Source organism: Miscanthus floridulus, chromosome 7, assembly GCF_019320115.1.
Source record: "Miscanthus floridulus cultivar M001 chromosome 7, ASM1932011v1, whole genome shotgun sequence".
NCBI lineage: Eukaryota > Viridiplantae > Streptophyta > Magnoliopsida > Poales > Poaceae > Miscanthus > Miscanthus floridulus.
The window spans coordinates 79400101-79471197 of NC_089586.1; the positions used below are offsets into that span (position 1 = coordinate 79400101).

Here is a 71097-nt window from a genome sequence, read left to right on the forward strand (position 1 = left end):
CCCCTTAATAGTATGGCCAAAGGAAAAGCAAAGTCCTAAACTACTCTAAGTGTCTCTCTAACTCCAATCGACACTTAGAACTAGTCCATCCTTAACCTTATCGTCCATCCTTTGAAAACCAAAACGATTTCCATCGCTGGGGCATGACAACCTTGATTGCCCATTCGATCTCCATTACTGTGACCTAACTTAATTGTTTCTGTAAAACATATGTTAGTCACAGTAATCATGTATTGTCATTAATCACCGAAACTCAACGGGGGGCCTAGATGCTTTCAATCTCCCCCTTTTTGGTGATTGATGACAATACTACCTCGAGTATATGAAAGAGATGAGGTTTTTAACATGCTTGGTTCATATAAGTTTTTGGCAATAAGAACAAAAGTGTTAGACAAGCTTATATGACCCAAGCCAACATGATATACTCAAAAGATATGAAATAAGTATGAGTACAAGTAATGAAGCTCATTTGCATCGGAGTAAAACGTGGAAGCAAAGGCAAATGAGCATAGCACAAGTGATATGACATATAAATAATTCAAAGTAGAGAGCACACATGTCATATACCACGATCACGTAGATATCACTATCACATAAATATAGTAGTAAACATGAATGCATAATGTATCACACACATTAAAAACTCCAAATGTAATATATAAGCTAATAAAAGATAGACTCCCCCTAAGTAGTCGCTCCCCCTAAGACTATCATACTCGAACCCTCTCCCTCTTTAGCGTTAAACACCAAAACATAAGGGTCGGTCGGTGGGGCTGCAGCGGACGAGCCAGGCGCTGAGGTACGAGGAGCAAGGTGAAACTGGGTGCCATCATCATCTTATCCTAAGCTCTGAGCTGTTTGACCCTCTGTAGCTAGAAGTGAGGCTAAAGCAGTCTGGGTCGGATCAAAAACTGAAGCTGCTGTAGGCTGTGCTGGTATAACTGAAGCAGTCGGCTCTGATGATGCCACTGAGAAGGGGAGCGTCTCTGTAGTCGCTGTGATAGGTGCAGCTATAGAAGGACCTAAAATATGCAGGTAAGGTGGAGTAGGCTGCCCTATCAACTCGCTGAAGGTCACTCCAAGACTCCTAGAGACTAAAGTGTCTGACACTAGCAGCGACGATGTCTGTGTCGGTGTGAAACCCGTCTGAAGAGGTGTGAACTGCGGGGCTACACCTACTCTGTAGGTGAAGCATACTGTGCTGGTGGCTGTCCCTGACTCTGAAGCCCACTAGGCTGTAACACTAGAGTCATCGAAGTGGTGGCAGGCTGACCAAGCTAGGGCGAAGCCTGTGGCGGTGGGGCCCCAATCGCTGTCACTACATGCTGCATGAATCCGAGAAGCTGCTGCTGCATGAGGATCTGTTGCTGATGCATGGCTTGCTGCTGCTACTGTAGAGCATGTGTCTGCTGCTGAATAGCTAGCTGCTGTCGCTGGAACTCATCCTACCGAGTCTAGAACTGAGCAAATGTAGCAGTTGTCTCCTGAGCCTGTCGCACCTGGTCCTGCCTCATCCGCTCAAGTATAGCAAGAAGAGCGGGGTCTGTCTGCAGGGCAGGTGGCGCTGAACTAGAGCTGTCGGCCTCAACATCATGTCATCGTGGAGGCATCTGAGAAATGGGCTAGTAGTCATCATTAGAACTATCACTGGGCTCGCTCATGACCATCCCCTTCTACTGAGCAAGCTGCTCCTCCTCTATAATTGCAATACCCCTGATAATATCATCCTGCTAGGCTGTAGTCTCTGGCACCTCTGGGCGACGACACGGCTGGCTAGGTGCCTATGGTGTAGTGTGGTGGATCATCTGAGTCAGGTTATAAGCAAGAAACTCTATAGTGGCACCACTATACTCAGCTAGCATATTAGGCATCCTCACTGTAACTGCCTTGTGAATAAGGAATGTGATCCAGTGAGCATAGGGTAGCTACCTATGACCTCTGAAGCCCTCAGCTATAGTGTCCTCCATCTCTGACAGAAGAAGATCCCAAATATCAAAAACTGTCTGCTGCATCAGAGAGTTGAGAAGCCATAGCTGTATACGAGTCAATCCCTCTCTATATCCCATCCTCGGAAGTAATGTCCTCCTCATGCGAGCAGTGGGAGTGAGGTGACTAGGGTTCCTCCATGACCCCTCGCCAAAGGGCTCTATGAAACAGTGATGAACCAAGTCCGTAGGAGGCACCATACCACCATGAGGGCGTCTAGGGGGTGCAGTCTGTCCATAGCAAACCTCATGTAACCTGACAGGCTGCTCCTGAAGCCTGAGTATCTCCCTGACCCTCATGCTTGTCAGCTGGTAGTCTCTGCCTCTGAATGCAAAGTGTATAAACCTATACTACGGGTCAATCCAGAGAGTAACATAGAACCGTCGAACCCAAGATGGAACATACAGCCCTATCTGTCCAATAAGATCTATCAGCCCTAGTAAATAGGATAGATACGGGCGAATGTGCTCTCCAGCTGCTGCTACTATAGACTCTATGTTGCACACCCTCTGTGATCTAAATACTACTCCACTGTTAAGATAGGCATTATAGAAATCCTCCTGCAAGGATGTATAGAATTCCTCTGATGCTCTCTCATCCCTCCTGGGTGGAAACCACACCTCAAAGTCCACGAACCTCAACTGATGTACCTGCTTGGCCATGGCAGCCCTCGTGTCAAGATGGGTCACTAGGGATGGACCCTGTGGTCTAGGCAGTGGACGAGAACCCCTCCGCTGAGTATCTGCCCTAGGCGTAACTAGAGCACGGGTACGACCAGAGCAACATAATTGTGGCTATGGTGTCGGCTCTATCTCCTTAGCCTGCTCACCCACCTAAGTCTACCGTGCTGGCTGTGGCTCCTGAGTCTGCTGTGCTGGCTGTGGCTCCTGAGTCTGCTCTACTGCCTGTGACTGCTGTTGTGGCTCCCCCTAAGGCTGAACCTCATTAATGGCAACACGCTGTCCTCCAATCATGAGAGTTCCAGCTGGACCACCATGAAGGCACTCAACTCGCTCAAGTGTAGCCCTCGCTTCTGGTGAAAACTGATTAGCAATCCGGACTCTACTACGAGCACCTCCTCTCTCGGCACGCTTTGTGGCCTCTGCAACTACGGCGGCTCTCACTGTCTCTGCTTCTAGATACTTGCGCTTCCTTACTGCCAACTTCTTTGCCACCTTGCCTTTTGGTTCTACAGGCTGGCGAGGCGGGAGCCTCGGATCCTCATCACCGGGACCACCTCCGACATTCTTCGTACGAGCCATCTGATGAATCTGAGAAGAATCAACTATCGCTGACAAAGATCAACTGTCACTTTCGAGGCTTGGCCTCGTTCTGTACTCACAAGCTTGGCCCCGAGTTAACTGACAACTGCCACTAACACCTCAATGGAACCGACTCGCTGCATGATGGAATAGATAGGACATACAAATAATTTTAATTATGCATCTAGAGATATGAAACCCTAATAGAGCAAGCAATTAGGTATGAAATCGAAACGTGGGCTTGCTACCTGATGAACCGATGAAACGGCGAGAAGAGGTACGAACGGGGAACCACTGGATCAGCGAGGCTAGGGTTCGCTGGTCGGCGGGATGCGAAAGTCGAGCGATGCAATGAGGGCCCTGGTGCTTTGTTATGGTAAAGGTGGTGCTAGGGCGGCACAACACGGCGGCACTAGGGCGGCACAGCACGGTGGCATAGGGGCGGCACAACATGGCGGCGCTAGGGTAGCACAGCACTGCGGCGCAGGGGCAGCATAGCACGGCGGCGTAGGGGTGGCACAGCATGGCGGCGTAGGGGTGGCACAACACGGCGGTGCAGGGGCTAGAGCTGTGGGCGGCGTGCGACAGGGCGTACGGCGGTGCACAGAGCGGCTCTAGGGGTGGCGCTACGGTGGTGTGCAGGAACGACGCGGGACGTGCGGTGGCATGGGAAGGCGCTGTGGCGGGACAAGGGCGCGGAGAGGCGCTACGGCGGCGTGGGCTTAGCGTGCGGTGGCATAGGGAGGCGCTGCGGCGGTGGTGGTCGCGTGGGAGGCAGCTAGGGCATGACTCAGTGGCTCTAAGTGGGTGCGGTGAAGTCAACGTGGGGACGGGTTAGGTCAGGAGACGCGCAGAGGAATTAGATTATATGGTGGCCCCCAACGTGTTAGAATAGGAAACAGGAAAAGAGACCTAAAACCGCACGATTCCTATTGACCGGATGCTCCGGTGGCAGCGACCGGATGCTGCCACCCAGCGTCCGGTCGATTCCAGAGAGGTCTAATTCCTCTGGAATCGCGACCGGACGCGTCCGGTGAACACCGACTAGACATAGCCAGAGTCCGGTCAATACAATCTTCGTCTTCTCCACATGACCGGACGCTGAAATCCTTCTGACCGGACGCTGAAAGCCTGAGTCCGGTCACTCCTTCGCAGCAAGTTCACCTCCTGTGAACTGACCGAACGCTGGACTCCAGAGTCCGATGCAGCGTCCGGTCACTCTTTCTTCAGCAAATCTTCAAAGTCCTTCGTGCTGCCTATTCCCAATCAAGTCCCAACTTGAATAAGATCCAAATAAACACCGATTGGGACTGATATGAGTGACCTCTCTCGAACCCTCAAGTTTTTCAAAATATTTGGCCTTAGGCTATAATTCTTTTTAAGAAAATAGGCAATAAGAGGGCAATTTGAAGACAAACGACAAAACAACATTCATGCATATGCAATGCAATACTTGTAAGTAAATCTAGTTGCTTGTCAAGTTTGATCCAAGGTTAAGCTTCTTTACATGCTTTTTGGCGGTTATCTTAACCATGTTAGACAAGCCCTATATGCATTACAAAACATTAAACATGTTGTATATTACAATGCAATGCAAGGGACAACACAGACTCATTTTTTAGTGAAGTTACAAAAATCAAGCACATTGAGCTCATTCCGTAATCTACAAAATATTGCCTCATCTAGTGGTTTAGTGCAGATATCTGCCAATTGATCCTCGGTCCTTACACCTTCTAGTGATATATCATTTTTAGCAACATGATCTCTAAGAAAGTGATGGCGGATATCTATGTGCTTGGTGCGAGAGTGTTGAACCGGATTATTTCAAGTTTTACCGCACTTTCATTGTCGTACAAAAGAGGTACCTTTTCTAGAACTACTCCATAGTCTAGCAAAGTTTGTTTCATGTAAAATATTTGTGCACAACAAGCACCCGCGGCAATATATTCCGCTTCGGCGGTGGACAAAGCCACACTATTTTGTTTCTTGGAGGACCAAGACATAAGTGATCTACCAAGCAAATGGCACCCTCCGGATGTGCTCTTTCTATCAACTTTGCAACCGGCATAATCCAAATCGGAATAGCCAACTAATTCAAATATAGCTCCTTTGGGATATCAAAGGCCAATGCTTGGTGTGTGCTTAAGATACCTAAGGATTCTTTTTACTGCAATTAAATGAGTTTTCTTAGGATTAGCTTGAAATCTAGCACACATACACACACTAAACATGATGTCAGGCCTAGATGTGGTCAAATATAACAAGCTACCAATCATAGAGCGGTAGAGAGTTTAATCAACCGGGTTACCTCCCTCATCTAGGTCGAGATGTCCATTAGTTGGCATTGGTGTCTTGATTGGCTTACATTCATCCATCTTGAATCTCTTGAGAAGATCATTAGTATATTTCTCTTGAGAGATGAAAATTCCTTCTCTCATTTGCTTGACTTGAAAACTAAGAAAGAATATAAGCTCTCCAATCATTGACATCTCGAACTCCTTCGACATCAATTCACCAAACTCTTTGCAAGAATCTTCATTTGATGATCCAAAGATGATATCATCAACATACACTTGACAAATGAAGATATTCCCACCAAGCTTCTTGGTGAATAGTGTGGTGTCGACCTTCCCAATGGTGAAGCCCTTCTCAATGAGGAAGTCCCAAAAGCGCTCATACCAAGCTCTTGGGGCTTGCTTAAGCCCATATAATGCCTTGGACAACCTATAAAAATGATTAGGATATCTAGGGTCTTTAAACCCAGGAGGTTGATCAACATAGACTAGTTCATTAATAAAACCATTTAAAAATGCACTTTTCACATCCATTTGATAAAGTTTCATTTCATAATGTGATGCATATGTAAGGAGGACATGGATGGCTTCTAATCTTGCAACTGGTGCAAAGGTCTCTCCAAAATCCAAGCCTTCAACTTGAGAGAACCCCTTTGCATCTAGTCTTGTCTTGTTCCTCACAACAACGCCTTGATCATCTTGCTTGTTTTAGAACACCCACTTTATTCCAATGACTCTTGCACCTTTTGGCCACTCTTCAAGAGTCCAAACTTCATTGTGGGTGAAGTTATTCAACTCTCCATGCATTACATTTATCCAATCCAGATGTTGAAGAGCTTCTTCTACCTTAGTAGGCTCAAAGCAAGAGACAAAAGAGTAATGAGCAATAAATGAAACAAGTTTTTATGATCGAGTCACTACACCCTTTGATGGACTCCCTATAATGAGATTTTGTGGATGATCTTGTAGTAGAGGTGTATTTCTTCTATTGACCACTTGAGGGGGAGGTTGTGGAGCATCAACATCTTGTGCTTATACCACCATTTGTTCATGGGAGACATGAGTATCTTCATTTTCTACTCTTCATCTTTTCACCATCTTGTGGCACACTTTATGAAGAAGATGAATCAATCACTTGTACATCCTCTTCATCACCTTTAGGTTTGATGTCTCCAACCGGAATGTTCTTCATAGCCTCCCTCAATGGTTCATCACCTACATCATCAAGATTCTCATGTGCTCCTTGGGAGCCGTTAGATTCATCAAATTCCACATCATATGTTTCTTCAACCAAGTCGGTGGTATGATTAAATACTCTATATGCTTTGGACTTTGATGAGTAACCAATAAGAAAACCAATATCACAACGTCTTTGAAACTTTCCTAGGTGTTGCCGCTTCTTGTAGATATAGCATTTACAACCAAACACCCTAAAGAAGGAGACGTCTGGCTTCTTCCCATTGAGCAACTCATAAGGTGTCTTGCCAAGGAATTTTTGAAGGAATAGGCGGTTTGATGCATAGCATGTGGTGTTGATAGCTTCCGCCCATAGAGCTTCAGGGTGTTGTACTCATCAAGCATTGTTCTTGCAAGAGTGATCAATGTCCGGTTTTTCCTCTCAACTACACCATTTGTTGAGGAGTATATGTTGCGGAGACCTCATGTTTGATTTCAACTTCATCACAATAAGCTTCTATGTTTGTGTTGTCAAACTTCTTCCCATTGTCACTTCTTATCTTCTTGAGCTTCACTTCAAATTCATTTTGTGCTCTCTTGGCAAACTTCTTAAAGCAAGATGCAACTTCGGATTTGTCATGAAGGAAGAATACCCATGTATACCTTGAATAGTCATCAATAATTATAAGACAATAAAGATTTTCTCCCAAACTCTTGTATGTTGTTAGTCTAAATAAATCCATATGAAGTTGTTCTAGCACTCTTGCGGTTAACATGAAAGCTTTTGTTGGATGGGTATTTGCAACTTGCTTGCTGGCTTGACATGCACTACAAAGCTTGTCCTTCTCAAACTTCATATCCTTCAACCCTCTCACCAAATCATTCTTCATTAGCTTCTTGAGTGAGCTCATCCCAACATGAGCAAGTCTTCTATGTCATAGCCACCCAAGTGTTGTTTTGATAAATAGGCATGTCTTCAAGTTTGCATCTTCAGAGGTGAAGTCCACTAGATATAGGTTGTTGTATCTAAATCCTTTAAATATCACATGATCATCATCCTTCTTGGATACAACAACCTCCTTCTCGGTAAACAAGCATTGGAAGCCAAGATCACACAACTGTCTAACGGATAGCAAGTTAAAACTCAATAAAGCAACATATAGCACATTGGAGATGGAATGATTATTTGATATAGCCACTTTGCCCAATCCTTTGACCTTGCCCTTTGAGTTATCTCCAAATGTGATTCTTTCTTGTCCATCTACTTCTTCATCTAGTGAGGTGAACATACGAGGATCACCAGTCATATGTTGTGTGCAACCACTATCAATAACCCAATGACTTTCACCGGTCTTGTAGTTCACCTACACACAAGAGATCAAGCTTTAGGAACCCAAACTTGTTGAGGGCCCTTCACCTTCTCAACAAGTGACTTTGCAACCCAAATTTTCTTAGGCCTATTCTTGTTGGGAGGACCTAAGAATATGACTTTCATCTTTACACTATAATCCTTTCTAAGCATGTAGTGGGCATTGAAGGCAAAAGGTCTAGCATGCTTGGGTAAGGGTTGTGGTGGTGGAGTTTGGTACTCATGAGCAAAGTGGCCTTCTTGTCCACACTCAAAACATCTCTTTGGCTTTGGCTTAGACTTATGTTGTTGTTGAGCTTGAGCCTTCTTCTCTTGGTTTGCTAAGTACCCAATGCCACTTCTATCTATCTTTATGACAGTGTTCATTAGTAGCTCACTTTGAAGATGCTTGCCTCTAGTGAACTTGCTCAATCCAATCTTAAGATGCTCTTTCTCCAACTTGAGCTTCTTGTTTTCTTCCTTGAGAGCGTTATTGTTTTTCTCTTCCTTGAGCTTCTTGTTCTCATCTTTGAGCTTCTCATTCTCAAGGATCAAACCATCATCATGAACAATAGTTTCTAGCATAATAGACTTGGTGGTTTTGAGTTCTTCAAGATCTTTCTTGAGCTTTTCATTATCATTCTTGAGCTTCACAAACTCATCATAATCATCGGCTTCAACCACTTGCTTGCCCTTGCTACTAGAACTTTGCTCAATGCTCTCAATAATCAAGGCATCATATGATGTAGCTATATCAATCTTAACAACATTGTTAGTAGTATCATGTGGTTCATTGGATAAGAATTCTTAAGCAATAACAAGATTATCATGATTAACCTTAAGAGTAGTATATTCTTCTCTTAGCTTGTTGTGGCTAGTGATGAGCTCATTATGTGTCCTCTCAAGTTTATCATATTTTTCTTTAAGCTCTTTCTTAGAAGATTTGAGCTCCTTGAGTTTGGATGATATAGCATCATTTGCTTCTTTAAGCTCAACACTAGCCTTTTCCACTATATCACATTTGGCTAAAAGAGAATCATTTTTAGCTTCTAGCTTTTCATTTTTAGCTCTAGTTTTTATAATGATCTTAGCGTGTTGTTTTAGCAATCTAGCAAGATCATCATAAGAAGGTGATTCATATTCATCATCATCACTATCGCTGTTATCATCACTAGCATGCTCATCATCACTACTATCATCGTTGTTAGATACCTTGCGGTCACCCTTGGCCATAAGGCATAGGTGTGTAGAGGATGATGGCGGTGGTGGCGATGAAGTTGATGAAGAGTTGATAACAATTGCGGCCACCTTCTCGTTGTCACTATCATCATCGAATGAGGCACCAGATGAATCAATGTCCGTGAGCCAATCACCGACAATGTATGCCTTTCCACTCTTCTTCTTCTTGTGGAAGTCCCTCTTCTTGCCATCTCTCTTCTTGTATGGCTTGTTCTTGTTCTTCTTCTCTTCTTCTTCTTCATTACTTGAGTCATCTTTCTTGCCCTTGTATTTGTTCTTGAACTTATCTTTCTTGGGCTTAGTGCATTGGTGTGCTAGATGACCAAGTTCTCCATAATTGAAGTAATCCATCTTGAAGATTGACTTCCTTCTAGAGCTAGTGAAGAACTTCTTCTTCTTGTCATCAAACTTGATGCCACTCTTGTTGAGCTTCTTTAGCATCTTGGCGGTCTTCTTCACCATGAGAGCAAGACTTTCATCATCATCATCACTTGAGCTTTCATACTCAAGTCTTGCTTTACCCTTCTCTTGGTTAGCTTTGAATGCTAAGTCCTTATCTTTCTTCTTGGTAGAGGATGAGCCATCTTGTGGCGTGATGTGCATGTATATCTCATGAGCATTGATCTTTCCCAAGATTTGTGTCGGTGTAGCAGTGGAAAGATCACCTTGATGAAGCACAGTCACAATATGCCCATATTTATCAATGGGGAGGACACTCAAAATCTTTCTTACAACATCGGATGGTTGTATTTGAGTGAGTCCAAGCCCATTAACTTTCTCTACAAGAACATTCAAATGTGAATATATCTCATTAGCACATTCTTTAGGAAGCATTTCAAAAGAGTTGAGCTTTTTCATGACAAGATGATAGCGTTCCTCACACTCACTCTTAGTTCCCTCATGAAGTGCACAAATGTCCAACCATAGTGCACGGGCGTCTTTGTGGTTCCTTACCCGATTGAACATATCTTTGCAAAGGCCTCTAAAGATGGTGTTTTGAGCATTTGCATTCCACTTCTTATAGTTCATCTCATCACCTTGTAGGTGAGTAGCATCCTAGGGTTTTAGGAAGCCATGTGAGGCGGCTCTAAGAATACCAATATCTAGAGCTTCTAGATACGCCTCCATGTGAATTTTTCAATAAGGAAAATTATCTCCCTCAAAGATAGGAGGAGGTCCATCCCCATGAGACATCTTGCTCTAGGTGGTTAAGCCTAAATACGTGAGCACGAGGCTCTAATACCAATTAAAAGGATCAAGATACCCAAGAGGGGAGAGTGAATTGGGGCTAATTCTAAATTTCTTTGTAATAATTAAATCCTATGGTTAGCCCAATTAACCCCTTATGCCTAGAAAGTGTTTCTAATTGTTCTACCGCACAAAAGACTTGCAACCTAAGTTCCAATCCTACTCTAGCATGGCAATTCTATGAATGTAAAGACAAGAATTGAATTGCTCAAAGTAAATGGTCAAAGTGAATGCTCAAAGTAAATACTCAAAGTAAATAGAGAAGGAGGAACATGGCTATGTTTTGCCAAGGTATCAGAGAATCGCCACTCCCCACTAGTCCTCGTTGGAGCACCCACGTAAGGGTGTAGCTCCCCCTTAATCCGCGCAAGGATCAAGTGCTCTCTACGGGTTGATTCTTCGATACTCCGTCGTGGTGAATCACCCACAACCGCTCATAACTTGAGTTGGGTCACCCACAAGCTTCGCTGAATGATCACCAAGCTCCTAATCACCACCAAGCTGTCTAGGTGATGGCGATCACCAAGAGTAACAAGCACGAACTCTCACTTGACCACGACAAGCCTAATGAGAAGGGTGGATGCACACTTTGCTACTCTTGATCTCACTAATGAGGGCTCTCTTTGAGATTCTCAAATCTCAATCACCTCACTAGGACCTTGCTCTTCTTGGCACTCTCTAAGGTGTTTCTCAAGCTGTTGGAATGAGCAAAAGTACCCCCACACACGAGTCGGAGATTGTATTTATAACACCGGCTGAAAAACGAACCAGTTATGTGCCTCTGTGGGGTGACCGGACGATCCGATCATGTTGACTGGACGCTCTGGTTAGTATACCCTGAACTCTAAGTGGTAAGTGTTGATCGGACGCTGGCCGACGTCCGATCAGCACTGACCGGACGCGTCCGGTCATGTTTTCCCTTCACTAGAACCTTACTGATGTCGACCGGACACTGGACCCCCAGCGTTCCGGTCACTTGCTGAGCAGTGTCCGGTCAGTAGCTGGAACCTGATCAGCGTCCAGGTCAATATTGACCGGACGCGTCCGATCATGATTCTCCCTCTCTAGGACCTTACTGGAGTCGACCAGATGCTGGCCCTTAGCGTCCGGTGACTTGACCTCGCAGCGTCCGGTCACTTCCAGACGCTTTCACCTTGGTCAAATGAACTGACCGAACCCTGAGCCAGCATCTGGTCACACTGGAGCCAGCGTCCGGTCACACTAGAGCCAGCGTCCGGTCAGTATTTGACCCTCCATTCACTTCCAACTCTCGATCATATGTGAATGAAGTTTGCTCCATTGGATCAAAGGGCTGTTATGGAGCTACCTAGTACTAGTTTTAACAAGTGTGCACCACACCTAACTCACTAGACTCATCTAGGTCAAGCTACCCGTTTATACCCCTTTAATAGTACAGCCAAAGGAAAAGCAAAGTCCTAAACTACTCTAAGTGTCTCTCTAACTCCAATCGACACTTAGAACTAGTCCATCCTTAACTTTGTCATCCATCCTTTACCTTGTCATCCATCCTTTGAAAACCGAAACGATTTCCATCGCAGGGGCATGACAACCTTGATTGCCCATTCGATCTCCATTACCGTGACCTAACTTAATTGTTTCTGTAAAACATACGTTAGTCACAGTAATCACGTATTGTCATTAATCACCAAAACCCAACTAGGGGCCTAGATGCTTTCAAATGACAAGTATACCCAATATCATGAAGCTGCTAGATGATTGGCGTGAAACTAGTACATTGTAGATGCATTGGAGAAGATGTGGTGGCATATAAAGGTTAACCCTATTACTGTCTTGGCACTTTTCAAAAAGCTAAGTATGGCTCCTGTAAAATAGTGATGAGTAAAACCTACTGCAAACTAATTCATTTTTTAGTTTTATGAAAGATTTTCATTTCACATGCAATGACACCCCACATGTAAATCCCTGTAGAAGATTTGTCAATTCCAAAGATTGGGAGGTTGTTAGGGCTTTCTGGGTGATCAGCAACATAGGAGTGTTTCTATTGATATTTGGAAAACCACATTTGATGATGCATTCAGCAGAAGTTGTCCTCTTCGTGCTGGTGGACAAGAGTGTGGATGTTTACCAGTGTTGGTAAAATTGGTACGCTTTCATATGCTGATTTTTGTTTCTTTGGTAATAATATCTTTTATGTGAAGTCATGAAATTTTTTATGTTTCTATCAGGTGATGGAGCATTGCGTAGCTCATTTAGATATTGCTATGTTTAATGCCATCCTTCGTGAATCAGAGAATGAGATACCCACGGATACTATATCTGACCTAATTGTGGACTCAAGAGTTCTGCCGATTCTAGCTGGCGACTTAAGCTTTGGATCAGACACACAGTTTAAGAACTCTGTATGTGCTTAAATTATGAAATGCTTGCAATTGTATGATAAACAAACAAACAACCTAGAATAGGGACTATGCATGACACCTCCCTTGTACTATTGATTGTTAACACATGATATATACTTCTGTAGGTTGGGAATTGGTTCAGATGGTTGTCTGATATGTTTATAGTTACTTGTCCAAATCTAATTATCTTGTTCTGAAAAATATTATCTTTGTCTTTTTTCATGTATGCTAGAGCCCTTAAACTGATGGTTTATAGTCAAGTTAGAAAGTAAAATAATAATGATTTCTTGAACTTTATAATGGTCTATACAACATGAAGACTTATGTAATATTAGTGTTCCGTATATTAGGTAATAGTACAACACATGTTCATACATATGTTATCGTAATATTGTTTTTTTTTCTGTTGCAATGCACGAGCATTTACCTATATTTACATATATACTCGAACCTATGTACAGGATGGTATGGAGATGCGGCAGAACTTATTCGTGGATTTATTGCCGTAAGAAAGAAATGAATATCGGAGATTTCTTTCTGCCCATATAAAACATTATCTTAGCCGCATCACGGAAAGATCTATACAGTAGAGCCTGTGAGCCTGCGATGTCACGCTCTCTGTGACTATGTTAAATTCATAAACTTTTGCTTTTTGAATTAAATATTACTTTAACGTTGGTATTTAATTTTTACAACATTATTATCTTATCGTGTCATCCGTATATTTTTAATATAAAATATTAGCTATTCGATAATAACACATGTACAAGCTATTTAGTCCTATAAATTCGGAGGGATATAGAGAGGTGTACACGAGTTCGCACCGCGTCAGGGGAAAAAACGTCACGTCGCACAGCAAAGTCCACGCCGCAGCGCCGCGCACCCGCGGTCGGCGGAGGATCGTAGGGGCCCGCAGGCGCGGACCCCACCCCAAGTCCCCAACCCACGCCTGCGGTCTGCGGAACCCGGCCTGCCGTGCAGCTGACGTCTGGATCCCGGGAGTCCGCTGTCCCCACCCGTCAGACGGATAGGGCTCCAGGGCATCCGACGCGGAGCGTGTGCGCGTGTAGCACTGTAGCGGCGGAGATATTTTTTCGGTGCCTGCCTGTCTGCTGTGCCTTTTGCAGTATGGCCCCTCCGAGTCCACGGTATTACTCTACCAACCGTCAGGTGCAACGGCAACGGTTGATTATTTTGTACCGTGCACTGTACCGTGGGGATTTTTTATTCGTGCACGAAATTTGACGTGACGACTAACGAGACGATGACGCACTTTTGATCAGCTGGGATTTTTTTTCCTCCGTACCTTTATCTTCTGCGATGATAAGGTCTCTGGGCATGTTTGGTTCGTAGATCGAATTTTAGTCTATGTTTCATCGAATGTTTGGTATATGTATGGAGTATTAAATATAGACTAAAAAATAACTAATTACTATAGATTGCGACTAATTTGCGAGATGAATTTTTAAGCCTAATTAGTATATGATTTGACAATGTGGTGCTATAGTAAATATGGACTAATGATGGGCTTAATTAGGCTTAATAAATTTGTCTCGTAAATTAGTCTCCATCTGTGTAATTAGTTTTATAATTAACTCATAGTTTAGTCCTCCTAATTAGCATTCGAACATCCAATGTGACATGAACTAAAATTTAGTCCGTGGAACCAAATACCCTCTTAGTTTAAACGAGTGTCACATCTGTTATTACATTGAGATTTTGCACGTTCGGATATTAATAAAAAAATAAATTATAGAATTCATCAGTAATCCGCGAGACTAAATTTATTAAGCCTAATTAATCCACCATTATCACATTTATTACTGTAGCATCACATTGTCAAATCATGAACTAATTAGGCTTAAAAGATTCGTCTCGCAAATTAATCAGCAAACTGTATAATTAGTTATTTTTTAGTCTATATTTAATACTCCATATATGTATTTAAATATTTGATGAGATACAGAGTAAACTCTTTAGAGGAACTGAACCCAGGCCTAACTCTTGATGACGTGACGTCTTCCAGTAGCACTACAGTACACAGTAGTCGGCTACTAGTAGGACTCTAGGAGCACTGTACAAACCTGTTCCAGACCCCGAACTTCCAAAGGGTTTGGCGTGGACATGGCTGAACCGCTGATCAAGTCAAGAACGAGCCAGGATAACGGCCACCAACCGCCGCTCCCTACACCCTGGTCTACAGCACTTGCAACTACCGCACGGTGTGGTGCATAGTATTTCTTTCACACATACCTACCGTTTTCCAAAATGTAAATTCCTACTAGACATTGAGGAACACGAAATCCATATATATATAAACTTTTTTTTATTTATGTATTACCGTACGATCCGATTGTGGATGGTACAAACACCAACAACATTCTTTTATGTTCTGTTCGCTCGGTTTATAAGATATACTTTTTTCAACTAATAAACGGTATTTTTTTCTTATAACAAATCAGTTAACAATGTTTTCAATCGTGACTTATCGGTCGAACTTAACATTAAATTCGAAACCTATTAACCTGTGTCGGTTCTGTCGCGCTCTGAAATCCATATATACCCACAGATTTGTTTTTCTTTTTCCTCGAACAAACAAATACGCTCGGATTTCAACAGCGTCATCTGCCAGCGCGGTCTCATCATCATCTTCCTCCTCCTGACATGCCCCGTCACGAACTCCTCGAGAACGAAACAAGAGGAGACCTTTTCTATTCCGCTTCCTCCTCCAGCCTCCTACCCTTTTTTCCGTTTATTTATTTTTCTTCTTTTTTTTCTCTCTCCTAAAATAATATATACTTCGCCTCCTCACTCTCTCTCCTACCCCTTCCTTCCCCTATCCGCCTCCGCCGCCCTCCTCATTCCTCAACGCGGCGACGACCGCCGCCTCCCGCACGTCTATCCTAGCCCGGCGCCTCCTCTTCCTCCTACTCCCGCGTCCCCCCGCCCGTCGCTGGAGACCGGAGGTCAACGGAGACCGCCGGCGCGGGCTCCGACGGCCGCAACGCAGCAGGCATTCGCGGCCACGCGGGTCCCGGAGGTTCGTGTCTCTTATAATTTTCTGTTGATGAGGGTTGGGCGGTGCCGTTTGCTCGCGGAATCCTGATTGAGTTTCCTGTCCGTGCTCTCGAATTCTAGGGTTTTGGAGGCCTGGCTTCGGCGGCATGATCGGGTGCGGAGGCGGCGGGGGTGAGGGGTGAGCGGGCATTGGATGTTCTCGATCCGTACGGGTCCCTGCTGACCTCCTGCCGCAATGGAGGAGCCTGGCGCGGGCGGGCGCGGCGGGGAGGAGGGTCATGTTGCTGACGCCCAACGCTTGGGGCCGGCGGAGGTTGCTCTGTCTACTGCCACCGCCCCTGGACCGGTCCATGGATTGGGGGATGGCACCGTAGAGGTATGCTGCGCTCCGGAAGCTAGATTGTCCACAGAGACAGATGACGAAGGGAGCGATTTTGCTCTTGGATTGGTGACTCCTGTTGAGTGTGCTTCTTCCTCCCGTCAAGGAAGAAAGTTTCAGATAGGACAGGAGGAGGGTTCGAGTTCAGAGCAGAGGGTCATGAGCATGGGGGAAGGGAAGGAAGGTAGTTTGGCTCCCGCGGCATCTGCTGAAAATGCCAGTTTGCAGATTTGTCATGAGGCCAATGGCAGGCTTTCAAATAAGACATTACCTTCTCCTTTCCGTGAAGCGGTCTGTTCCGAGGATGCTAGATGCGCGTATGACATTTTGGAGAAAACGACAGAGGGGAGCCAGTTTGAGCAGGTGGGTTTGACGGGTAACGGAGGTGATTGTGGCGTCATGGTGGGGGTAGTAAAGGAAACCATAGAAGATTTGCGGACTGTTTGTAATGGAGCAAAACGTGTTTATGAAGGCTTGTCAGTTTCAATGAATCATGGCCGCGAGCAAGAGCCACCTGATGTTGATGGCATAGGATCTATCACGTGTGCTAACGATGAGCTGCGGCCAGATGGTTTGATATCGGACATTCAAGCTGTCTCAAAGCCAGCTCTTGAAGATTCAGTTCCTTCCATTTCAGGGAGCATTGATCTGTCTTTGGATCGAAAGGCAGGTCAGTTTGGTGGAATATCTGCTGATCCAGGGACGTGCCATGGGGCTGACAGAGGGATGTGGAATGGTGATTTAGCCCATTACAATGGGGACTTGTCAGACCCAGGGAAGCATCACTCGGAGAAATTGCCATCTGGTGCTGAGGGCCTGACATTGATAACCGGTGCTAATTATGAGCTGGAAAAGGTTGGTTTCCTGCCAAATATTGATGCAGTAAACTTCTGCCCAGTTGTTGAAACTTCAGTTCCTTCTATTTATGGGAGCTCCATTGATGTGCCTTTAGATGGTCAGGCTGTTGAGCTCCAGATGGAGGCTTATGGTGATGGCAATCAGCATTTTGGCCATTGTCCTGATAAAGAGTTGCAACAGGTCTCTCTAAAATATGGGGCCTCTGAGCTACCTCCAGAGAGAAACCAGTGTGTTTATTCGTATAACCAACTTTGCAATGATGAACCTTGTTGTAGCAGCAAGGAACCATCTGCTCTATGCCTGGGTCATCAAGATGCTGTTGGCGGGTCTGACCATTTGGACCAAGGGCTCAATGCCTGTAATTCTGCTGAAGACAGCTCTGTTGATTTTATCAGTAATGCTAATGATGGAGAATCACAGAGCCAAAAGCTGACAGCATTACAGGTATTCATACGTAGGAATCCAAAAAGAGCTGCTTCTTCAAGAAGTCTTAATTCTGAGAAGCAAGATCGAATAGGCAAAGGGAGCAGTGGCTCACGCAAACCTAAAAAGGTTGACATTATGAGCTCATTACACCAAAGCACCGTGGTTATGTTCCCAAACAAAGTCACTAAGGGAAGAAGTGGTATGAACAGGCCACCAAAATCCTCTACTTGGGGCAATCTAGAACAGCTATTAGATTGCTGTCCAAGATATGGGCCATCTACTTCTAATGCTCATCCAATTTGCCTGGACAAAGGAATATCATATAACAGATCTGATCAGAGAAGTCAGCCAAGTATTCGGAGAAGTCGAAGTTCAAGATCTTCAAAAAGTAAATGCTCTTCCTTCTCTGAAATATGGCATGCAGCTAATGAACTGGATGGGCAACCAACCTTAACAACTGTGGCTGATATAGGGCATGCTGCTAGTGAATTGAATGAGCAACCAACCTTCTCAATTGTGGCTGATACTGATATTTCCTTGGAATGTCACAGAGGAAACATTCCAAATTTGTCTTCTGATAAATTAATTAATACTCTTGATAGTACTGGCAAAACTACAGAGTCTATTGATAGTCATCGTACAGAATCAAAGTGTATCCAGACTGATGTGCAGCAAAGAGAAAGAGCCTTGGTGAGTTGTACTAAAGAAACATGCGCTGCATACGTCCATGGAGAGTGCGCTAAGCTTTCAACTTCTGAACCTATGGACAATGCCAATGGCAGTGTCATGCTGCATATTGGGTTTTCGCCGGATTCTGTTTTGGAGGTTGCTTCTGTTACATGTGAAGGTAATGCTTCTGCAAGCCATGATGTTATGTTACATGAAAACCCAACCGATGCTGGTGCACTGAATGGTGGTGATCCATCCGTTTTATCTACTTCTGACTGTGCAAAAGAACATGCTTCATCATTGATGAACTTGGAGCAGCATGAGGACACCAGAAAGGAAGAGGTTGGTCCATCTCATGGCACAGTAGAAAATGATATTGATGAAGGAAAGGTGCGAGCTTTACAGAAGTCAAATTCCGTGAGAAAAAACGGTATTGTCAGAAAGGCAGGTTGCAAAAAGAAAGATGGATCTAAAGGGGTAAAAAAGAATGTTATAGGATGCAACAAAGTTTCTCCATGTGAATCTTCAAAACTTAGGCCGTTCTCTAATGATCCAATTTCACCTGGGCCTCCAGATGATGGGTCTTGCTTTGAAGCCCTAACTTCAGGCTCACAGGACCTTAGTCTGCATGAACATGATGGCATACAGAGTCACTCTGTAGTGCATGGTGACAAAGGGAGTGCATTTGACAGTATGAAATCACCAAGACGCAAGATAAAGGATACTAATGCAAGAAAGAAGGGTAAGGTGCGAGACCCACATAAGAAAGAAAAAGGTAAAAAGAAAAATACATCAGACGAGACTTCCCTTGATCATGGACTTTTACATTTGCCTTCTACTGAACAGGCAGCACCTCATATGAATGAACAGAGTATGTCTTTGAATTTATCATTTATTCCTTTTCCATAACATATAGCAGGCAGCTTCAGAAGGAATTTACATTCTCATTTTACGTAGGTAATCTTGATCCTACCTCCGAAACTTGCATTCAAGAACTCTGGCGCCATATCTACTGATTTACCTGGACATGTTGCATGCAAAATGGATGGGGTATCTGTACCACCACTGCCACCATGTGCTGCATGGGTGTGTTGTGATGATTGCCAAAAGTGGCGGTGCATACCTGCTGAACTTGCAGATGTGATTGGAGAAACAAATTGCAGATGGTATTAATTTTCCTTCCTGTTATTTCAGTTATCAGTTTAAATGATCGCACCAGCCTGCTTGTCTAATTGAGATGTACTGTACTGCTAGTGCTCTTCAGTAGGTCTGTATGGGCTGTCTTAGAAACCCTCTTTTTCCTCAATTAATATAACTATTCCTAGCAACGTGGGTCACTACATTGTTTTCTCAGTTTTGTAAAGTGGACATGCTGATTTAACCTTTATACAGTTCTAGAGAAGGTATTTCAAGTTTTGTTAACCTTCATTGTCTTGGTAACATCTTTGTAGCTTGCTTTTTTTGCAAATTGTTGTTCCACAAAGGTTCTACCATTTTTCCTGAATTATTCATATATTGTTCCAAGTGGACTTTCCAATGTACTTGTAGTAGGTTCTACCCCAGTTTTCGAACAGAAATTTCCATCTCTACCATAAAACCTGATCCAATGACAGCTATACCATTTTATGTTCCTGGTTTCTTTAGGGCACTCCCAATGCATAGTTTCTATAGGTAGTTTCTTAAGGAAAGAGAGTTCAAATTAGACCTAACCTTCCCAATGCATGGTTTCTATGGAGAAGAAAATTTAATGAACAGTTACATACACCACAAACAGAAAAGGATCAACCGTGGCAAGCAGCCATATATCCTTTCTTGCTGCCACAAACAGAAAAGGATCAGCGCGGGGCGGCATCCTTCACGCGCACAGGCTCAGGGGATCGGAGCAGCAGCACGCAGATCACGGTCCCGCGGGAGCGTTGGAGTAGCGGATCTAGACTAAGAGGATGGGAACGAGCAGCCTCCGCCGAACGCAGCTTTGATGGTTTCTTCATGCATTGATGTGCGTGAGGACTCAGTTTTCTTCTGTAGAAATCGTTTCTCCATTTTTTCCTCTCTCATCAGTAAATCACTTGCCACATCAGCAAAATGATTACATAACAAGGTAATTAATACACATAGAAACTATGCTGGTTTCTGCATTGGGAGTGCCCTTAAAGTTTCAGATGGATTAATCAAAATAAACACAGCAGGATTCTAGCTGGTAGTTAAGGAAAATAATAGGCTGATTGAGGTACTAATTCTCTGCATTAACTAGGAGGCTATCACAGCCATATTTGTAGGCTCTCGGTACTGTGTTTGTGTGTTTCTTTTAGTGTGAGTGAACAATGTTTTCAGGTCGTCTAGTCGAACCCGGTCGCCATGGGACCGACTAGGAGACTAATCGCGATTAGTCGTCGACCAGGCCTGATTAGTCGACCCTAGTCGTCCATGTATATCAGGTCATATATATATATATATATATATATATATATATATATATATATATATATATATATATATATATATACTATATAAGTATATAGTATACACAATAAAGCAAGCATCAAGACTGCATTAATCGCGATTAATCGGACGACCTGAAAACATTGTGAGTGAGTTCTAGGTGACCTGTGTCTTTGTCGATCAATTTTAATATAAACTTGGTCGAAGTTAGAGAAATTTGACGTTGGATAAATCTAAAACGACCTACATTTTGGATTGGAGAGAGTTTCAAATATTGGTTGTTGTTTATTTGAGTAAATTGCACGGCCGGTCCTAAAGTATTGGGCTGATTTCGTCTGGGTCCCCAAACTATGAAATCATACTCTTGGCTCCCCAATCTACTTAATTTGGTCCAAGTAGGTCCTAAACAGCCCAGAAGGTGTTAAGCAGTCGACGTGGCTGTCCACGTACGCACGAACCGCTTCACGTAGCGAGGACGCGTCTGGTTGCTGTGTGCGCTGATCGTCGTGCCGCTCCTCTACTACCTGACCAGCATGCATACTACGACCATGCTCCGGCAGCAGCAGCACCCGACGACGGCTGCCGCCGGGCCCCAGGCCGCTCCCGCTCGTCGGCAACCTCCTCGACCTGCGCGGCGGCAACGGCAACGGCAACTTCCACCATGCGCTGGCGCACCTCGTGTGCGTCCACGGCCCCGTCATGCGCCTCAAGCTCGGGCTCACCACAGTCGTGGTCATCTCCTCGCGCGACGCGGCGAGGGAGGCGTTCACGCGGCACGACCGGGGTCTCTCCACGCGCGCCGTCCCGGACATGGCCCCGCGCGGCCGGGTTCTCTGAGCGGTCCATGATCTGGCTGCCCGCGTCGGACCCGCGGTGGAAGGCCCTGCGCGGCGTCGCGGCCGCGCACGCCTTCTCCCCGCGCAGCCTCGCCGCGGCGCGCGGCGTCCGGGAGCGCAAGGTGCGGGACCTGGTGGGCTACTTTCCGCTGGCGGTCCAGGTCCGGGCAGGAGGTGGTGGAGGACGTCGGCCAGGCCGTGTATGGCGGCGTGCTCAACCTCGTGTCCAGCGCCCTGTTCTCCATCGACGTGGTCGACGACGTGGGCGTCAAGTCGGGCGCGAGGGCTGCGGGAGCTCGTGGAAGAGATCGTCGACGCGATCGCAAGGCCCAACGTGTCGGACCTCGTCCCTTTCCTTGCCCCGCTCGACCTGCAAGGATGGCGGCGTTGGATGGCACGGCCCTTTCGCAACGTCTTTCGGATCTTGGATGGCATAATCGACAGGCGGTTGTCCGAGTCCGACGACGACAACGCGTCCCCTGTTGCTTCCTGCTCCAGCACCTCCGGGGCGTACCAGATGCAAGGGTTGTAGGCGGCGACGGCGGCATTGATGGCGTTTGCTGCTTTCGCCGACGCCCTAGGGCTGGGCCTGAGGTTGGCGGCAGCCACGGTCGCCGCGGACTGCCCGACGGCGACCTTGACGTGGAGGGGCGAGTCGCCGTGCCGCGTCCTGACGAGCACGTTGGACGGGTTCAGGTCGCCGTGGTAGATCTTCCTCGAGTGCGGGTACTCCATGCAGCGCGCGATCTGCAGCATCACGTCGACGACGACAGTGAGCGGGAAGGGCACCGGCCGCTTGGCGCTGTTCACCTCCTTGACGTGGCTGGCCAGGTCCTTGGTCATGAGCTGGTCCATGACGAGGAAGAACTCGCGCTTGTCCTCGTCGTGGAAGCAGTACCAGCAGCGCGCCACGTTCGGGTGCGCCACGGAGGTGAGCAGCGTGGCCTCGGCGCCCACGGCGTCGGCGACGGCGCCGACGAAGTGCTTCACCGCGAAGGCCTCCCCCATCCACTGCACCTCCTTGAGGTTGCCCACCAGCCGGTGCTCGCTCTGCGTCAGCGGCTCCGGCGAGCTCACGCGTCGCCAGGTACCGCGCGCCGAGCCTCTGCCGGAACAGCCTCGGCTCCAGCATGTCCCTGTCGTAGTCCTTGGCGAACAGCAGCCGCCGCCGGGCGAGCTCGTACGGGTCGGACCCCGTGACCTCCGAGACAAGCTCGACGGCCTTCAGCACCACAGCGACGCTCCAGAGCAGGCTGTGCATGTGCTGCTCCACGCAGTCGGCGCCGTGCGTGGCCGCGGCGGCGTGCGCCCACCAGCACCACGGAGAGCGAGGACGACTCGACGGACGCCCGCACATGCGCCGCAACATGGCCTCACCCGTGCTCGCGCTGGGGACGCCGTTGGGGCGCCCGCGCAGGGTTGCGCGAGGGGCCGCTCCGCCATAGCCATGTGAGGACTTGCTGTATCCGGCCGCGCGAGGGGCCGTTGCGCCTGCTGCATCCGTCCGCGTGAGGGGCCGCGCCGCCGGGGCCATGCCGTAGCAGAAGAGGCTGCGGGCGCTCGCCGTTGCAGAAGAAGAAAAGGGCGCATGTGAGCGTAGCGCGGGCGAGCGCGTACGGCAGCGCATGCGGGCGGGCGAGCAGGGCGGAGCCCATGCGAGCGAAGCGCAGGCGAAGCGCATGGGGGCGGGCGGGCTGTGCGCGGGCGAGCGGAGTGCATGCGGATGGGCGAAGCGCGGGCGAGCGTACGATAGCGCTTGCGGGCTGTGCGCGTCGCGGGCACGAGCTGCGCCTGCAGCGCCAGTCTCGAGCCGTGCCGTCGCGCAGGACGAGCAGGCCGTGCCGCCAGCGCCGGCGAGCACGCAGGACAGCCAGTACCTGCCAGAGGGTCACGTGTGCCTCACGTGCGTACGTGGACAGCCACGTCGACTGCTTAACACCTTCTGGGCTGTTTAGGACCTATATGGACCGAATTAACTAGATTGGGGAGCCAAGAGTACGATTTCATAGTTTAGGGACCCAGACGAAATCAGCCCAATACTTTAAGGACCGGCTATGCAATTTACTCTTGTTTATTTTGTACATGTCTGGTAAAGCAAAAGAACTAGGATTTGCTGATGGGTAGCCCTTTGTACATGTCTGGTTGTCTGGTAAAGTGAAAGAACTAGAATATGTTGATTGATGGAATAGCCCAACCTCAACTTGCATGCATCATCCATTTCTTGACTAGTGTTTATGATACACTGTGTTTCTTCATCATCTATGCTCTTCCTTTTGCTGCCACACCCTATATATCATCTCTTTACAAACCACATCTTCAGACTTACACCTGAGATGCTTAATTCCACTGTAGATTTGCACTTATCTCTTAGAGCAAGAGAAACTACTCATATAAGATATAGCAACAAGTGTTTTCAAGGGTTGAAACCTCACAATCTAATGTGTTATTACCACTTATGCAAATCTCTATTTTAGATCTTCCATAAGTTCCTCCTATTCTTGTCTCTTGATTCCATTCACGAGTCATCATTTTACTTTAATGTGTATGTGTTATACACTTTTTTCTTTTACATTTTTTTGGTTCATCTGTCGAATGTTTTATGCTTCTTAATTCTTATTCATCGTTTTTTCTTACTATGAAGGACTTGTAAGGACAATGGAGACAAGGCGTTCGCTGACTGTTCTATTCCACAAGTGAAAACAAACGCCGAGATTAATGCAGAACTCGATCTTTCAGATGCTTCAGCTGATGAAGCAGACAATGGTGAATCTAACTCAAAAGGTTTTGAACCCTTGCATCCTTCTATTTTCTTCATTACCATTTTTTGTTCAATATAATGTAAAACAATCCGATTATGTGTTATCATTTCTGATTCTTTTACTCCCTTTTTGCATCTTGCTGTTGAGTAGCTTGCAAACCACCATCATGGACTCTTGTTAGGTCAAACTTGTTTCTGCATCGAAACCGCAGGACACAATCCATTGACGAGGTCAGTGCTGCCAACAAATTTTTCCCTCTGGTTTGACTTATGTTTCAGCTAGTTTTCTCTATGCACATGTAGATCTGTTAATTATAGACCTTGCAAATTTGTAAGGACATTTAGTTCAAAAGGTCGCTATAGATTCGCGGTCATATCTCCGTTTGCAGGCTAGGTAAGGAAAAGTTAGTCAAAAGGTGCATAAAACACGAATATTTATACTGTAGGCACTCTGAATCAGGGATATGTGTGGCACACACTTTTTTATGGTTATTAAGGTGTCACTTAAGCATTGGAGCAGTCTAGGGTCACCACAGAGGCAAGGACGCAAGGTAAAGCTTAGTCGCCTTAGGCATATGTGGTCACCCCCTTGATTCTGCCGTCTCCCCCTCAGTTTTGCTTCTGGCCCACTCAACTTTGATTCTGGCCGCTTGATTTTGCCATGTCCCGCTTGTCAATCCCTTGATTTGGAAGGGGATGTTAGCGGCGGTCGATCTGAGGGGTGCATACTTGTTTGGTAAGGGAAGGGAAGCAGCAGAGAGGAGAGAGGGAAGCGCGAGCGAGAGGGACAGAGGTGCAACGGTGCACTGGAGAACGGGAGAGAGGAGCGGCTGCGCTGAAGACAAGAGAGGGGAGCAGTGGCGCTGGAGAGAGGGGATTGGGACTTTGTATGCCAGGAGGGTAGGGGCACATGTGCTGCCTGGTGGGGTGGGCTAGCCCACTTCTTACTCCTTTCTTTTTCTTTTTTCCATCTTCCACGGCTCTATCCTGCTATTTTGCATTTTCCTTCGAATGTAAGGTATTGCCTCACGCCATAGCCACTTAAGCGTAAGGCTAGGGCAGTAGTCAGTTGCCATGCCTCGCCTTACCACCCTGATAACTATGCTCTTTTTAGCTGCAAGAATGTCTTCAATCATCCAACCATGCAACCACTAGAAAATCCTACTATTCTTCCTGTGGTCCATGTTAAATCAAACTATCGTGAACTATTGTACAAAAATATATTGATTCTTTGTTATACTCCTTGCGACTTGAGTACTTGCTGACATTTTGAAGGATAACCTAATTTGCTGCATTTCTTATTAATTATGACCAGAGCATGGTGTGCAACTGCAAGCCGCCCCAAGATGGCCGAATGGGTTGTAGAGATGGCTGTTTGAACAGGATGCTCAACATTGAATGTGCCAAGCGTACATGTCCGTGTGGAGAACAATGTTCTAATCAGAAGGTCACTGCTTCTTGGTTATCCTTAATTTAGTTAATTTATTCTCTGCTACATTGATTTTGACTGTAAAATTTGTGAAACAGTTTCAGCGACGTAGCTATGCAAAACTGAGATGGTTCCATTCTGGGAAGAAAGGCTATGGACTGCAGTTGCAAGAAGACGTTACTGAAGGAAGGTTTCTTATTGAATATGTTGGAGAGGTGCTGTTGTCGTCCGTTATTTCCCGTGTTTGTGTCCTTGTACATAACCTGTTATTATGTTAGTGCGATGATTGTTGATTATATGATATGACTAATGAGCTCTTTTGACTCTGTACTGAATGATTTCTTTCAGGTCCTTGACATAACATCCTATGAATCCCGCCAAAGATATTATGCTTCAAAAGGCCAGAAACATTTCTATTTCATGGCTCTAAATGGTGGCGAGGTATGCCTTTTGGTTTTTATATTTTGTCCATAAACTATTTCTTATCTTCTTCAGATTTGTGGAGTCCTAAGTCGAGATATCAATGTGAGGAGAGGTAGAGGAAGACCGAAGCTGACATGGGGGGAGGCAATAAATAGAGATTTAAAGGGTTGGGATATACCTAGAGATCTTTGTTTGGATAGGAGTGCTTGGAAAGCAGCTATTGACGTGCCTGAACCATGACTAGGGGCTCATGTTGGGTTTCAACTCTAGCCTACCCCAACTTGCTTGGGACTAAAAGGCTTTGTTGTTGTTGTACATGTCCTCCATTTTTTACTGCAAGTTCTTCTGTCTGAAAGTTGTACTCAGTGAAGAACTATCCGATCACCTCCTTTTATTCCCCTTCCGTCCTCATCTAGTGTATTATGTTGACTTTGTGTCGTACTCACTTTTCTTGATACACCCATCATGATGTTGACACAGTTGAATACATTCCATTGAACTTTTAACCATTTTTTTTGTTTCAATTCTTCCAGGTAATAGATGCTTGCACTAAGGGAAACTTGGGCCGATTCATCAATCATAGCTGCAGCCCTAACTGCCGCACAGAGAAGGTTGACTTTTATCTCTTTCATTTTTGTGTGTATTGTCTACTATGTTTATTGCCATTAAATCCTTATCCATCAAAATATATTCGGTTCTCTTGATATAATGATCTATAGTTGTGCTCTCACTCAGAGTTTGCTAAATTATGTTCCATATTTTTTTATAGTGGATGGTCAATGGAGAAGTCTGCATTGGAATATTTGCTTTGAGGAACATCAAGAAGGTAAGGCTAGAAACTATCAGATTCTTTATCCCCATATGATCTAGTTCATCTAACAAGTGAGGGTTGGTTTGCTTCATTTATAATTGAAGTTGAATCAGTGAATTATATTATGCATGTCATATGATACTGGTCAACTGTCAGCGTGTAACGGGTATGTTTTGTTCTTATAATATATAGGGTGAAGAATTGACATTTGATTACAATTATGTTCGTGTATCTGGTGCCGCTCCTCAAAAATGCTTCTGTGGTACCGCCAAATGTCGGGGTTACCTTGGTGGAGACGTATCAATTGTTGATACCATCATCACCCAAGATGATACAGAAGCAGATCATTTTGAACAAATGGTTGTTGACAAAGATTCTGAGTTGCTGGGTCCAAATGGGTCTGATTCTTATGGTAACCACCCAAATATTTCAGAAACTGAATTTTCTATTCAAGGGGAAGATCTACATGATTCCTCAGCTGTAAAAGTAGAGTTAGACCTGCTTGAGGAAACTAGAGGAACCCCATTTGAAACTAGTGAGCCTGAACATTCCTTGGAAGCATGGAGCCCACCAGAAGATGAAGATGTCAATCGCACACCTGTGCATGTGTCACGAACATTTGAAAGTTCTGTGCAGACGTTCCCAGTACATGACACTCAGTCATCAGATCTTTTGCGAAAGACTGCAAACTCAACGGAAGGATCAAAGGCTCCAAATATAATAAATGGATCGACTCTTAGTTCTGATTTCAGGGGCAATCTGGTGCCTACTTTCAGTGCTACCGAGAGAAAAAACTTAAAACAACATAAAAATCAGAAACCACAACCATCATCTCCAATTGACAGTGAGCACATTTTGGGAGGTGCTATTCTGCCTCATGCTTTCCTCTTCCTACATTGAAATGTGATAGTCTTAGTGATCTCTCCTTGGTATATGTAGTTGAAGGGAGACTGAACAGCCTACTGGATGTGGACGGTGGTATCAGCAAGCGAAAGGTATGAAACCATCATTATCCCCTTAATTGTACATAATATAGAGTACCAGGTTTGCACACAAGATCCTTTTGCAAAAGTTTTGTCGATGATTCTAATTATGATGCTATCTCCTAATGCTGGACACAAATCGTTCCAATTGGGTCTGATACTATGTTATGAAAGTTTGGAAGGCACATGGCTTTAGAAGATTATAAGACTTTGATTCATCGTGAGTTATCATTCTACATTTCTATGTTCTAACTAGTCAATGTATCTTCTGGAGCAGGATGCTACAAATGGATACTTGAAGCTTCTCCTTGTGACTGCAGCAGAAGGTGGTGGCAATGCTGGGGGCACATCCAAAAGGTTTGATCACCAGATGAATTGTGATCCAAGGTTTCCTCTCCTAAAATATGCTAATTTCTTTCTATCTGTTTCAGTATGAGGGATCTTTCATTGATTCTTGAGGCACTTCTAAAAACAAAATCACATTCGGTTCTGTTGGATATCATCAATAAGAATGGTAATATTTCCTAGCATTCCTTCAACTCCCTATATGAAAGTGCTTCAGTCACCAACTAAGAACCTTTTTGTTCTATTTTGTTGCAGGACTGCAAATGCTTCATAATATATTGAAGCAGAATAGATACATCTTCCACCGGACACCTATTACACGGAAGCTTCTGAAGGTCTGCACTTCATTCTCTAATAAAATGTTATCAGCTACCATAATATTCACATCCTGTATTATTTCCAGTTGACATCTTATTAGTTTCACATTACTCTATCTATCTAGTCACAAAAAAGTGTCATTTTGGACAGCGACATGGTCTCTAAAGTATAAATTAACGCAAAATATAGTGAAGCTTTCAATTTTGTCAAAGTTTAATCATGTTGACTGATGGAACCCTAAATGTCATTCTTTATTGGAGGTAATACATCATAATCAGGGTTATGTCACCTGAACCTGGTGTTACTGTATATGATATTGGCATCTTCCTTCAGGTACTTGAGTTTCTAGCTCAGAAAGGAATTTTGACATCTGAACATATAAATGGAGGTCCTCCATGTGCTGGAGTTGAAAGGTTAGATTATTTAAACTTGTTTATTCCAGTGTTATTTGGTACCGATTGAAGAGTTTCATATTCAGTTTGTTTTATAGGGACCGTTAATTTTTTGTGTTTTATTTATTTGTAATGCCATTTTGACCTGAACTAGCATGGGGTTTTCTCTAAGTGAAATGAAATCCTTATCTCAGAACAAATGACATTCTTGCTTGTTACTTTGTGGTTCCTTAACTTCTAATTTATTCTCTTGCTATGCAATAGGAGGACAGTTTTTAAACTGTCACTGTTTACTAAACTAAGCCTTGGTCAGTGCAGTAATAGTGCATGACAATTTAACGTGGATCTAGAGAGAGCTCCTACCTTTGTTCCTTGAAGTTTTAATCACAATTCACTTTTTCTATAACTTCATCTGGAACTTGTACTGCAGCTTCAGAGACTCGATGCTGAGTTTAACAAGACATCACGACGTTCAGGTAATGGACATACCATGCTAATGCAGTCTTTCAGCTTTATGTTTTGGAAATATGTGCATAGTTAATTATTTGCTAGATTTCAAACGCAAAGGTTATGCATGGAGTTAGGCTTCCACGCATTTGACCACCGAAATGGCCACTACACTTGTGGCAAAGCTAGTTAAAGCACGACTGTTTATGGTCTGTACACTGACCATGTGAGAGTCTTGATCGCCAAAACTTGTTGCAATAGACTAAAGTATTAAGTTAGGTAAAGTTAGGTTGCACCTGGAAACTTAATATCCACTTATTAATTTGGAAAACACCTGTAGAATGATAGCACAAATCACATGGATGCATTTTGGATTAATGTTGTGGATCTGTGCTGCTATATTTCTTCTTCGTTGAGTTGCAAATGGCGCAGTTTTGTTTTCACTTCTACTCTGGATACATGGATGTTTAGTATTACTTTTTGGTAGTTTTATTTTATTTTTTAGACCAATTTATCATGGAAAAACAGGCAAAACTTTTGATAGTTTTGAAAGGAAAGTATATCACTATAAGCGGGGCATGTACAACAGAATTACCATACTTGCATGTGCAGTCAAATTTAAACCTCAACATGCTTTTGTGTTCCTATATAAACCACTTCCACAACCAGTAATTACATACCAAGCACTGCTTTTCCATGAAGTGGCATGTGTCTATGATTTTGCAGTTTTGACCCTCTCAGAAATTGTCTGGGAACTGCTGGTGACTTCTCATGTCTGTTTTTTCTTTGTACTATTAGTTTTCTAATGAAAGTTTCATGTGATTTTTATCTGTATACATGCAATCCTTAACACGTGAATCAATCTGTCAAGCCTAAAATACTCTTTCCTCCATGTGACAGGTTCATCAGATTGCTCGGAGCTTCCGTGATAGATGGATCCCCCGTAATACATCCACATTTGTGCATGATGTCCAGGGGACTAATACAGTCTGGAGTTCTGGTAGGAGGAAACGCAAGAGCCGTTGGGACTATCAACCTGACGAGCATTATAAGATGGTGGGACTAAAAATCCAAAAAGTTTGTTCTGGCTTTATGAGAAATAAGTTGCAGAGGAATCAGGGCGCAAACAACTATTGTAATGATGTTCTTGGCATGGGGAGTTCAACACAGGGTGCAGATGATGAAGTCCCTCCTGGGTTTGAGTCCCAGCTGGAGTATCGGCCTGCACAACTTTCCATAGGCAGTGAGGTTGCTCCAGGACTTTGCATGGAGAGGTACCAACCTAGCTTGAGTATTTCATATGGGGTTCCTGTCACTCTTGTTCAGCACTTTGGAACCCCTGAAGCTGAAGGAGGCCAATGCCATCAAAAATGGAAAGTTGCACCTGGCGTGCCTTTTAGTCCTTTTCCACCATTGCCTCCCTATCCACGAGGGAGTCCTTGCCCCTCCACTTCGTCATCCCAGATGTTTCAGCATGATGGAACACCCCAAGTTAAACATAACAGTTCTGGACAATGTGGAAGGATCATGGGCCGAGATGGGAGAGTGCATAGGTCATGGCGAAATGGGCCAAGATCAAAATGGCCATACCATCATCAAGGAAGGAAATTTTCGAGCAGTCATCATAGGTTTGAAAGATTCGAACCTCCAAAACCTTAATAGTGATTAAGGGTTCAGGGCAGTGATTGGGCCCAGCCCTGCAGTTTTTGAACCTCAAGTAGTGGTGGTATACATGGTAATTCCTGCTCGAGAAGTGTAACAGAAACTGTGTCAGCCTTTAACTATGTTTAAAGAGTGTAACTTTCAGTTCATTGGGGGTAGAACAGATGCTGCACATAGGTCATTGCCAGTGCAGTGTTACTAATTAATCTGGTCATTTTTTTTTTCTCCCAATGGGTATTCTTAATAGGAACATTTTATGATTTGATTTAATCCTTTTTACAGGTGATAAGGCTAACCAATTTTATCGACAATCCTCTGTAGTCTCGTTTCCTTAATTACGTTTTCTCCCCCTTTGCTTTCTCCTTAAAGCTTCTATTTTTGGCGCGCAGTGTTCATGTGTTTGTTTCCTTTGCTGTTGCATTTTATTTCCACTCTCCGCAGATTTTGCGGGGGGAAGGCTTAGCCTCGGTTTTTTCCTTCCCCAGACTCCACTCATGTGGGAGCCTCCGGCACTGGGTTTGCCCTTCCAATAGGTAATTAGGCTGTTTGGAGATCTTGTACATGAGTAGCCTTTTTAATCTGTTCAATTTCTTTGAGTGCTCCTAATTTCTAGTCCTCTTGCTGCTTCTACATTACGATGGCTCTTGGACTTAAAATCTTATGATATAGCTGAAGGTGATTCCTAATCATTCCCCTCTTCTACTGAACGGGCACACGCATGAACTGACACATTGCTACAGGACTTGACAGGTAAGTTGTCCTAATCCAAATCTGAGCACATTTTCCTTGAATGTCTCATTATATAAGTTGTCTCGTGCAATTCTGGAGCACGATTTGCTAGCGTTATGTGTTGATATCTGACCGAATTTGCTAATGTCTCGTGTTTTCTTGTTGGAATTTGAAAAAGCTATGTCCTTAGTGTCATTTTGTTATCCCGAATTTGCTAATGTCTCGTGTTTTCTTGTTGAAATTTGAAACAGCTACTTCGAAGAACTTAGACAGTTGGACCTGGCGTATATGGTTGGTTTTGGAAATGTTGAGAGCCTGACACCTTCCTCGTTTTGAAACTTGGAAATGGTGAGATTTAGTTTATTTGGCATCTGGGTGCCCCATGTCTGTATACCGTGACCACTCAATTTTTTTTTTTTTTGGCTGGGTCAGCTTGTTAGGTTATGTGTTGTCCAGACTGTGGCCATGTTTTTTCTTGCTATATATATTTCTGATTTAATTTTGGCTATGAAATGGCTGATGCGAGGCTTGGCTACTCAGCAACATGCGACAACGCAGACGTGGTAGCAGAGTCCTGTCAGGAAGGCTAGAAGCATTAGCATGTTCGCTTGTCCGTATACGATCGTGGATTATAAGCTGGAACAATATTTTTTTCTCACACCAAACCAGCCAGCAGTAAATAATCCACGATCGTTTACGACGAAACGAACAGGCTAATGCTTTAGATCAAAAGTGCTCGACATTGATTTGACAGTCTTCTATGCTTATCTTTTTCACTAATTTCTTGTGAAATACTTACGCGGTCGTCTATGTTTATCTTTCATCACTAATTTCTTGTGAAATGCTTACGCGGTCTTCTATGCCCATCTTTCATTATTACTCATTTCCTTTAAAATACTTCGTCCTGCCGTCTCTCTAAGAGTGCAATTCTAGATCTCTTCAAAGTCAAACCTTTTTAAGTTTACTAAGTTTATAGAAAATAATATTAATGATTATGGTTCTAAAAAGGTATACCATAAAAACATATTACATTATATATCTAATAATATTTATTGATATCATAAATATTATTTTAAAAAATGATAAAATGAAAGTGGATTAACTAGGCTTGCACTTTTCCTGGGATGGATAGACTATGTTCTTAAAATCCTTGAGAATGAAGTGATTTTGCAAGTATTTTGAATACACTTGCATATCAGCATATAGCTTGTAATTGTTACTTATGTTTGTCACTTTCGAGATCGTAACAAAATCTTGTCCCAACGGCATATTTTTGGGACAGAGGTAGTATCAAGAATTGTTTCCTCTAGTAAGAGCATCTTCAAGAGCTCCCTAAATAACTTCATATTTTTGCAAAAAAGAAAAGCAGCCCTAGATGAATTTGTATATGAATTCATTAAAGATAATTAAGCACTTGGTAAATCTATACCTCAACCGATAAATGTAAATATGTATAAATATGAGAATTTCCTATTTGACACCAGAAAAAGTATTGCTTTCTTATTTGGCACCCAAACTCAAATTCTTTCCGTGCCTGTCTCTAAGTTTTTCTTTCCTATTTAACACCTCGGTCAGTTCCGTGAGAAAACATCGTACATGGTGGCCTGGCATGGAGAGGAAACGGGAAAAGAGATTGAGTTTGTCTCACCTTTTTTCCAGGAGTTGAGGGAGGATTTTTTTTTTCTCAAGTGAGAAACAAAAAATAGGAAAGGGGATTTGTTAGGCCCTGTTCGTTTTGTTGAAATTTGGTTTATGCTGATGCTTATGTTGATTTGTTGTGAGAGAAAAGCACGGTTCGTTCGCTAAAAAGTATTGCACCTCAGTTCTTTTTATGCATGAATATAGGAAAATGAGTCTTTTTTTTAATCCGGTGGAGTTCTTACACCAATCCAACTTATTAGCATGATCATGCGCTGCACACACAGACTCATGGAAAAGAATGAGTGCCTAACAACTAACAAAGTTTTTTTTAATACCTTTCTTAACATGTTGATTTAAAAAAAAAGAGTACCATACACAACATGTAAAGGAGTGCATGCAGTATATTGCATTTTCATCATCAGAAATACTTAGGGCGTGTTTGGTTCTCCACATATCAGCCTACATTTGGACGCATCTGTAGATTCCAAAGAAAAGGATGTTAGATTCCTTGCACGTGTTGTGTGAGTGCTCTGCAGGTGTAACTTGTAAGATATAGCAGCATCCCGCATCAGTTCATGCAGCTAAATTGGCCTTCACTGTCGAGCTAGACCCACTGGATGCCGATGTGTTTGTGTGGGCCCGCATGTCATAGTAGACTGCATTCGCTCATGCATGTAACCAGATAATCTCAGTTTTTTCTACATCCGTTCATGCAATCTGACCTGGAATATGGTTTCACTTGGCCCGCATCCCCTGGATATATGATGATATATGATCCGACCTCTAGCCACAAACCAAACACACCCTTTGTTTATTTGGAATGCGAATTTTTTTTCTGTGAAAATGAATCGATTCTTGTAAAATTTCTGCACGGTTCCAATGAAATTTCTATATTCCAAAAGGGCCCTTAGTGATACTATCAAAAAGACAGGACCAAAACTTGTTTGACGATCATATTAGCTTTCCACTTTCACAGAGCGTTGGAAGCTATAACCGTTCATGAATCTACTCGACGTCACAAATAGCTGAGTCATTCTGGATAACATGTGAACCACATCAGTGATCATGCTGGTGGGCAGCATAGGGGTCCAGATATGTACACTTGGAAGTTTTTTTTTTTTTTTGGACAAATGTACACTTGGAAGTTGGAGCTGACAGTCAGCTATAACGTCTTCCCATTCTACATTACTTCCAAGATATCTCATGCACATAACTACACACTCATCTTGAAACAGCCAATATAGGCAGAGTAGTACAATAATGGTTCTAGTTTACCCATGCCTACATATACTTTGTTTGCTAAAAAATATTGAACATGTACTTTTTCTCTGCATAATATTGTTGGACTTTTCTGAACTCTGTGAGAAGATGATAAATATTTCCAAAGGCAATGTATGTCTCATCTCTTACTCTCACAAAAAAATGAGGATAGACAAATGCATGGAAAAAATTACTTCCCTTCGGTATATCAAGAACAATCATGCCTGATATAATACAGAAATCAGTAGAACAATCTTGGGTTGCTTCATTCCATTGATTAAGCCAGGAAACAACTCTGGTTCATACTGAGAGGGAAAGGTAAGGAAAACATTGGTGTTAGAATATAGCCAAGGCAAATCAAGAGATAAGGATGGAAGGTAAACATTGGTTTCAGAACATAGCCAGGGAAAATCAACAAGAAAAGATAGAGAGATGGAATTTGATCTGGACCCTCAATTTTAGATCTAAGGGCCAAGAAATTAAGTGATGGTTGCCCTTAAAATAATTAGTTGTTCCCTCAAAGTGCTCGGCTTGTACTTCTATAGCCAAGGCTGCAGCTGTAGCTGCTTGATTTGAACCGTGCTTGGCGTGCAGCGCTGCTACAGCAAGCACTACCGATGACAACCAGAATCGTTTTTACAAACAAACCTGATTATCTTTGTGATCATACTTGACCAAGTGCAGAATTTACCTGTTAACGCTCGTTACATATGTGTACGGAAACAAGGTAATATACATGTATTTCATTTTAGGGGAAAAACATACAGAGCAGCATCAACTTCAAAACTATCTCAGGCCCCCCCATCTGGAACAAATAGGGATTTCGCTGGATTTACACGGGGATCAAATCAAAATGTTCCATGCAATATATATTCCCATGAAATCCTTGTGGAATTCCTATGTTCCAGACTGGCTGCCGCACAATGCAGCTTATATAGTTATATATGAGGCAGATTCTTCAACAGAAAACAAGGTAGGAAAAAGGTTGCATTTTCTTGTTCTTGTCAACATAAATATAAACACATCTCGCGGGCTAAGATCACTATCACCTGGACGTGGCTTTCTTGGAGCAGAACATGCCCCCAACCAATTGCAATGAGATCCCGCTCTTGTGCTTCTTGGTCCTTCTGGCACTGGCAGCCTTGTTCTTGCTCTTCTTCACCACCTTCCTCTCCTTCCTGTCGCCCTGGTCATCCTCCACCATCTTGATGGCCAGCGCCTCCGACAGGCTGGGCAGGTACTCGAGGCTCGCCACCCACTCCTCCGCCCGGCTCTCGTCCCACCGGTCGCTGCGGACGCGGCCATGGCCACCACTGTCCTCATCCCCAACGACGACGGCCACCTCCTTGCCCTTGCTGAGGCTGGAGTAGACGGCCAGGCCCTTGCTGAACTGCACGCTGAGGCTGGACACGGCCACCTCCATCTGGGCCTGCCTCTGCCTCAGCTCCACCACCTCAACCTTGGCCTCCGCCAGGTCCTCCTCCAGCTTCTTCAGGCACTCCAGCATCACGGACGATGGTGAGGCTGCCGCTGGGGGCGCGCTGCTCTCGTTCGAGCTGCTGCCGTTGCCACCGGCGTGCCGCCGCTCGCCAAACACCTCCACTGCCTCCCGGACCGACTGGAACGGCCGGGAGGTGTCCACCTCGGCTCGGCTCGCGACCGTCGCCTGTGTCACCATGGGTGTAGTGTAGTAGCACTGCAACTGCAAAAGAGTGCGTGGAACGCGATGCAAATGCAATGCAGCATTGTGATGGCGAAGGGCGGTGAAGTAGACATCGTTCCAGCCCCTGTCTTGGCTTCTACTTCAAACACCCACCGGAGGAGTTGCAGCAGCAGAATACAGCAGCAGCAGGCCTTGTGTCGAGGTCAAGTAAAAAACGACGGCCGGTGGAGGGGAAGAAGAGGACTTGCCACCAAAGGCACAAGGAGCTTTTATAAGTGCAGGCTGGACAAGTTGATGGAGCACACACAGAGCTGACAAGGAACAGTAAAAAGTACATACACAGCAAGTATGCAAGGAAAAGTCTGTTTCTTTCTTTCTAGACAACAACCACTCTTGCGATGCTTCAGCAGGACTTCAAGAAAACATAAAAGGTGAAGAAGTTAGTTTGTGACCGCTTGCAGGAAACATCTGATAGTGCATCAGGACGAAAGCACAGAAGGTTAATGCATAATATGCATCCAGGTCAGCTTAGCGCTGCAGCAAATATAATTCAAGATCGGGTCTGTTTGCACGGCTGAAACTGTTATACGCCAGAAAACTTCAGGTGATGAATTGACAGGGTAACTGATTTGCCCTATACAGATAGGCAGTTTGAGTCTGAATATTTTACGTGAGATGTAGGAAGAGCTATCTCAGTTTAAACCCAAAGGAACAAGGATATAGAACAAACTTCATGTTAGAAGAAGAATAGCCATAGCTGGTGCAAATTTTGCCTCAAAAAAATAGCTGGTGCAAATGTCAAGGACTCAAAAGTATGTAATATGAACAAATCATAATAGACTGATATGTGCTGAAGGCGTGTCACTTGGTTTTTACAAATGAATTCTACCAAAGGCCATGATGGCCAAAACAGTATGAACCAAAAGTAGGAGAGGAGGAAACAAAAACTTGTTACAAAATGGAAGAAAACTTATTACAAAGGGCAAGTACCGTGCCAAAAAATGCAACACTTCATGTAAACCAATGTGTGTCAACAAGTGAAACCTAGGTCGCTTGACGAGCAAATGGTCATCTTGCATCCATCAATGATCAATGGCGTGACTTGTGAAACCTAGGTCGGTTAGTGAACGTGCGACCATTGGCTCTAACAAAATGTGTGATGCCAATACAAAGACCAGCCCACAGAAGTGACAGCAACAAATGGCGAACATCATTCCGGGCTGCAAAATTGATGTAGCAGTCAGCTGTGAACATCAACTAACAAATTCCATCAGCCTGTATAGTCGACTTAGTTAACATACTTAAAATAGTCAAAATCAAGGATGCATATAACAAAGCCAAAAAAATCTCATATTTGTCCTTAGAACGGTGATGCAATCTAAATTCACTCTCAAACTTCCAAATTGATTTCTTAACATCCTCCAAATCACTGTTGCAAGGCAGACTTCATGGCTATTGTGGTCTGGTCTCTAGCAAACACATCATTAATTTTGTCATGCTGCCTGACACATCAACTTGACCACACAGGCGCGCGCGCACAAATACACACACACACACACTAAGTTGAGTCATGGCACAACTCTTCACTGACCCAAGAAAAAGATAAGAAAAAGATAAACATTTGTGCAAGTGGAATTCATTGTTTTTTTATTTACTCAATGCACAATATTCTCTATTTGCCCAAACAAAATATCAAGGCAGCATATTTAGTGGTAAAGTTGTTTTTCCAAAGGATGAGACTAAATGCAAGATTTTTAAGAAATTGTTCCTTTATTTAATCCGTGTATGTTGGATAGAAAAACAGAGAGCAAATGTTGCTGCCTGCCAAATTGCAGGGGAGAATTAATCAGCATAAATTTATAGCAGAACACCCCCAAATGTCTGTTTCAGAAGATTCAGAAGTCTTACCTTGTCTTAGTGACATCATCATGAACATTAGAGCTCCCAAAACCAATGCAAAAGCAAGGCGGAAGGACTGCGAAAGAAAAAACTGCACAGGTTAGTCTACAATGTGATAGCTCCATACATAAAATGCAACTTCAAGCTATAGCTAATTGTACCCACCGCATAACTCTCCAGAAGTCCTGCTTTGCTTGGCACTGCCATGTCTCGACTAACAGATGTCATGTAATGTCCTTGAAGAAGATCCATGGCATCCTGTGTAAGGTAATAAATAAATAGTGAGGCACTGCCTATATAGCACACAAGTCAGATATTTCAACGAAAGGTAAACTGGAACTTAGAAGAAAGAGAGTTGAGCCTCGTATGAAGTCAGTTAGACTGGATGGAGACATTAGCGACAGGTTTTATAGAGGATGCATTAATCATAATTGGCATATAGTCCTCTTACACTAGTGAAAATCCTTACCACTCAATTAAATCATACAACGTCATGTAAGCTGCCATTTTCATCATAAATTTTTCAGCACTTTCTTGCTTAGGCTTACCCCCAATTCAAGAATCGCACTGGTACTAATACATGATTAACATAATATAGTACTAGGCTAAGTTATGGAAATGCGACATTTGGGGCACCATAAAAAAAAGAACTGTTTACCTGCTTAGTCCCATCAACGAAGTTATTAAAGTAGTATCTACCAAGTGCATTCCTCAAATCATTCAGAATTCCTTGAGTAGTTCGCTTCCCATACCTAATAGACAAAAACAAATTCAAACTATGGACAAAGTATCCTAGAAATAGAATAAAAAATATTCCACATTTGTCTTCATTTTAAAGCACCCAACTACAAACAAAATGAATATAAATTAACTAGCAGTAATCTAGAGACTGACAAACAAAAGTACACTACTTAATATGCACTTGGTCAGCCAAATTATTAATGTGGACATGTGGAACCATCTTGTGCCCTGTTGCACTAAAATTTACTGGTTAGACAGAGACTTTTCGCCAGATGATTAATAAAACTTTACAGTAGCCCATTATCTGGGTGATACAGGCATAGAGATCATTGTAAAAGTGGCTACAAGCTACAACTGTTCTTAGTTAATGTACAATTAGAAGTAGTTTATGCTCTTGCTAACTAGAAAAGGAAAGAAATAGAAATAGAATAAAAGAACTCAAAATAAGAAACATGATTTTTTTTTTTCTAAATAAATTACCGAACAAAATCTCCCTTCAGAGCAGGAGTTCCAGAGTACTGAATGCTGATTGCATCTCCATGATTGGCCCACACTGAAAAAAGGCTCATTTTACTACAGCAACATGTTTATATGGCTTGGAAAAGTAGAACCAAGAACCTGGATTAATTAAAGGATTAAGTCTACTTTTGGCCCCTCAACTATTGTGTTGGTCTAATTTTAACCCTCAACTACAAAACCGTCTAGTACCAGTACCCCAACTGTCAAAACCGTTCACTTTTAGCACCTGGGCGGGGGCAAGGCTGTTTTGACCGACGTTGAGCGGTTTTGACCACGCCACGCTGGCGTTGACTGCCACATAGGACGCTGGCCTGCATCTCAACGACATGTGGGGCCCGCGCGTCACCCACTCATTCCCTCCCTCCTTCCTCCGGCTCCAGCAGCTCCAGTCGAGCACGGGCGCCTCGCCCTTGCCGCACATCCGCGGCGACAGGTTGAGGTGGGGCAGGCACCGAGGAGCACGACGAACTCCTGCATGTCGCTCAATGTAGCTGAGTTCATAGGCAGCGGCGCGAGCTCACGAACAGCTAACAGCGGAGGACGAGGCTGGGAAGGCGCCGAACGCCGTGCTGCCGCGGCTCGTATGGCCGCCAGGTACCCGACACCGATGCCATAGACCTCGGTGCTGACGCCGCTGCTCCTTTCATTCTCTCTTCTCATGTGGTGGCGCGAGCGGCGAGTGAGCGCGGCGGTTGCGCGAGGTCCACGCCGGCCACGTGAGCCAGGTCCATGGCGGGCGGACGCGGAGAGCACCCCGCGGGGCTGGGCGGGCGGACACGAAGAGCTCCCCGCTAGGCGGTGGCACGTGATGGCGAGCTCCCCGCGACCTCTGCGGGGCTGGATGGGTGGAGGCGGGCGATCTCTGCGGGGCCGAGCGAGGTCCGCGTACGGCGACGGTGCGCGAGATCCGCGAGTGGCGGCGGCGAGCGGCTGTGCTAGGCGGCGGAACGCGACGCGGGCGGCGGTGCAGGGCGACGCTATGGCCACGGCGCACGCGCGGATGCAAGCAAGTGCACAGGATCTGGATAACTCAGATAGAAACGACCATGTCCGTCCTAACCGTCAAGGAGCCGTAGAGGTTGAGGTCCACGTTGGAGGCGGCGATGTCGGCGTTCCAGAGCGTGAATGTGTCGTTGCGCTGCAGCCGGAACGTGCGCTTGGTGTGCTCGCCCAGCCCGTACAGCGACGCCCGGCCGTCCGCCGGCAGCGCCGTGGTCAGCTCCAGGTACCTGTCCTTGAACACCAGCGCCGCGGAGGTGTCGAAGAGGACGTCGCCGCTGGAGCGCCGGGAGACGGTGAAGCGGAACGGCGAGGCTTGCAGGGTGAAGGTCAGGTCGGACGTCGCCGTGGAGAGGACGTGGCTGTGCGGCGAGGGCGAGGCGCCCATGCTCGACTGGAGCTGCTGGAGCCGGAGGAAGGAGAGGGAGGGAATGAGTGGGTAACGCGCGGGCCCCACATGTCGCTGAGATGCAGGCTAGCGTCCTACGTGGCGGTCAACGCCAGCATGCGTGGTCAAAACCGCTCAACGTCGGTCAAAACAGCCTTGTCCCCGCCCAGGTGCTAAAAGTGAACTGTTTTGACAATTTGGGTACTGATACTAGACGGTTTTGTAGTTGAGGGTTAAAATTAGACCAACACAATAGTTGAGGGGCCAAAAGTGGACTTAATCCTTAATTAAATGGCAAACATAATACTCACAAATTTTGTAGTTTGTATCAAAGGCTGGATGTTTGCTTATTGTATCACCAGCACCAAAAACTCCTATACGTTGAAGTTGGCTTTCCAGAATTTTTCGCCCAATCATGCTCTGTTCAGGAATGTCAGAGTTTAGATATACAAGTGAAAGTTGAACAGGAAACATAAAATAGATAGCAATAGTATGTCATAAAAGTATCAACAAGAGTGCAATGATCGTCTACTTTGCAAGTCCAGCCATGGGATTCTTATTGCATCAGTAGTGCTAGTATGTGTATGTTCCAGTAAAAAAGAAATGTATTACTAGTCTGTACTGTTTTAGAACAAACAATCTTGAAAAACCAAACAAGTGTGCAACTTAACCATATGATCAATATCGAGCATGCAGTCCTAAAAGTACATCAATCCATATTCCATACACAGTGAAACAGTTTGGATATGATTCACAAATCAAAAGATGGTTTTGCAATTTCTACACCTGTCTGATAATATACACTAATGCTATAATAAACCATGAAGGGCCCTTAGACAAACAATAAATGTCATACGCTGGTTTGAAAAACTAGGTAACTGGATGACAAACGGTATTGCATAGACAGATTATTTGATAAACAACAAATGTTGAAGTATGAGTGAATGTGATAAAGTCTAGTAAGTACCTGAGTCACATTGGTGCGATCCAAACAATCTATACAATTTGTTCTTACAGTGCCAGTCTGCTCCTCAATTTTCTCTCCTTTATCATTTACAAGGAAGTACCTATCACATAACCATATTAGCAAGACCATGCGAAGGAAATGATAACAATATAACATCCAGAGATGTAAGAGACTTTGGAAACAAGGTATAAAGGAACATATCGCTAGATATACAAAAGAACTCACTAGACAAGATAACAAACCAATAACAGTATGACTAGTGATTGAATGCACTGCACTTTTCCTGCTTAGCCAGAAACTCCGAATATGAAAAAGAAAATCTGCATGGTAGGTCCTTAATGCATCTGTACTATAGCCCCTAAAGGCTCCAACCAGTATTTCAGGTGGCAATGTGCAAGATTAGATAGGTTTAACTTCAAGCAGAAAAGTTCGTTCTGCATCAGGCTGAATCAGAGTAAAATCTATACACCAACAGATTAAAGAACTAAATGATTCACTCAAGCATGACTCGTGCAGTTGTTTTTTGCATGCAGATTTGATGCAATTGGTGGTTTTGTGTTGACCAAAGCACGATGGTGATTGATTTGGCCCCAATATAACAAGGTTCCTTTGACAGACAACAAGAATGTACACAAATGATAAAGGGCATGGCATTGAATATACTGTATCAGCTAACAGCATACTTATGTTTCTGAAGATAGTCCTTGATCTGATCATACAGCTGAGAAAGGCGCTCAAAGTGAATATGACCACAAACTCGGTGGAAGTCAAAGTGCACATATCTGCAAGACATGGCATTCATACATGCTTAGCTCTAATACAACATGATAGGAGCAGTGCGCATTCAATCGTAGAGAAAGAAATTGTTACCTTATATCTTCACTAAGAATAGGTTCAATAGATTTTGCATATCTTTCACGGAGGCGACCCTCACCGCCACCCTGAAAGAGAATGAAGCCAATAAGCAAGTAAAATACTCTATGCAACATAAGCCGAAGGAATCACGGTATCACATTTCTACGAAACAAACATGCTCACTTGGGGAAAAAAGCATGCAAGTATGCAGAATGCATATCAGAGGTCAATCCTAATATGAAGAAAATAAATTCGATTTTGGAAAATAGACATCTTAAAGAGGAGCAAATCCCATACACAATGGTCATGGAGCATATACTTCTGATTTTCTTAATTTTGAAAATCATAGCACTAAAGTTAGTTCGAAGTCCAAGAGCAGTGCACTTACTGTATTGACAAGATCAACAGCTAAGACAGCTCCATATTTCTTTTGCAAATCATGGAAGTGCCTCTCAAGTACACGAGGCTGAACAACAGAAACAGATAGCATATAATTTCACGGAAAGGCATAGTGCTGTTAAAGCAACAAGGTAAAGAACAAAACAAGGAACCAAATAAGTGGGCTCACCGCCTCCTCTTGTCTAACAATGTCAAAACTAGGTTTGTATGTCAAATCAACAATCTGCTCCCACAAGAATGGCATAGAGCCTCGAACCTACAAAACATATAATTTGTTAAATATTTAGAAGATTTGTTTAACAACAAACTAATTCAGAATGAAGCATAACTTATAAGTGTGGGAACCAAAAAGCAATGTTATTGGTTGATTTTAGATTGTGTGAAGAAACTTACTTGTACATAGGATGCTGTAAACCCTTTTGACTGCATTATCTGCTCTGATTCAACGAAGTTTGCAGCATAACCCTCTGCATCAGCTCCTCGTCTCCACATTCGAGTACCTTAAAAAACCAGAGAGCTATTATTCAATCTACTGGAAATGAGACAGATGGAGGGGGGGGGGGGGGGGGGGGGGGGGGGGGGGGGGGGGGGGGGGGGGCACTGTAAATATTTTAATTGAAAAAAAAGGAACAAAAAGAACAGTACAAGAGGAGGCTGGTAAAGGACAAGCCAACCATGTATTGAACTAAAATGTTAATGAAATTTGAAAAATCTGAAAAACTTATTTTGATAACAACAAACCCTCACCTATCCTTCGTGTGCACCTACGTGCAATCAGGGTCACATTTACCTTCTCTGACCCAACTTCTGCTTGGATATTTTGAAAACCTGATGTTTAGTTAAGTTGCAGAAACTCACAGAAAACTTGAGTCAATAATTTAATAGAAAACATCTTATTTCTCCACAGATTTGCTATGGTACTCCGAAATTACTGTGGACCCATCCACTTAGATAGATCTAGATGGCTATGATTAACTATTACCTCCTAGGAAGTAAAGTTTTTAGTTCTTGAATGTGACATAAAAAAAGGAGACATGTTTAGAGGTGTGTATGCTAACATGACTTGTTATGTCACAGATGTGTGGCATGTTATGAAAAATGTATATGACAGTTGCACATTAGATGCATTATATATAGGTAACATTTTTCAACAGTAGTTGTTGTAACGTGATTTCCTAAGGGGTTCTCGGAGTACCATAGCAAGGCCCATTTCTCTAGTAGTGAAATTGTTGAAAATGTCACGATATACCAAGGATACTGCCTTGAATTACTGGCAATAAGTACTGGTTCAGCTGTCAAGGGAGAAAGAAGAAATCAGAATACTTTGCAGATATCAGCACTTAAATCAAAACTGAAATGAGCTAAGGGCCTGTCCAGAAAGGGAATTTTTTATCGAACATGCAGGAGAGCTGCGTGTCATTATATTAAGAAAAAAGAATGGGAAATTTACTATACAATTTTAGGATTTCGTTCAAATGTGAGCTGAATGCTAAGGCAATCCGGTTACCAACCCCTCCTATCCAAACAGAATACCTAGAGATAGTCTTAATCTTACCTTGTTCTCAATTAGAGGTTCCAACAAGTAAGCGTTCCATAGAAATCTTGGTTCCGCCTGAAAATAATTATGTTAATTGTGTTAGTCGCTGAATTCTTACTCTTGGTAGTAGCAGAATTCTTACTCTCATCAAGAGAGGATGACACTAGGAGTTGGGGCAATTTTCTAGTTTATTTCTCACACAAATGCCATACCAACCTGAGGGGTTGGGGATACATATTTATAGGCTGCTAGCCAGCCAAGCATATGCAAGATGCTAGTCTAAGATGATGTCCTAGATGCTGTCCTAGATGCTAGTGCTAGATGCTGTCCTAGATGCTGTCCTAGATGCTGTCCTAGATGCTAAGATGCTGTCCTAGCCAGTCAAGGATGCTGTCCTTGATGGGCAGCAAGACCACCATGGGTAGCAAGACCACCATGCTGCTGTAGCCCCACAAAGACTGCTGCAGCCCCACAAAGACCACAGAGACTTATCCATCATTCTCCCCCTAAGTCTTGTACGTCGTCTTGTGGGAAAGTTGAACCATCCCGGTCCTGGAGCAGAGCTCAAGGAACTTGATCCTCCCAAGAGGCTTGGTAAGCAGGTCCGCAAGCTGGTCCTTGGTGTTGATGTAGCTCGCCTTGATGCTCCCTTCCTCCAAACAGCCTCGGATGAAGTGGTACCTCATCCAGACGTACTTACTCCGTTCATGGAAAACGGGGTTCTTTGCCAGAGCCAGAGCGGACTTGCTGTCCATCCTGAGCTCCACCGCTCTAGTATCTCTGCCGAGGAGATCACCAAGCAGTCGAGCGAGCCAGAGCGCCTGAGTCGAAGCGGTGGAGGCCGCTATGTACTCGGCCTCGCAGCTGGACAGGGCCACCACCTGCTGCTTGACCGACTGCCAGCTAACGAGGCACTTGTCGAGGAGGAAGAGGATCCCGCTTGTACTCTTGCTGGTATCGATGTCGCCGGCGTGGTCGCTGTCGCTGTACCCGACAAAGTGTGCCACCCCAGGGCACCTATGGTAGTAGAGGCCGTGGTCGAGAGTCCCCGCAACGTAGCGGACGATCCTCTTCACAGCCTGCTGGTGCTCCATCGTCGGTCGCTGCATGAACCGACTAACGTAGCCGACGGAGAATGCCAAGTCCGGCCGTATGTGGGCGAGGTAGCGAAGGCTCCCCACAAGACGCCGGTACTGCGTAGCGTCCACCTCCTCCGTCGTGCTGTCGCGGCTCAGCTTCAGCCTCTCCTCCATCGGAGAGAGAGCTGGGTTGCAGTCGGTGAGCCCAGCTAGCTCAACGACGCGCTTGGCGTAGGCGGTCTGTCGAAGCGTGATCCCGGAGTCATCCTGGTGCACCTCGATTCTCAGGTAGAAGGAGAGAGGCCCCAGGTCACTCATCTGGAAGGTGGCCTTCATCACTTCCTTGAATGCCGCCACCTCCGCATCCTTGGTGCCGGTGATCACCAAGTCGTCGACGTAGACACCCACCAGCAGAGCATTTCCTCCACTGCCCCGTCGGTAGATGGCCGCCTCGTGCGGGCTTTGCTCGAAGCCCATCCCCTTTAGCGTGGAATCCAACTTGGCATTCCACGCCCTCGGTGCCTGCCGCAAGCCATAGAGGGCCTTGCACAGGCAGAGCACCTTGCCCTCCTTGCCGAGGATCGCAAATCCCGACGGCTGGTGCACGTAGACCTCCTCCTTCAAGTCGACGTTAAGGAACGCCGACTTGACGTCCATGTGATGAACACGCTAGCCCTCCTGGGCGGCTAGCGCAAGGAGTCGCACGGACTCCATCCGTGCCACGGGAGCAAAGGCGTCGTCGAAGTCGACCCCCTCTTGCTGCACGAAACCTCGTGCCACCAAGCGAGCCTTGTGCTTGACGATGGCGCCGGCTTCATCCCTCTTCAGCTTGTACACCCACTTAAGGGTGATCACGCGGTGACCACAAGGAAGGTCAGCAAGCTCCCAGGTGCGGTTCTTCTCAATCGCATCCATCTCCAATTGCATCGCGGCGCGCCATGCCGCGTGTCTCTCGGCCTCTGCAAACGACCGAGGCTCGCCATCGTCACACGCAAGGTGCAACTGCGCCTCCAAGTCGAGGCACCGGTCCCGGCACCGGCTGGTCGCCGAGAAGGTTCTCTATCGTATGGTACCGCAACGGCTCGCCGTCGTGGTACGCGTCGATGCGCTCTTCGTCGTGAGAGAGCGGAGTAGCGAGCTCAACTGGGCTGTGCTCGACACGAGCTGGTGTTGGAGTAGACGTGCCCGGAGAGGTGCCTGTCGGTGCTGGAGTGCATGGCGGTGCTGGCTGTGGTGGAGCCGACGAAGAACTCATCGCAACCGGGGTCTTGGCTGGAGAGAGTGGTGCTGTCGGAGTAGCAGGCACCGGGGTCGGTGGAGGCTCGGGGGCTGGGGTAGACGCGCTCGTAGAAGGAGAGCTGCCTACTCCCCCAGCTCCCTCGAAGTGGACGTACTCGACAGTGAAGTCGTCGTACGTCGGAGCCGAGCCGTCGTCCACCGCCTTGTCCCACGCCCATCCTCACCCTTCGTCGAACACAACGTCGCGCGCCGTGCGCACACGCTGTGTCTTCAGGTCGAGGATGCGGTAGGCCTTCGAGCCCACCGCGTAGCCGATGAACACTCCCGGAGTGCTCCAGTCGTCGAGCTTGCTGATGTGGCCAAGCTCCTTGACGAATGCGAGGCAGCCGAAGACCCGCAAGTGGGAGACCGTCGGCTTGCGCCCATGCCAAGCCTTGTACGGCGTCCTGCCGTCGAGCGCCTTGGTAGGCGAGCGGTTGAGGATTTAGACGGCCGACACCACCGCCTCTCCCCAGAAGACAGCCGGCATCCCCCTCTGCTTGAGAAGGGCCCGAGCCATCCCCACAACCGTCTGGTTGCGCCGCTCGACGACGCCGTTCTGCTGCGGGTTGTACGGCGCGGAGTAGTGGCGCTGAATGCCCTCATCAGCGCAGTACGACACGAATTCAGCCGCCGTTGTCGGTGCGCAGCACGCACAGCTTGTGGCCGCACTCCGCCTCCGCAGCAGCCTGCGCGCGCCTGATGGCGTCCGCAACCTCTCCCTTGCTGCCGAGGACCATCACCCACATGTAGCGGGAGAGGTCGTCGACCTCCCGGTGTGGCCGGTGTCACCGGGCCACACAAGTCCCCGTGCACAAGCTCGAGCCTCTCCTTGGCTCGAAAGCTCGCCCGCTAGGGAAAGGGGAGTCGCCTCTGCTTCGTCAACACGCAGACGTCGCAGAGCTGCTCCACATGGTCGAGGCACGGCAGGCCTCGCACCATCTCCGTGGCACTAAGCCGCTTCAGGGCCTCGAAGTGAAGGTGCCCGAAGCGCTCGTGCCACTGCCACGCCTCGTCGTCCCAACAAGCAGCGAGACAGAGGGGTTGTGCCACCTGCACGTTAAGGACGTAGAGTCGATTTGCGCTTCTGGATACCTTGGCAAGAAGGCGACGACGGCGATCCCAAATCCTCATGACTCCATCCTCAACCACCACGCGCGAACCGTTCTCATCCAGCTGTCCCAAGCTAATGATAGAGTTCCTCAACGCGGGGATGTAGTAGACTCCGGTGAGCAGCCTGTGCTCACCAGACACGGCAGTGAAGATGACGGAGCCGACGCCCTTGATCTCCACGCCGAAGGCATCCCCAAACTTGACGGAGCCTCGGACGCTAGAGTCAAGCTCGGTGAAGAACTCCCGTCGACCGGTCATGTGATGGGTGGCAATCGGTGTCGAGGCACCACCCGTCAGTCTTGTCGTTGCTGGAGCCGTCGCCGAGGAGGGCATGTGCTTTTGGCTCGTCAAGGTGGAGGAGAGCCGCTGCGGCCGGTGCCGCTGGAGGTAGCTCGATGCTTGCATGTGCCATGAACAGAGCGGCTCCTCTGCCTGTGCGACGTGGGCCTGGCCGCGTCGTGGCTGTCGACAGTCCTTGGCCTAATGGCCAAGCTGGCCACAGTTGCGGCAGGTGTCGTCTCGTGCCGGCATGTGCTTGCCGGCAGCGCCGCCCTGGGCGCCTCCGCGGGCATCACCCTCGGCACGTCCTCGCACCCCGGCCTGGGCGTCTCTGCGCGGCTTGCCACGCTTGCGACCGCCTGTCGCGGAAGAAGGCTCACCCTTCTTCCGGTCACCTTGGCAGGCAACCCACTGCTCCTGAGTGAGGAGCTTCCCGCCAGTGGTGATGGGCCCCGAGAGAGACTGTGGCTCATCGCTGTCGACGACCTTGAGGCGACCTATCGCCTCCTCGATCGACATCGTAGAGAGATCCAGCAGGGACTCGATCGAGCGAGCCATCTGCTTGTACTTCTCGGGGACGCAGCGGAAGAGCTTTTTGACAGCTCTCTCCTCGCCGTAGGTGTCATCACCGAACTGCACCATCTTCTGCAATAGAGTGTTGAGACAGAGAGCAAAGTCATCAACGTCCTCACCTGGCTTGAAGGCCAGGTTCTCCCACTCCTTGTGAAGTGCCTGCAGTGTGGACTTGCGGGCGCAGTCGCTGCCGATGTGTGCCACAGCGATGGCATCCCAAGCCTCCTTGGCAGTCCGCTTGTTGGTAAGCGAGAACTGCATCTCGGACAGGACTGCAGCGATGAGGGCATCCAGCGCCCGTCGATCCTGGTCGTAGTCGACGTCGCCGTACCGGACTGCCTCCCACATGTGCCGCACCTGGAGCTTTACCCTCATCACCGTAGCCCACTCGACGTAGTTGGTCTTAGTAAGGGTAAGCCACCCATCGCCGGGGCCGACGTCCCTGACAACAGCCTGGAGCCCGTGGTAACCACGGTACCGATCCGGGGAGAGAGTCACGCTGCCTGTGAAGGCCGCGCTCTCCATCGACCCGTCTGCCACGGTTGTCGTGCGCGCCTCCTCCAGGAGCGCCACCGCCGTGCGCGCCTCCTCCAGGAGCGCCGTCGGCGCGTCCACGCCTGTCTGGGCTGCCGTCGCGCTCGTGGGCGTGCGTGGCTGCCCACTGCGCCGCCCGCGCTCACGCTGCCTCCCTCCCCAGCAGCTCGAGGTCTGCATCGGCGTTGTCGTCAGCAGAAACGGAGCTGCTGATGCTGCCGCGCAGAACCTCGACCTCTGCTACTGCCGCACGCGCTGCATCCGCCGCCGCCACTGCTTCCGCCTCCACTTTGGCTACTGCCAGCCTCGACGCCCTTGCCGCCGCCGCAGCGGTCTCTGCCGCCGCTCGCTCGCGTTCCTCTGCCGCGGCAAGTTCGGCCTCCTGCCGACGCCGCATGCTCGAGGAGACCGAGCGCTGAGACTGCCCTGCGGACATAACGCGCTACCGGGAGGCTGCTGCGTGGGGAGGGGGCTGCTTCAGACGCGCAGAGGGAGAGGAGTGAGCAGGAGCGGCCGGAGCTGCTGCTGCTCCCAGCTGGGGCTGTTGCATGGCTAGGAAAGGAGATGAGCAGGAGATGCTCAGGCTACAGGATAGTACGGCTCTGATACCAGTTGTTAGTCACTGAATTCTTACTCTTGGTAGTAGCAGAATTCTTACTCTCATCGAGAGAGGATGACACTAGGAGTTGGGGCAATTTTCTGGTTTATTTCTCACACAAATGGCATACCAACCTGAGGGTTGGGGATACATATTTATAGGCTGCTAGCCAGCCGATGCTAGTCTAAGATGCTGTCCTAGATGCTGTCATAGATGCTAGTCCTAAATGCTGTCCTAGATGCTAGTCCTAGATGCTAAGATGTTGTCCTAGCCAGTCAAGGATGCTGTCTTTGATGGGCAGCAAGACCACCATGCTGCTGCAGCCCCACAAAGACTGCTGCAGCCCCACAAAGACCACAGAGACTTATCCATCAAATTGATCAGTAATAGTAGTTAGAAAAGCACAAGGCATCGTGGATTTAGTACAAGAAATTGTTAAGCACTGATGCTTAACTTGGCAGAGCTAGATTGCATATTTCTGCACTGTTCTTTGAGGTGATTACGAGAAGCTACTGTGAAAAAATTATAATCAACTTTACGAGGTTGAAATCAAATACATTTGATTTTTCTCACACCATAAAAGTTATACCAAAAATTAAAACAGTCCTACAAATTATCCATGTTGAAGGAGAATGGCATTACTAAAGTCATTAGAATTACCAACAGCAGAATGGCACACTTTGAGATTAGGTGTTAAAGGAGAATGCAAGCTTTGTCACCAAAAGGAATAGTCAGATTATGTCACTCTCTTTTTGTGTACCAATAAAAGTAGCAACTAGCAAAAGTAACCTGGTACTACATGTTCCAATAAAGCATAAGCAGCACTGCAGCAGAAGCTTGCAATGGAGAAAGATAAGGCCTCCATCTGTAAGAAAACTCTGGAATTAGAAATGGAGAACGAAAGAAACCTGTCTCCAAAGAGGAAGAGCTCTATACTCATCGCCTAGATCATGTAGCCTCTGTGCACTGGATTAGAACAGACAAAGACAAGCATGCGGTAAGCGATCAATACAGGGAAATATTCTAAATACTCAATTAATTGAGACGTGCATATTCTATTATAGCTTCTCTCTGCCTAGAAAAGCTAAAGCTGCTAAACGTTTCAAGTACAGAGCTCAAGAATGTAACTGAAAATGTTAAATAAGATACTCACGAAAGTGTTAGGTTGATATCGTAGGAAAAGTGAAGGCCAACAGTCCTCTCTGCAGCATCCAGGAGTTCCGAGAATTCTGATTCCATTTTTTTCTGCCAATAGCATATTTGAATGTTCAAATGGAATATTGATGGACTTTGAAAGTCAATTCATAAAAGCAAGCAAAGCGCCGCAAACAACTTAGCTGAGAACAAAAGAAGCATATGTTAGACCTGCTCAGCAGAGGTGGTGTTATGTGCATTATTGCAGGGAAGAACTTTTAGCCCTGTCACTTTAAAAATTGCGTGTCCAAAGTAGGATCCCACACAATCACAATCCGTGACCACCACAAAATATGATCCAACTGCAAGTTTGAGCACTCCTACCACACCATATACTGTTTGAACTTTATATTTTGTAGTGGGTCCACGTGACGGCAAGTCTTGAACTAGATTCATTGTTCCACTGGTCCGGCTAACTGACAAGTACAAGTCAGCAAGGCCATCAATTGGTTCAAATATATAAGAGTCAGGAAACTCCCAGAGTCTCAGTCTTGTATGGAGTTTTGACGAAGGGCTTGCATCAGTTGTCTCATCCATGGTGGGATAACCTGAAATAATTGGTGAAACTGATAATAATTAGCATCACAATGACATGGCTAGATTTTCATTTAGAGTACTGGTCAATTTGATATCACAAAATATCATTCATGTCAAGATACTTGGAACTAGGAGGTAAATATATTAAAAGAATTATAGTGAATACTTTTAACACATGACACCTCCATCTTTCATTACATTTAATCTAAAATAAGAAAAAAGATAAGATGTTGTAAAGGAAGTTATCAACATCTTGAGAAGACATGAACAGTTAGAGAATGATGGTTGCCCAATAGCCTGCCTTTTGTTTTCTTCCTTCTCTCCTTTGCACCAAATATTTTTCTCATTTCCATAATTATTGCTATATCTCTATATAGTCCCTTCCCTGTATCTATTTTTTTTATATCATTTCCATCTTCCTCCACATATTTTATCACATTGTAATATTGTATAGCATGTTTAGATTATGTTTGATGGAAATGGATAACAAGTAGTGCGTTAGGAGCCGCTATATACTTGTGGCGTGGTGTTTACCATATAAGAAGTTGCCAGGTATTTTTTGAACCTAAAATTTCTCTAGATTGTACAATAACAGAAGAAATGACAGGGCTGCAGTGGCAACCATCAGAGCAAGCCTTCTGGAACCTTGCAACACACATGAGCAGTAGGCCTTGAATAATCATCTTTCATGGAAAAAACGAAATAGACAGCTCAAACCTTGAGCGTGGGCAACTGTGAGATGGCCACCAACAGGAGCACAGCTGAACAATTGGTTTATATTTGAGCCCGGAAAATGAGGTCTAACATGGTTGTGCTGAGATCGAAGGGACCTACGGCCCTGGATCCTTCTATTAACATGATTCACGCAATGCGGGCGGGATGCAAGAATGCATCCTGTAACTAGAGCAGCACAGCTGGCCATTGGCCCACAGTGTGATAGCTAGCACCAGGGATCTTGGGTGATGAGGAATCAGAATGTCTTTGCGATCCTATATGTTGTTGGAGACGACAGATCAGGGCTGGCTGAGGAGAGAATCAAGCAATTGACTCAACAGCATGCGCTATTCGCCTTATTCAGAAATCAGAAACCCACGAAATCTGAGGCTATATCCACGGGGTCCGGTCGATCGCGGAGATCGACATGACGCTCGCACGCAATTTCTGTACGATTATTAAGCGGCGTGGAGTCCGCACCGCCCAATCGAATCTCCTACGGGCGGGCGATCCACGGCGCCCTCAACCCCCCAGCGCCCCAATGTTAAGCGATAAGTAATTCTAATTAAGTCTGTAGGAGAAACGAGGCGTACCACGGCGATAAGAAGGCCCCTCCTGCCTCAGCGGCTAGCTGGTTGTCAGGGATCGCTGATTCGCTGGGCGGTTTTCGCCGGAGCGGGGCGGCGACTCCTCTCTCGAGGCCGGCGATGCAGAGGGTGAGGATGACAGGGCCCACAGACAAGGTCATAAAAGGTGTGCCACGATTGTTTGCGGGAAGGTTGACTAGGCCCCACTCCACCGCTCCCGCTCCTTCCCTCCCTCTCACCACGAGCGGGACGAGCCTGCGACCAATCGAGCCGAGGAGCGAGAGGCAGACCGGCGAGGTGCGGGGTCGAGGCACACGGCCGCGGGCTGATGCACGTCACGCGGAGTCCTTGCGCTCGCCGCTCGCGGCGGCACAACAAGCGCGCGGGGCTCGCTCGGACCAGGCCCTAGTCGTCAGCCCACTAACACCACATACCCCTTGTATTTTTTCAACCCAATATCAGAGGCCCAAGAGCAAAGCTAGGCACTCAGGCTTCAGGCCTCACTCAGGCGTCGCCGTTAAAGGTGGACGTTCGGTTCTCGCTTCGGTTTCATCGGTTGCTGATGAAATTTGGTTTCTAAAAAATCGAAACCGATCGGTTCAAAAAAAAATTAAGAACCGAGCATTTCGGTTCTCAGTTATTTCGGGTCGGCTTCAGTTCTAACCGAACTAACCGATTTTTTTCAGAAGACCTCAAGACAACAATAAATATACGTGTTCTAAGACAAATTTATACAACACTATATTCATTTTTAATAATAATAATGTATAAAAAATAATAGCAATATAATAACACAAATATATAGCAGTTCAAATAGAAAACACTACACGTAAACCAAATATAATCTTAAAAAATACAAGTAAGTAGAGTATAATTCATGTAATTTGGTTCTTTAGGTTAACCGAGAGTAGGAACCGAATTTTCTTCAGTTATTTCGGTTCCTTAATATCAGGAACCGAATAAGAAACCGAATTTTTCGGTTCCGGTTCTTTTGGTTTTTGTTCTTTCGGTTCGGTTTTTAATTCTCGATTAAATTTGTCTAGGGCTAGTCGCCGCGTCGGTCTCCCTCCGTCCCTCGCATTGCATGCACCAGCGCGCGACCACACGGAGGAGGCAAGGTCGCGACTCGCGTTTGAAAAAGTTACCTAGCACAACTCGTTATAATGGTACATTGCATTCAGATTATAAATGTATGTTCAACAATTAATCTTTTTATGACATTTTCATTTATATTTTGATCTTATTTATATACATAGCTTGACGAGGCGATGGCGAATGCACCACCTCACTAGACAGTTAGTATTTTTTCATACCATCATGTGTTTCGTACAATATTTTTAGCTTTTTAAAGGCCCTAGTCTTGAGTAAAAGCTAGCTCCGCCACTACGCTCGGTGGCTTTACGACGAGCTCAATAGCTACATTTTTTCTTTTTCCATTGGTTCAGTGAATCTCTGTGTGCGTCCAGGAGACTTGGTTAGTTCGGTTATAACGTTAACCGAACTGAAATAACTAAAACCGAATTTCATCCGTTCCTGTTTTTTAAAAGGACCAATCGGTCTCTGATTCTCATATAATCGAATTTGCTAAGAAACCAAGAAACCAAGCTGATCGGTTTTGGTTAACCGAATGTCCACCCCTAAGATCGACTGGTATAGAGGCTGGCGGACTAAATCAGTAGGGCATTCCATCATGCTCAATGCAATATCTCACTCATCCAATTGCTGAGGTCCAATACGTGGTCGCACTTAAAGGATCAAGATGTCCAAGAGGGAGATGAATTGGACAAATTTTAAAATTCTTTGCAATAATTAAATCCTACGGTTAGCCCACTTCACCCCTTGTGCCTAGAAAGTGTTTCTATTGTTCTACCGCACAAAAGTTTAGCAACATATGTTCCAATCCTACTCTAACATGACAATTCTATGAATGTAAAGACAAGAATTGAACTGCTCCAAATAAATACTTAAAGTAGAGAGAGAAGGAGGAACGCGGTGATGTTTTACCGAGGTATCGGAGAGTCGCCACTCCCCACTAGTCCTCGTTGGAGCACCCGCGTAAGGGTGTAGCTCCCCCTTGATCCGCGCAAGGATCAAGTGCTCTCTATGGGTTGATTATTCGACACTCCGTTGTAGTGAATCACCCACAACCGCTCACAACTTGAGTTAGGTCATCCACAAGCTCCGTCGGATGATCACCAAGCTCCCAATAACCACAAAACTATCTAGGTGATGGCGATCACCAAGAGTAACAAGCACGAACTCTCACTTAAGCACGACAAGCCTAATGAGAAGGGTGGATGCACACTTTGATACTCTTGCTTTCACTAATGAGGTCTCTCTCTTGGATTCTCAAATCTCAATCACCTCACTAGGACCTTGCTCTTTTTGGCACTCTCAAGGGTGTTTCTCAGCTGTTGCAATGAGCAAAAGTAATCCCTCAAGTGAATAGAGGAAGTATTTTTATATCCTCATTCAAAACGAACCGTTATGTGCCACTACGGGGTGACCGAATGCTCCGATCAGTTCTCCCCGCCACCGAGCAGTTAAGTGGTGACCGGACGCTGACCAACGTCCAATCACGAAAACTGCCCTCTAGAACCTTACTAATGTTGACCGAACGCTGAGCGTCTAGTCACTTTGCTGCTCAGCGTTCGGTCAGTAGCCAAAACCTGACCAGCGTCCGGTCAACACTGACCGAACGTGTTCGATCAGGATTTTCCCTCTCTAGAACCTTACTGGAGTTGACCGAACGCTGGCACCCAGCGTCCGGTCACATTTCGCTCAGCGTCCGGTCGCAACCAGACGACTTCACCTTGGTCAAATGAACTGACCAGACTCTGCGCCAGCATCCGGTCACACCGAAACCAACATCCGGTCAACATTTGACCCTCCATTCACTTTGAACTCGCAATCATATGTGAATGAAGTTTGCTCCAATTGATCTAAGGGCTATTTAGGAGCTACCTAGTGCTAGTTTTAATAAATGTGCACCACACCTAACCCACTAGACTCACCTAGATCAAGCTACCCGTCCATACCCTCCTTAATAGTATGACCAAAGGAAAAATAAAGTCCTAAACTACTCTAAGTGCCTCTTCAACACCAAACGACACTTAGAACTAGTCCATCCTTAACCTTGTCTTCCATCCTTTGAAAATCGAAACGATTTTCATCGTAGGGGCATGACAACCATGATTGCCTAATCAATTGCCATTACCGTGACCTAACTTAATTGCCTCTGCAAAACACACGTTAGTCACAGTAATCACGTATTGTCATTAATCACCAAAACCCAACTAGGGGCCTAGATGCTTTCAATCTCTCCATTTTTGGTGATTGATGACAATACAACCTCGAGTATGTAAAAGAGATGAGGTTTTCAACATGCTTGGTTCATATAAGCTTTTGACAATAAGAACAAAAGAGTTAGACAAGCTTATATGACCCAAGCTAACATGATGTACTCAATAGATATGAAATAAGCATGAGTACAAGAAATAAAGCTCATTTGCATCGGAGTAAAACACGGAACCAAAGCAAATGAGCATAACACAAGTGATATGATATATAATTAATTTAAAGTAGAGAGCACACATGCTACATATCACATGAATATCACGATCACATAGATATCACTATCACATAAATATAGTTCAATGCATGAAATTAAACACATGAATGCATAATAGTGTATCACACATAAAAAAACAAATATAGTAGATAGACTCCCCCTAAATGTATCGCTCCCCCTAAGTCTAACATACTCAATCCCTCTCCCCCTTTGGCGTCAAACACCAAAACCTAAGGGTCGGTCACCGGAGCTGTAACGGACGAGTCATGCGTTGAGGTGCGAGGAGCGAGCTAGAACCATGTGCCATCATCATCTGATCCTAAGATCTGAGCTATATGACCCTCTGTAGCTGAAAGCAATGCTGAAGCGGTCTGGATTGGATCAGAGACTGGTGCGGCCTATGACTCTGTATGTATAACCGTAGCAGGTGGCTCTGATGATGCAACTGAAGAAGGGAGCGTCTCTGTAGTCCTGATAATAGGTGCAACTATGGAAGGTCTAGGGACATGTAGATATGGTGGAGTGGGTTGCCCTGTCAACTCACTGAAGGTAGCATCAAGGCTCCTGGAAACTATGGTATCTGGCGCTAGCAGCGAGGAAGTCTATGTCGGTGTGAAGCCCATCTGTAGAGGTGTGATCTATGGGGCTGGCACTAGCGAGGCAAACCACTAGGACACCTGCTCTGTAGGTGAAGGAAACTATGTCGCTGGCTGTCCCTGACTCTGAAGCCCACTAGGCTGTACAACTAGAGTCTATGAAGTGGTGACAGGCTGACCACGCTGGGGAGTAAGCTGTGGCAGTGGAGCTCCAATAGCAGAGATGACATGCTGCATAAACCCAAGTAACTGCTGCAAGAGGAGCTGCTGCTGCTGCATGGCCTACTGTTGCTGCTGTATAGCCTACTGCTATTGCTAGAACTCATCCTATCTGGCCTGAAACTGTGTAAAAGTAGCTGCTGTCTCCTGGGCTTGGCGTGCCTGGTCCTGTCTCATCCGCTCAAGGATAGCAAGTAGAGCGGGGTCTGTCTGTGGTGCAAGTGGAGCTGAACTGGAACTATCGGCCTCATGGTCATGTCGTCGTGCAGACATCTGAGGGATATCCTGGTAGTCATCATTAGTACTGTCACTGGGGTCGCTCTCGACCATACCCTCCTGCTGAGCATCTAACTGCTCCTCCTCTGTAGCTGCAATGCCCTAATAGTCTCATCCTAGTGGGTTGCAGTCTCTAGCATCTCTAGGCGATGGCTGGGCTGACTGGGTGCCCTCGGCCTAGTGTGATGGAGCATCTGGGTCAAGTTATATGCAGGGAATTAGGTAGTAGCACCAGAATACTCTATCAATATCTCTAGAGGCCTCACTGTAACTACCCTATGAATTAAAAAGGTAATCTAGTGTGCATAAGGTAGCTATCTATGTCCTCTAAATCCCTCTACCAGGGTGTCCTCCATCTCAGAAAGAATGACATCCCATACATTAAAGATAGTCTGTTGCATCAGGGCGTTCAGTAGCAACAACTAAATGCGAGTTAAGCACTCACGATATCCCATCCTTGGTGTAAGGAAAATAGACCCTAAGCCCATTTACTTTGGATTTTGGTGTTTGATGACCAACACAACCAAATTTGACTAATGAATTTGCAAGTGATTGTTTTGTAGTTCAATAGGATGCAAGACGTGACTTGGACAAAGGCGATGTGATGATATGATGATCAACACCTCTAGTAAGACCTTAGGAGCACAAGAGAAGATCCAAGATATCAAGTAAAGTCCAAGCATGAAGATAGGAACCAAGCCATACGCAAGATCGTGAAGAAACGAGCTCATAGAGGTGACCGGTCGCTGAACCGAATGCTAGAAGAAAGTGATCAGACGCTCCGATCAGTGGCTCAGCAACAGCAGGCGTCAGCAGCAGCGACTGGATGCTGAACAACTGAATTGACCGGACGCACCGATGGCATTGCTCATCAGTCAGGCAACAAACTTAGCAAGTGACCGGACGCTGGCGGCAAACCAATCGGACGCAGGACAGCAGCGTCTGATTGAGTACAGAGAGGTTCTAGAGCGGTAAACTTATGACCGGATGCGTCCGGTCACAACGTATCTGGTGACTAGATACTGGCAGCATTTGATTAGTCGATCACAGCTCTAACGGTCAGGATGATCGGACACATCCGATCAGGACGACTCAAACGTCTGGTCAGTAGTAGAAAAGCGGGATTTCGTCCCCAACGGCTACTTTCTTAGTGGGGCTTAAAAATACAACTCCCAACTGGCCATTTGAGCAGTGTGGAGGTGAGGAAACATATCAAGGGTGTTGGTACACCATTTTAGTGATCTCCACTTTTATAGTGCTTAGTGTTTTATTAGGTGATTAGCGTAGGTGTTTTGCGAAGTGCTTAGGTTGATTAGACCACCGCCTATGCGCTTGCTCTAGGTTTAGGCCTAGTGTTTAGTGAGGCTTGCATACCTCTTATCACTCAGTGCTTGCGTGCATCATTGTTGTACATCGTAGGGACTTGTAGTTTTGTACATCGGAGGGAAAATCATGACCGGACGCGTCCGGTCACAACTTAATCACTGGAGTCTAGGGAGAACTGACCGAAGCGTCCGATCAACATGACTGGAGCGTCTAGTCAATATGACCGGAGCGCCCGGTCACCCCGTAGAGGCACGTAACAGTTCATTTTTCAGCTAGGTTTATAAATACTTCCTCCACTCGTGTGTGGGGGGGTACTTTTGCTCATTCCAACAGCTGAGAAACACCTTTGAGAGTGCCAAGAAGAGCAAGGTCCTAGTGAGATGATTGAGATTTGAGAATCCCAAAGAGAGCCCTCATTAGTAAAAGCAAGAGTAGCAAAGTGTGTATCCACCCTTCTCATTAGGCTTGTCGTGGTCAAGTGAGAGTTCGTGCTTGTTACTCTTGGTGATTGCCATCACCTAGATGGCTTGGTGGTGTTTGGGAGTTTGGTGATCATCCAGCGGAGCTTGTGGATGACCCAACTCAAGTTGTGAGCGGCTGTGGGTGATTCACCACGATGGAGTGCTAAAGAATCAACCCGTAGAGAGCACTTGATCCTTGCGCAGATCAAGGGGGAGCTACACCCTTGCGTGGGTGAAAGGTCCTTGTGTGGTTTCGGTAATTGAGTGACAACCTAGGTGGACTAATTGTGTTTATGTGAGATATACAGGTGATTAGTCCATAGGTACATGTGTATGAGCAACATATGCCAAGAAGGTGAAAATGGCTTGGAGATGTTGCAAAGCTCACACATGTGATGTTGAAGGAGCTCATTGCACATGAGACATGACATTGAGTCATGTGATCAAGGTGGACAAGATCAAGACAAGACTTGGCTTGATGGACTGGTTGCAAGCGTGAAGGACAAGTCGGAGGCTTTGAAGCAATGGACCGCGTGGCGGTGAAGCTTGAGCAAGACTTGGCGCCGATGGACGAAGGCAACGGTGAAGAGCAAGTGAAGTTAAGATCGATGAACCAATATGATCACATGATGATATGAAGTGGATCATATCTGATGATGGCATCACTTCTTCAGAGGTACTCGCTGATCCTCCAACCGTCATGCAAGGTCCAATGACCCGGGCTCGAAAGCGATAACTCAATTTAGAGGTGAGCTCGTTCTTAAGCGATACTTTTCATACTTTTGAGAATAGACTACTACCTAATGATGTTATCTTGCTTAGGAACATTGGAGAGGGTCATGAAGGACTTAGAGGAAGTGGTGGAGGTGATGATGACCAGCAAGGACGTCCAACACAAGCCGGAGGCCCAGTCCAACATGAACTCAAGTCTGCCTCGGCCTCCAGGACCAGTCTACCTTAAACTGGTCACCCAGGACGCATCCGGACTCCGTTTTCGATGATCCACATATGGATGGAAAGATAATTTGATAAGGAAGCCAATACAAGTGGTTTCATGTCAAAATCTCTTCAGAATCAATAGAAATCATCGAAACAAGTCTGCATCCAGAATCTACCAGGGTGCTACGACACCTTCTTTTGGTCTGTTGGACCGTGTATCATGTTTGGGCCCATTAGGGGGCATGTCTAGGGTAGGCGATGACCCTAAGACCTTTATAATCATACGCCACCACTGTCATTAGGTTTTAGGTTTTGCTTAGATTATTCTGTCAAGAACAGTTTTGTCATTCATCGGTTTGTGAGACCCCAACTTCGTGATATAATCTTTCATGTGCAATTTGGTTGTGTTCTTTCTTGTTCTTGCTTGTGTTCTTTGTTGCGTAGGCAAGGATTAGCCTTCTTGGTGAGGTCAACCTAGTCCATGACTTGGTTGATAACTAGAGGAGCTGTGGTGCTAAGATTGCAGGGTTTGATCTTTCGATCTGAAGCCGAATCAGTGTGTCATTCTCCGCCACAACAATAGTTACCATCACCTGATGGAAGATTGGGATCCCTGTCTCCATTAAGTGGTAATCAGAGCTAAGGTATACCGTTAGGTTTACTTTTATTCCCTAGTTTTGAGTGTTTTGCATTCGTTCCATAGTCCAGTGCCATACTTGTTTTTCCTGTTCTAGAACCTTCCGTGCAATAGCCTTTGCATATTTCAGTTTCAGAGTCTGTCATGTTGAGATTGTGTCCTGGTCAAGGTCTTGTTGCTGGTTAGGTCGTGTTAAAGTCTAGTTCGTGTGTCTTCCCCCATCGTTTCCATCAAATCTTTGTTGTTGTGTCCAGTTTTGCGCACATTGTTCTCGTTTTGTCCTCTAATTCGGAGTTAATTTTTAAATCTGGTCTAGTTTTCGCATACGAACTCTGATTTCGATGTTCCATATATCAAAATCAATCAGAAAAATTTTTTGGATCCGTCCATCCTTGGCTTTGCCGAGGTTTGAAAATTTTAGATTGGTTAAAAAGTGGTCACAAGATCCTCTTTTCGTGGTCACAAGGTTTTTGTCGATTTTGAGCAAGTTTTCTAAAAATTCCACAGGCCACGTCCTTCACTTGTTTCAGCTCATATTTTCTGTGGTTACTTCTTTTGTGCTCCTAAGTAAAGGAAAAATATCAAAAAATAAAATAAAAAAGTTGAAACTTCCCAAAAAAGCAACGACAGCCCAAAAAATAGAAAAAAAGAGAGGGGCAAAAGAGGAACAATATTTAGAGGAGCACATAGAGAAGACCAAAGTGAGCTGTGTTAGCGTGTGCTATCTGGTTCCTTGTTTGTGTTGTTGTTTCCATCCATCATACTTATTTTTCATACACCTATCACCTTGCTATCCACCATACTTTTGCCACACGCCTGGTACTTAGAACATTTTAGACCAGCAACGAGAACAAGTACTTTGGACTATAATTCAACATTACTTTTTGTTACTGACTTATGTGCTAGATATACATATTACTCTTTGTGTGCCTTCCAAGCTCCACAAACTCTTCAGATCAGTATAGACAAAGGGCCTTGCAATCTCGGTACCACTGCCTCACAGGTATCATGAACCAGCCACCGGTTGTACCGCCCACTGCTTGTGTTGGTAAGAACTTTGTAAGAGCTTGGTAAGATGCTTCCACTTGCTGTGAAAAGTGATACCACTACAACCACGTAGTCATTTGGTAGGGATAACTTTCACCGTTTGTTCCTGTTTTTGTGTTTTCAATGGCAGGAGATGAACAGACTAGAGATAACAATCCTAAGGGTTTCAATGAGTGTGTCAGTCAAGAGCAACTACAAGCTGTTGTAGAGGATGCCCAAAAAAGGATGAATGAGGCCATCAGGAAGGCCGTCACTAACGCACTCATTGAACTCAACATTGGCAATAGCATGGAGAGATTGGACAAATGAATTTCCACGCTAACCGACAAGGTTACTGAGTTGGAAACCTTTATGGCAGGCAACAACGACGTCTCCGGCAGCAACACCGATGGTCAAGACATGGTGTATGATGCCAATGGGAACATAGGTCGAGCAGCTTTCCGATAAGAGAGATTACGACAACGTCTTCGCCGCAACACGACAGGTATGGGTGGTGTCCACCACCACCATCAAGGTAATAATCACCATGTGCCCGATGATCCTTATGCTAAAATTAAGTTCACAATACCATCTTTTTCGGGTCATTATGATGCTGAGGGATATCTTGATTGGAAGATGATGGTAGAATAAAAGTTTAGTGCCCACCTTGTACCTAAGAAGCATAGAGTTAGACAAGCTACTAGTGAGTTTAAGAATTTTGCCATTATTTGGTGGAATGGGCTAGCTGCACAGAATGCTTTATCTGGTACATGGGAAGAACTTAAGGTAGCTATGTGTGATCGTTTTGTTCCTCCTTATCATAGAGACTTGCGTAAGAAATTGATGCATTTAGAACAAGGAGATAAATCTGTACAGGATTACTATGGTGAGCTCCAAAAGGGATTGATGCACTGTAGTGTTGTGGAGGGAAATGAAGATGCCATTTGTCGTTTTTATTCGTGTAACACCCTGGGTGCTTAAATATTAAAAACATGACATGTCATCATATGCATTGCAAGGTAATTGGTCATATTGCAAACTTTGATATGCATTCACTAAAACAAGTTTACATTTGTGTTATGAGTATTGAATTGAATTGTTTGAATCAAGTCAAAATTTGGTTTGGATTTGAATTTTCTAGAAAACCCTGATTTTCAGTATTTAAACCCTACCCTGAAAATCCATTTCAAAATCGAAGCACATTTTGGGGTTGAGCCTTAAAGCAAAAGTGTAGAGCTTGACAAGTTATACAAAGTTTGTTTTTGGAGTTTTCAAAGTTGTTATGAAAAATTTGGAGTAATTCGAAAAGGCGTAATTCGTTAAATTCCCCCTATTTGAATTCAAAAGTTTATTTCAAAATCTAGACCGAATTTGGGTGTGGTTATAAAAGCAAAGTTGTAGAACTTTTGATTTTGAACTACTTTTATTTTTTGGGATTTTTGAGTTGTTACAAAAATTTGGGAGTAATTTGAGTTTTAAACTGGATGGCAATTCTATAATATTGATGAATAGTGTTCGCCGCCTTAGCTACACTGCCGGTGACCTTCGGTTCGCTTCCAAGCGCACGCGTGGACGTCCTCGGCTTCACGCTGGCATGGAGAAGTCTCCTGCATGGCTTCCTTGTGCTTCTGAGCCGCTCTATTTAGCCTTGGCCGTCGCCGTTTGCCCCCGCTCTTTTCCTCTGTTTCCACCGTCGCCGTTGCCATAGCTCCATTGAGCTTTTGCCATCGAACCAGCACCCACGCCATCGCAGCAAAGCATGTCCCAGCTCCGCTAGTTCCTTGCGCATCCAGCCAACCAGTCTTTGTGGCTTGTCTTCACCGGAAACTCGCGGTGCGCGCTCTTCTTCCTCGCGGCCGGCAGCGTCTCCGTCGAGCACGATTCGTCGTGGCTGGAGCTTCACGGTGCGTCTTTGTCATTGCTGAGCGTACCGTCAGCTTCGCCTTGTGCCTGTGATACTTTATCACTAGTTAATTGGTCCTTTTGTCCACTATAGTCGCTGGAGCATCATCATCACCATCGTCTGTCCCGCCGTGGTTGCTGTACACGTCGACTCACCTCTCCGTTGCTCCTATGGTCTCGGTCTTTGCTCCAACGTATTCGAGGTGAGCTGCTGATACTTCTCATGCACTTAGTTCAATCGCTACTGGGCTCCTGTCACCGGTGTAGCACAGCCGTGCCACCACATCCGCCATGGCCGATGTCAAGCTCGTGCCTCGCTGTAATTGCTCAAGGTTGTGTCGTTAATTGATGCGGGGTAGTGTGGGGAGTGTTTTGATGCTTTGGCCGTCGCCGTTGGTCTCACCGTCGATGAGATATCGTCGGTCAGCGTAGTCGCCGGTGTGGTCAAACGCGCGAGGTTAGGGATGACAGGTGGGGTCGGGATGTCAGTGACTACGTAGTTCAAAATGAATTTCTGTTTTTCAGATTTGAATGAATAGTGTCTATTTTTGTTATTTTTGTGTAGATTTATTTAGAGCTCCAAAAATTATGAAAATTTTTGTGTGACTCCTCTGTGATGCATATTATTTAAGAAAAATATAAAATATTGTTTTTTAGCACTTTTTGAATGTGATAAAATTGCTCAATTTATTAATAAATGGATTTCCATGATTTTTCTAGGCTTATTTAATTGTCCAAAAATTATGACATTTGTAAAATTTTGAGCATTTACTAAAATTTTGAGCTCAATTAGAATAAGTTGATTTATTTCATAATTTTGAATTAAATAATTAATTTATAAAAGCAAATAGTAACCTTTAATGATTTAGGTTTTGTTTAAAATTTTGGATTGAGTTATGACCTTGGGTCATTTGTTGATAATGATCCTTGGCAATTAATGTATGTGTTACAAAAAAGATTTAGTTTGTTTGACTTACAACTATACCACAAAGGAAAGTTGTATTCAAATTGTTAATTTTTGCATCCATCATCGAGCATCATGTTTCGTATTCCGCATCATGTTAAACATGGCATTGTTATTACATGTAGTGAACGAAGGTGAACACATGGTAGTTAATCAAGTTGTTGAGGAGGTTAATCCATCTGTTGAGGTCAGATCAAATACTTGTGAAATGTCGTAGGAACCGGACTTTTCCGTCAACGAAGGCAAGCCCCGGATGCATACAACCCTACCTTGTGTTTTACAAATTAATTTTGCTTTTGCTTTCCATTACTGCATTAAGTGATTAGGAGTTAAGTAAGAGCCTAATTGGTGCATTACCACCCTTGTTATTCCATATTTACCATATTACCAGTTTTAAATTCGTATATGCCTAGTTTTACTTAGCTCTGCGTAGAACGATGAAAGTCAGGTGATTACCTGCCACCTGCAAGTTTTTAATGGAACTTTGGTTACTTATGTTATCATGTGATATGGGGATATAGAGTAATAAATCTAGACCGGGCGGACTTGGTGTGTGTGAGCCACAAGACATGGAGGTCTTGTGAGTGGGTTCTTTTCGCCTGTTTCGATTAAGGTCCGTACCGTTGTTGAATTGCATGAGGTGAGACTTTGTAGTACTAACCACATACTCTGGTAAGCCTTTACTCGGCTATTCTATTATGAGAATGGCTACTCGCACACTGGGAGTAGAGAGATGGCGGGAATAGCATGTACCCATGTGGCAATGGGCTGGATTGGTGGAGTACTGTATTCTCGGGTGGCGCGGACCCGTTCTTGTTTAGAGGATCCGAGGGTAGGTTGGTATATGTAGGTCGGGGACCTACATATGTCGTGTGGTCTAGAATTCCTAGCTGGGTCTTAATCAGTTCGAATCGTCGTTGCTCCTCAGTTATAGAGACTCAAACTCGAATAAGGCTTGTGAAGGTATTGGATATGAAGTTCATGATCTCAACGCGGATCATGTCAGCTTTGTATATGATTTTATGAAGTTTTTTATATAAAGAATTTTGTTAAAGAGCTTTTACGTAAAAGAACTTTGATTATTGTTAAAGCTATACCTTGAACCCCTGAGCCTGCATTCCTAAGTTTTTCAGTTAATATTTCGGTTAAGTCTTGTTGAGTACGTTTGTACTCAGGGTTTGTTGACCCTTGTTGCAGGTGAGCCTCATGAGCAGATCTGTTTTGGATCATGCTGCATGATGGTTGTTCCTTGTGATGATGATGAGAAGTGAATGTGTGGCCCTTGGGCGGGGCAATTTCTGGTCAACTCTAGTAAGGTTCCAGAGAGGGAAAATCACGACCAGACACGTCCGGTCACAACTTAATCATTGGAGTTTGGGGAGAACTAACCGGAGCGTCCGGCCAACATGACCGGAGCGTCTGGTCACCCCATAAAGGTACATAATGGTTTGTTTTCAGCCAGGTTTATAAATACTTCCTCCACTTGTGTGTGGGGGTACTTTTGCTCATTACAACAGCTGAGAAACGCCTTTGAGAGTGCCAAGAAGAGCAAGGTCCTAGTGAGGTGATTGAGATTTGAGAATCCCAAAGAGAGCCCTCATTAGTAAAAGCAAGAGTAGCAAAGTGTGCATCCACCCTTCTCATTAGGCTTGTCATGGTCAAGTGAGAGTTCGTGCTTGGTGATCGCCATCACCTAGATGGCTTGGTGGTGATTGGGAGTTTGGTAATCATCCGATGGAGCTTGTGGATGACCCAACTCAAGTTGTGAGCGGTTGTGGGTGATTCACCATGACGGAGTGTCAAAGAATCAACCCGTAGAGAGCACTTGATCCTTGCGCAGATCAAGGGGGAGCTACACCCTTGCGCGGGTGCTCCAACGAGGACTAGTGGGGAGTGGCAACTCTCTGATAGCTTAGCAAAACATCGCCATATTCCTCCTTCTCTCTTTACTTTGTGCATTTACTTTGAGCAATCCAATTCTTGTCATTTACATTCATAGAATTGCCATGCTAGAGTAGGATTGGAACATAGGTTGCTAAACTTTTGTGTGGTAGATCAATAGAAACACTTTCTAGGCACAAGGGGTTAATTAGGCTAACCATATGATTTAATTATTGCAAAGAAATTTCGAATTAGCCCAATTCACCCCCCCTCTTGGGCATCTTGATCCTTTCAACCCCCTTCTTAGGCGTCATGGTCCCTTTGACTCAAAAGCAGGGTCCTCCTCATGATAGCATCTAGAAATCTGGCTATAGGAGTAAGATCCCTGGGTGTCCTGCTTGACCCCTTGCCGAATGGCTCTGTGAAGCACTGGTGGACCAAATATGTAGGAGGCACAAGACCACCATTAGGGCGTCTGGGAGGCTCTGTATGCCCATAGCAAACCTTGTGAATCCGGATGGGTGAATCCAATAATCTGATAATCTCTCAGACCCTGAAGCTCATTAGCCTATAGTCACGGCCTTCGAAGGCAAAGTGTATGAACATGTGGCCCGGGTCAATATACAATGAAGCATAGAACTGACGGAGCTAAGATGGAACATATCTGTCTGCCCATCCAAGTAAATCTATCAGCCCTAGTAGGTAAGAAAGGTGAGGATGGATCTGCTCTCCTACTACTGCTATAATGGCCTCAATAGAACAAACCCTCTGAGACCTGAATGCAACCCCACTGTTAAGATATGCATTATAAAAATCCTCCTGTAGTGGCGTATAGAACCTCTTAGAAGCACGCTCATCCCTCCTAGGTGGGAACCACTCCTCAAACTACACAAATCTGAGCTGCTGCACCTGCTTGGCCATGGCGGCCCTCAAATCTAGGTGAGTCACTGGCGACAGACCCTATGGTCTAGGAGGCGGACGAGAACCCCTCCGCTGTGTCTTTGCTCTAGGTGTTACCTGGGTATGAGTACAACCGAAGCAGCGTAACTATGGCTAAGGTGCCTGCTCTATCTCCTTGGTCTGCTCAGCCTCCTGTGTCTACTCTGTTGCTCCCCTAAGGCTAAGTCTCCTCTATAGCAACACGACATCCCTCAAGCATGACAGGCCCAGCTAGACCACCATGACGATGCTCAACCTACTCTATAGCTGTCCTCTGTGCTGGTGAAATTTGATCTGCAATCTGAACTCCACTCCTAGCACCTCCTCTCTCTATACACTCTATGACGGCTGCCACTACTGCTGCTCTAGCTGTATCAGCATGTGCATACTTCTGCTTCTTTGATGTGATCTTCTTAGTCACCTTGCCTTTCACATTAGTAGGCAACCAAGGCGGGGGCCTTAGATCCTCATCACCTAGACCACCTCTAGCGTTCTTGACACGAGCCATTGATGGATCTGAAAAAGAGCAACTGCCACTAACAAGAACAACTGCCAACTGCCATTTCCGAGGCTTGGCATCGATCCATACTCACGAGCTTGGCCCCGAGTTGACTGACAACTACCAATGTGACCTCAAAAACACTGACTCGCTGCACGTTAGAATAGATCGGATATATGAATAATTTCAATATACATCTAGAGATACGAAACCCTAAGAAGCAAGCAATAGGTCGGCACTATGAAGCTAGGGTTAGGGTTGGTACTACATCATGGATTGGCCAATTAGCGCAATGCAACGTGGATTGTAGCTAGTGTTTCGGCGAGTCTCTAGAGGCTGTGCTGTAATGCCAGCGGTGCTAGGGCACGAGCTTTGTGGTACGGCGCCAGCACTGGAGCAGTGCGAGTGAGGCGGCACGGGCACAGTGGTGCAAGTAGGGCGCGATGGCGTAGGGCTGTGCAGCATGGCGGCACGGGGAGCGGCATAGGCGTTGGAGCTTGCGGCGATGTGAGAGCTACGTGGGCGCGGCGAGGGCAGGCGACGCGGTGAGGTTGCGGTGGCTCGATGATGTCGGTGCGTTGCGATGGATTTAGAATAGGTCAAACACTGGCGTGATTTATAGTGGCCCCCAATGTGATGGGAAAGGAAATAGAGAAGAGTTGGAATCTTGCACAATTACTATTGACCAGACACTCTGGTGGCAACGACCGGATGCTGCCACCTAGAGTCTAGTCGACTCCAGAGAGATCCAAAACCCCTGGAGTCATGACCGGATGCATCTGATCACCACTAACCGAACGCAGCCAGAGTCCGGTCGATCATGTCTTCATCGTCTTTGCTTGACCAGATGGAGGATCACCTTCTGACCGGATGTAGGTAGAACACTATTCCAGCATCCGGTCACTCCTTCGCAGCATGATTCACCTCCTATGAACTGACCGAATGTAGGGGAGCAGAGTCTGGTCCAACGTTCGATCACTCCTTTTCAGCAATTCTTCAAAGTCCTTCGAGCTGCCTATTCCCAATGGAGTCCTAACTTCAATAAGATCCAAATAAACACCAATTTGGACTAATGTGAGTGACCTCTCTCAAACCCTCAAAATTTTCAAAATATTTTACCTTAGGCTATATTTCTTTTTAAGAAAGTAGGTAATAAAAAAGGTGATTGAAGAGAAACGACAAAACAACATTCATGCATATGCAATGCAATACTTGAAAGTAATTCTAGTTGCTTGTCAAGTTTGATCCAAGGTTAAGCTTCTTCACACGCTCTTCGGCGGTTATCTTAACCATGTTAGACAAGCCCTAAGTGCATTACCACAAAGTAAAATATTGTATATTACAATGCAATGCAAGGGACAACACAAGCTCATGTTCTAGTGAAGTTGCTAAAATCAAGCACATTGAGCTCATTCCTCAATCGATAAAATGTAGCCTCATCTAACGGTTTAGTGAAGATATTCGTCAATTGATCCTCGGTCCTTACACCTTCTAATGATATATTATTCTTAGCAACATGATCTCTAAGAAAGTGATGGCGGATATCTATGTGCTTGGTGCAAGAGTGTTGAACCGGATTATTAGCAAGTTTTACCACACTCTCATTGTCATACAAAAGAGGTACTTTATCTAGAACTACACCATAGTCTAGCAAAGTTTGCTTCATGTAAAGTATTTGTGCACAATAAGCACCCACGACAATATATTTTGCTTTGATGGTGGACAAAGCCATACTATTTTGCTTCTTGGAGGACCAAGACACAAGTGATCTACCAAGCAAATGGCACCCTCCGGATGTGCTTTTTCTATCAACTTTGCAACTGACATAATCCGAATTGGAATAGCCAACTAATTCAAATATAGCTCATTTGAGATACCAAAGGCCAATACTTGGTGTGTGCTTAAGATACCTAAGGATTCTTTTAATGTTAATCAAATGAGCTTCCTTAGGATTAGCTTGAAATCTAGCACACGTACACACACTAAACATGATGTTGGTCCTAGATGTGGTTAAATATAACAAGCTACCAATCATAGAGCGGTAGAGAGTTTGATCAACCGTTTTACCTCCCTCATCTAGGTCGAGATGTCCATTAGATGGCATAGGTGTCTTGATTGACTTACATTCATCCATATTGAACCTCTTGAGAAGATCCTTGGTGTACTTTTCTTGAGAGATAAAAATCCCTTCTCTCATTTGCTTGACTTGAAAACCAAGAAAGAATATAAGCTCTCCAATTGTTGACATCTCAAACTCCTTCGACATCAATTCACTAAACTTTTTGCAAGAATTTTTATTTGATGATGATATCATCAACATATATTTAACAAATGAAGATATAACCATCAAACTTCTTGGTGAATAGTGTGGTGTCGACCTTCCCAATGGTGAAGCCCTTCTCAATGAGGAAATCCCAAAGGCGCTCATACCAAGCTCTTGGGGCTTGCTTAAGCCCATATAGCGCCTTGGGCAACCTATAAACATGATTAGGATATCTAGGGTCATCAAACCTAGGAGGTTGATCAACATAGACTAGTTCATTTATAAAGCCATTTAAAAATGCACTTTTCACATCCATTTGATATAGTTTCATTTCATGATGTGATGCGTATGCAAGGAGGATACGAATGGCTTCTAATCTTGCAAC

The 71097-nt window shown here is 45.4% G+C and overlaps 4 protein-coding genes and 1 pseudogene across 5 annotated transcripts; 2 read left to right on the forward strand and 3 right to left on the reverse strand.

The window, feature by feature from the left end:
* The first annotated feature begins 15604 nt into the window (after positions 1-15604).
* Positions 15605-32303, forward strand: LOC136467134 (histone-lysine N-methyltransferase ASHH2-like). Its single transcript, XM_066465710.1, is given in 19 exon segments — positions 15605-15974; positions 16073-19155; positions 19242-19264; positions 19266-19450; positions 24204-24343; positions 24472-24551; positions 25636-25767; positions 25848-25964; positions 26098-26190; positions 26706-26783; positions 26942-26998; positions 27176-27845; positions 27923-27978; positions 28244-28323; positions 28398-28480; positions 28567-28646; positions 28963-29042; positions 29452-29497; positions 30369-32303. Coding segments are annotated over 18 exon segments (5727 nt in total). The 5' UTR covers positions 15605-15974; positions 16073-16187; the 3' UTR covers positions 31128-32303.
* Positions 19891-22031, forward strand: LOC136462245 (cytochrome P450 76M5-like; annotated as a pseudogene).
* On the reverse strand, positions 22034-23096 carry LOC136462246 (light-sensor Protein kinase-like; the record flags this gene model as incomplete). The annotated part of the gene is made up of 3 exons (XM_066461374.1): positions 22632-23096; positions 22185-22588; positions 22034-22139 (listed from the first exon to the last, which is right to left on the reverse strand). Coding segments are annotated over exons 1-3 (975 nt in total), but the record flags the coding sequence as incomplete, so codon positions are not given.
* Positions 32304-34638: 2335 nt separating the features above from the next.
* Positions 34639-37107, reverse strand: LOC136467137 (WEB family protein At1g75720-like). The gene is made up of 2 exons (XM_066465713.1): positions 35810-37107; positions 34639-35065 (listed from the first exon to the last, which is right to left on the reverse strand). The coding sequence occupies exons 1-2, from the start codon at positions 36436-36438 to the stop codon at positions 35038-35040; spliced, it is 657 nt and encodes a 218-aa protein (XP_066321810.1). The 5' UTR covers positions 36439-37107; the 3' UTR covers positions 34639-35037.
* Positions 37108-37240: 133 nt separating this feature from the next.
* LOC136467135 (phosphoinositide phosphatase SAC7-like) lies at positions 37241-53586 on the reverse strand. Of its 2 annotated transcripts, XM_066465711.1 has the most exons (19): positions 53220-53586; positions 51547-51923; positions 51335-51426; positions 51090-51147; positions 44746-44802; positions 44449-44482; positions 43938-44018; positions 43584-43690; positions 43360-43446; positions 43180-43257; positions 42807-42877; positions 42620-42718; positions 41937-42036; positions 41281-41389; positions 39544-39616; positions 38981-39074; positions 38488-38580; positions 38332-38398; positions 37241-37643 (listed from the first exon to the last, which is right to left on the reverse strand). In XM_066465711.1, exons 2-19 carry the CDS (start codon positions 51910-51912, stop codon positions 37513-37515), a joined length of 1797 nt encoding a protein of 598 aa, XP_066321808.1. In that variant the 5' UTR covers positions 51913-51923; positions 53220-53586; the 3' UTR covers positions 37241-37512. The 2 variants fall into 2 exon arrangements, with proteins under 2 accessions (XP_066321808.1, XP_066321809.1); XM_066465712.1 differs by lacking the exons at positions 51090-51147; positions 51335-51426; positions 51547-51923; positions 53220-53586 and adding an exon at positions 50242-50284.
* Between the last annotated feature and the right edge of the window lie 17511 nt (positions 53587-71097).

What these genes read in the sequence shown, in the direction of transcription:
- LOC136467135 (XM_066465711.1), bottom strand. Translation starts at nt 51,912, where the DNA reads ATGGATGAGACAACTGATGCAAGCCCTTCGTCAAAACTCCATACAAGA. An exon ending in GATATCAACCTAACACTTTC is followed by an intron (nt 51,148 to 51,334) that starts GTGAGTATCTTA and finishes GTTCTAATCCAG; the next exon opens with TGCACAGAGGCTACATGATC. An exon ending in TCGTTGATGGGACTAAGCAG is followed by an intron (nt 38,581 to 38,980) that starts GTAAACAGTTCT and finishes TACCTTACACAG; the next exon opens with GATGCCATGGATCTTCTTCA.
- LOC136467137 (XM_066465713.1), bottom strand. Translation starts at nt 36,438, where the DNA reads ATGGTGACACAGGCGACGGTCGCGAGCCGAGCCGAGGTGGACACCTCC. An exon ending in TCCAAGAAAGCCACGTCCAG is followed by an intron (nt 35,066 to 35,809) that starts GTGATAGTGATC and finishes TTTCCCTCTCAG; the next exon opens with TATGAACCAGAGTTGTTTCC.